The sequence below is a fragment of the Microcebus murinus genome, chromosome X, assembly GCF_040939455.1.
Source record: "Microcebus murinus isolate Inina chromosome X, M.murinus_Inina_mat1.0, whole genome shotgun sequence".
Lineage (NCBI taxonomy): Eukaryota > Metazoa > Chordata > Mammalia > Primates > Cheirogaleidae > Microcebus > Microcebus murinus.
Genome location: NC_134136.1, coordinates 79,977,455 through 80,032,212, shown reverse-complemented (window position 1 = coordinate 80,032,212; position 54,758 = coordinate 79,977,455). Strand labels below are relative to the sequence as shown.

The window sequence follows — 54,758 nt, the reverse complement described above, 5'->3', positions numbered from 1 at the left end:
CAAATGCTTTCCGTAAATTGGGCAGTTGCAAGTATGTAGCGACCTGCAGGCTGGTTGTTACTGAGAGGTATACATTGTGACTACAAAAAATACCCGGCTTCAAAGAAGTCCCCCTGTGGGTGTGAATATCTCCTGCTTAAAAGCTACCAGAGTATCAGATACACACACAACTTATCAAATATACCTATACATGGGAATTATCTCCACGTGTTATATTTTAGGTAAGTCTATGTGAATTATGCGTTCTACATATGTCCACAGGTGTGTGTGTACAGGTGCACGTGTACACACACCCATCCCATCTGCACACAGCTATACACACACACACCCATGCACCACGACGGGGACACGTTCTGAGAAGGACACGTTCTGCAAGGTCACCGTTGTGTGACCATCACAAATGGTCCTCACACCAACCGGCAGCACCCCACACACACACACACACACCTGGGCTGTGCCTGGTGCCCTGGGGGTGGGGGCCCTGAGACCTTCCATACGATTTGTTCTGTAACACTTGCATTCAGTCCAAAAGCTGCACTCAAGTCTCCAGGAATCCCCACGTGGCCGGGCCCGCCTTTGTCTGTCATTGACCGAAACAGCGTTACTCGGTGCATGGCTGTATAAATTGTGGATGGACTCCAGTTTAAAACAAAACACACACACACACACACAAGAACAACTGTGTGGGCTGGGCGTGGTAGATCACGCCTGTAATCCTAGCACACAGGGAGGCTGAGGCGGGAGGATCACTCAAGGTCAGGAGTTTGAGACCAGCCTGAGCAAGAGCAACATCCCGTCTCTACTAAAAAATAGAAAGAAATTAGCTGGACAACTAAAAATACATAGAAAAAATTAGCCGGGCATGGTGGTGCATGCCTGTAGTCCCAGCTACTCGGGAGGCTGAGGCAGGAGGATCGAGGGTGGAGTGTGCTTGTAGCTCGCACCTGTTGGAACAGCAATGACAAGGTTCCACGGCTTCTCCCTCACCCTGGTCCCCTCCGCTTGGGCTCCAGCGGGACCCTGCAGTTGCCAGGAGACACCAGGGCGTGGCCCTGGGGTGCAGCGATTGCTCCCCCCACCCCTGCGTCTGCCCCACCCTGCAGGGCCGCCCCTGCCAACCTCAGCGCCGGGGTGACACTGCTCTGGTCACCTTGGGCTGCTGCAGCCGGGCTCCCCCACCTGCCTGGGACTGCAGGCCCGTCCCTGCCTGCAGGGTGTCCCCGGGAGGCATTATGACCCCTTCTGCGTTCACAGCAGGAAGCCCAGGGCACCCTCAAGGGACACAGGTGGCTCCGAGAGAGGGCACACCCCACACCTGCTCTTAGAGGGGGTGCAGGGGCAGATTCGAGACGCCCATTGTGGGAAGGTCCCACCCAGCCGGAAGAGGCCAACAGGTGGGGGGCCCTCAGCATACCCAGCCCCCACTTTGTCCCGGCTGCTACACAGACCCTGGGTGTGGCCGCCCCTGAACCGAGGTCCCCACACCCCAGCCTCAGCCCTGAAACCAAAGACCCGCCCGCCCGAGGGTGACCCCTTGCAGGTGCATGTGGGGGTGGCAGGTAACCCCTCCCATGGGTTCACTGCTCCCCTCGATCTCCCTTTCCTGCCAGTTGGAACTTTGTGGGGCAAAAGAATGAAAGCGGTGAGGAGAGAAAACATGATTTGTATGCAACGTGTCTTTTTATTTATTGGGGCAACTGTGCGAAAATCTATCTCTAGAGGAGTCCGGGAAGGAGAACACGTGTGTGCTTGGTATGTGTCTCGGAAGGGCTTTGATTGCTTAGAACCCAATGGGGGCTGGGCACGGTGGCTCACGCCTGTCATCCCAGCACTCTGGGAGGCCGAGGTGGGCAGATTGCTCGAGGTCAGGAGTTTGAACCAGCCTGAGCAAGAGTGAGACCCTGTCTCTACTATAAATAGAAAGAAATTAATCGGCCAACTAAAAATATATATAGGGAAAAATTAGCCGGGCGTGGAGGTGCATGCCTGTAGTCCCAGCTACTCGGGAGGAAGTTGAGGCAGGAGGATCGCTGGAGCCCAGGAGTTTGAGGTTGCTGTGAGCGAGGCTGACGCCACGGCACTCACTCTAGCCTGGGCAACAGAGCAAGACTCTATCTCAAAAAAAGAAAAAAAAAATAGAACCCAGTGGGGATTAGGAGGATGGAATCTGCAAAAGAGCAGTGTGACCTGACCCATTCACTCATTCCTTCCTCCCTTCACTCATTCATTCCTTCATTCCTAGGTAGGTATGTGAGCGCCGGCTGCATACCTACCGCATACCCACACAGGCCTGGAGGAAACAGCTTCCCGGCGCCGGCCCCGCCCAAGGACAGGCTTCTGCAGGGAGGGGTCTCTCTCCAGCACCTTCACCCTGCGGCCTTGTTACCCACCTTCCACACGTCACTGAGAGACAGTGTCTCTTGCAATTTCAAATTGCACGCTGGCACAGCCCTCCACACGGGGCCCTGGCTCGGGTCTGCTGTCCCCTCCCCAGGCCCCGTCAAAATCGCCCTCCTCACTCTTCTGATTCGGTCTAAGCCGCCATCTGCTGAAATCTGTTTAAAATCTCTGATTTTAAACACCCCTGCTTCTTTCTTGACGGATCCACTCACTTTTCAGGCCACCAAGGCACTTTCTGGATGTGGATTCAATGGCAGTACCTGCTGGTGTGTGTGTGTGTGTGTCTCTCTCCCATCTCTCTTCCTGTCCCTGTCCCTCCCGTTCCCAACTCCCAGGTGTGAGGTCTCCCTGGACCCCTCTTTCCAGGCTAGGTGGCCTTCCCATGTCTCCCCCTTATGGGGCACAGCGACTGTGGGCCCTCCCCCAAGACAAGGGGTGCATGAGTGAGCGCCCCAAGTCTCACTGCCCAGTGGGACACCTTGCACGGGTCAGCAGGTACAGGGAGACACCGCCTTCACTTCTTCATTCCAGCAACACTGGCCAAGCACCTTCTGGGGGCCTGGGCTGGGCAGCACCCCGAGAGACCAGCAGACAGACAGCACAGCACTGCCCGGGGGTGTCACCGAAGAAGGGCAGGCCAGGCTCGGCCAGGAACCTGTCTGAGGCCGGAGGAAGAGACCGATCGCTGAATGGTGACCTCCCCAACCTGCACGAAGGAAACCTGCTCCTGCTCCCCGATGCAGGCTTTGGGAATAATAACACGGCATTCCTGGGCCTGCAGCCCCGGCCCGACCAGAAGCCAACCAGCTGGATCTGGGCTGAGCAGCTCCCGGGGGTGGGAGATGGGGGGGGGGGGGTGCTGGCTCTCTGGGCCAGGAGAATGTTAGCGCCACCAGGGTCCCCTCCAGCCCAGAGTGGCCCCGTCGGTGAAATAAAACACACCTGAGACGACGTGTGTCTCCAGGGAGGCACAGCCCGCAGAGCAAACTCCCCGGCCAGGCCCAGAACCCTCAGCCCCCAGCCCTCCAGGGCTGCCTCCTGAGGCCTCAAGAATGCACCGGAATGCCCCAACAAGAATGCGCCAGAATGTCCAAGGCCCACTCAAGCCAGACCTCCTCTTCCCAGCCAGACGGCAGAGCAGCCACACCTGGAACCGGCCCCGCCTCCAGGCCTGCCGCTCACCTGCCTGTCCTTGCAGGGCAGGGAAGGGCGAGGAAGGACGCAGGGAAACCCCAGGCTCAGGGTGACCCCTGCTGCCCACGCCCCGCCCCCATCCCAGGGTCCCAGGGGCTCTCACTTTATGGGTGCACAGGCTGCGACCACAAGAGAGAAACGTTTTAAGGAAAGGAGACGGGGAAACAGACAAGGAAAAATAAAGAGAAAAGAGAAAGGGAGAGGAAATAAAGGGGAAAAAAAAGGACAAAGAGAAGAAATAAAGGAAAGAAAATGGGAAAAAAGGAGGGGGAGAAGTAAAAAAAAGGGAAAGAGAGGAAAACAAAGGTGAAGGAGGGAGGGACAGTTGAGCCCAGGGGTCCGAGCTGCTGGGGTCTGTCCCCGACCCCAGCTCCCCGCTCCCAAGGCCCCGGGGGCCCCCTAGGGCCTGAGTGTTAAATGTCAACGAAGCCAGCGTTAAACGTCAATAAAAAGCTCCCGGGCTCCAGGCTGGGGTCCCCGGGATCAGGCAGGGTCTGGAGGCCTCCCCATAGGGGTGCCGCCCGCAGGCCTCGGGGCTCCCAGGGGAACGCGGGAAAGGCGCGGAGTCCCCCGAAAGCCGGCCATGCCTTAGGGTTAGGGGATGCCCGGGGTCAAGGGTCGGAGGTTAGGGCACCACGTGTGGCGCATCCGGGCAGGGTGTGCGCGCGGCCTCCGGGAGAAACGGGAGGCGCGCCCCTGCGGACACCGGGCCTCTGGAGTAGGGGGTCCCCGCCCACAGACCCCGGCTCATCCGCCCGCTCCGGCCAGCGCAGGGGCGTGACCTTCACAAGGTCAAGGCGGCCCGCCGAACCCCCAGCCCGTACGGCGCATGGGCGGGGCACGGCTCCCGGCATGCCCCGGGGTGTGGGCGGGGACGGGGCGTCGTCGAGGACGCAGCCAATGGGCGCGGCGCGCGGGGGCGTGGGGCGGGGCTCGCGCGGCTCCCGGCAGCCCTCGGGGGCGCGGCGCGCAGGCGTGGGCGGGGCGGCGCGGGCGGCTCGGCCAATGGGCGCGGCGCGCGGGGGCGCGGGGCGGGACGTGGGCGGGGCGTCGGCGCCTTAGCGGCTGCGCGGTGGCCGCCCCGTCCTTTCGGTCCCGGCGGCGGCATCGCTAAGCCAGTGGCGCCCTCCCTCCGCTGTCCGCGCCCGCGCTCCGGCTGTCCGCGCGCCCCGCCACCATGACGGAACAGGCCATCTCCTTCGCCAAGGACTTCCTGGCCGGCGGCATCGCCGCCGCCATCTCCAAGACGGCCGTGGCCCCGATCGAGCGGGTCAAGCTGCTGCTGCAGGTGAGGGCGCGGGCGCGGCCGCCGGGGGCGACGGGCCGGGCCGGGCGAGCGGGGCGCGGGGAGCCGGCTGCACCGCGACCGGCCGGCTGACAGGCGGGCACCGGAAGTGGAAGGCCGCGGCCGCTTTGTCCGCGCCGGCTTCCGGGGACGCGTCGCGCGAGCGCCGCCGCATGCGCAGGGGCGGGCTGGCGCCTGCGCACTGGGTCTCCGCGCCGCGGCCGGGCGCCCGCGCGTGCGCGGTGGGCCCGGAGCCTGGGGAAAGGCTGCCTCGGCGGCCTCAGGGCGCATGCGCAGGGGCTGAGCGCGTGGACAGGTCTCCCGGGGACTGAGGTCACCCCGTGCCGGCCTCTGCCCGGCCGCTTCCCGCCTTTGCGCGCGCTCCGCCCTGCTTAACCACTTCGGTCCCGTTGCTTAGGGCCCAGCCACCCTGCCCGTGGGTGTCCTGCTGCTGCATAATGCCGGGACCCCGAGTTTCCCCGGGTGCGTTTTGCCCTCTCCTCCGGCCCGTCTGCAGTCCTGGGCCGCAGTGAGCTTTGCTTGCCCCCCTGTGCGGATAGTACTGGCGGTAGCACGCCCGCGGGCGACATTGTTGCCTTCCTGCCATTGGCGTCGCTACAATGTAGCAGGTGGCACTTGGGTTGCAGTAACAAGTAATCTTGGCTCTAACGAGATGCTTAGGGCAGCTCGCCGGTGACCCGTGAGCTGGTTCTCTAGCCAGCGGCACGCTCTGTGCTCGGAGTGTCCCTGCGCGGGGAGACCCGGGCCCCCGTGTGAGCAGCCCCCTCCGCGCCCCGCAGGTGCAGCACGCCAGCAAGCAGATCGCGGCCGACAAGCAGTACAAGGGCATCGTGGACTGCATCGTGCGCATCCCCAAGGAGCAGGGGATGCTGTCCTTCTGGAGGGGCAACCTGGCCAACGTCATCCGCTACTTCCCCACGCAAGCCCTCAACTTCGCCTTCAAGGATAAGTACAAGCAGATCTTCCTGGGGGGCGTGGACAAGCACACGCAGTTCTGGAGGTATTTCGCGGGCAACCTGGCCTCCGGAGGGGCGGCCGGGGCCACGTCCCTCTGCTTCGTGTACCCGCTGGATTTCGCCAGGACGCGCCTGGCCGCCGACGTGGGGAAGTCGGGCACCGAGCGCGAGTTCAAGGGCCTGGGGGACTGTCTGGTGAAGATCACCAAGTCCGACGGCATCCGGGGCCTGTATCAGGGCTTCAACGTCTCGGTGCAGGGCATCATCATCTACCGCGCCGCCTACTTTGGCGTGTACGACACGGCCAAAGGTGAGTGCGGCTGCCCCGGCCCAATCCCAGGGCACGGCAGGGCTTGACTGACAGGCGGGCGTCCTGTCACGTCCTGGAGGCTGGAGGTCCCAGATCAAGGGGTCTCAGGGCTGGTTCCTCTCCTGGGTGTGTAGACGCCCTGTGTCTTCACGGGGTTGTTCCTGTGTGCCTATCTGTGCCCTCATCTCTGCTTACAAGGACACCAGTCCTGCTAGATCAGGACTCAGAGACCTCAGTTTACCTCAGTTATCTCTTTAACTTCAAATGCTGCTGTGTCCCGAGGTGTAAGGGTTGGGGGGCTTTGGCAAGCGAGTTTTGGAGGCCACACAACACACACACACCTGTTACCACGGTAACCCTTCCAAAGCCCGGGGCCATCACGGGCTGTCACCTTGCGGCTGAAACATTCAGACACCACCTCCAGGGCGCTCTTAACGCCCTGGTCTCCAGACGGGGCCGCTGCCCAGCCCCAGCCTCGGGGGCTGCGCTAGACTGTAGGTGGCTTCGCCTCCCTAACCTGCATCTGACCAGGTCCTGACCTCCAGTGTCGCGAAGGTCGCCCGTACTGAGACCCCCCCACGTGCAGCCATGTGGAGGGGCAGTTCAGACCCTGGAGGGACGGGGTGCCAGCCCTCTCGGGGGGCCCACGTGTGAGCGCTCTGGGCACTGACGCTGGCTGGTGACTCCGCAGGCATGCTCCCCGACCCCAAGAACACGCACATCGTGGTGAGCTGGATGATAGCGCAGACGGTGACGGCCGTGGCCGGCGTGGTCTCCTACCCCTTCGACACCGTGCGGCGGCGCATGATGATGCAGTCTGGGCGCAAAGGAGGTACCGGCCCCGTCCCTGTCCCTGGCAGCCCTTCCAGTGGCCCCCGGCCCCGCCCCTGGGGGGTGTGCTGCTGGCTCTGGTGACACGCCCAAAGGGTTTCAGGCAGCACTTTGGCAGAGAGACCTGACCCCAGCCCTACCCTGCCTGCCTGAAGGAATTCCCTTGGGAATGAACGGGCTTCTGTTCTTTTTGACACTTGGCATTGCACAGGCAGCAGTCTTTAGATCCCTATGCCCTGGACCTGTGGCCCCATCTGGGCACCTGACCAGGCCCACACCCTCAGTCCTGCCTGGGCCCCAGGGGTGGAAACGGGGTCCCACCAAGGCTGGGGTCTCCTGTCCTGTGTCTCGAATACCCGCTTCCGACAAGAGCTTGTAGGAGGCCCCAAGCTGGGGTAGTTGCTCACCAGAGCTTCATTTTTTCCGTTTTGAACCATTAGTTGCTCAAATCGCTAACTGGGTTTGGGTTTCTGTGGAAGGTCTGGGGGGCAGGTGTCCCTGTGCTGAGGGACTTCACCGCCGTGTCCCCCTCTGCCCCTCCTGGCAGCTGACATCATGTACAAGGGGACCGTGGACTGCTGGAGGAAGATCTTCAGAGACGAGGGCGGCAAAGCCTTCTTCAAGGGCGCCTGGTCCAACGTCCTCAGGGGCATGGGCGGGGCCTTCGTGCTGGTCCTGTACGACGAGCTGAAGAAAGTCATCTAAGGGCGTCTGCCCCCGACCGGCCCGGGGACCAGGAGAGCCCCGTAGAATCCTTTCCTGTGACAGACCACCGACCTTCGAGAAATTCCAGTTGCCTGTCCCGGCCAGATCATGTCTGTAGAGGGCCGGGGGAAGGCTCTAGAACAGGGCTTGCGATCATGCTGACCATTGGCGGCCGACTCCATGTGTTGATTACTGGGGGGAGGGGAACCCTGACACCGGGTGGGCCACTCAGACCTCGAGTCCAGATGCTTGTAGGACCCGTGTCGTGTTTAAGTATTTATTTAAAGAAGAATCATGTCTCCATTTGTACTTAAGCACTAGCTAGCTCCTGTTTTTGCACAGCGAGTGTCTGCAATCATGTTCCCGTGGGGCATTCTGCAAAACAATAAACACAGGACACAGAGTCTCCCTGCGTGGTCTGGCCAGCCTTGGGGTGTGGGGGCTGCAGGGAGGGGTCAGTGGGGGGCTGCTCTGTCCCTGCGGGGCCACCCTTTCTGACCATCCTGGGGTGCAGAGAGGCCCAAGTGGTCCCTGGCTGGGAAGACATGGGATGTAGGGTTGAAGCCAGGCCCAGGACGGGGCTCTATGCATTGGAAGGCAGCCATTGCAGGACACTAGTGTGCTGTTCTATAGGCAGCTGTAACAGAGCCCTGTGGTGGGTGCTCGTAAACACCTGTTGGTCACATTCTTGGAGGCACTGTAGGTGGAGTGTGGTTGGGTGTGTCCTCGTGTGAGGGGAACTCTGCATTCGTGAGGGTGGACAGCACTTGAGCTCACACCACCCATCACCTTGCATGAATGTTCAACATGAGCATCCAGAGCCAGAAGTTCTTCCTGCCCCAGGCTCCTGGAGTCCTGTCTGCCTGCTGTCCTAGCAATGCCCTTCCAGCCACATCCCTGCAGTTCAGGTCCCAGAAGAGACAGGACCACCCCTCCCTTCTGTGGAGGCCTCACCTGTCCAACCTGCCACCGTGTGGGCACAGCCAGGCCAGCTGGCTTCTGAGCCGTTCCGCACAGGCTGCTCCACGCAGGAGAGGAGCTCATTCTGAGTCATTCCCCTGCTGAACGTTGAACCTATGGCTTGCTGTGTCGTGGGTGTGAGGAGGGCAGCCCTGTGTCCCCGAGCCTCCCCCGGCCTTTCCAGAACTTCTGCCTGTCAAGGCAGAATCTTATCAGCAATCTTCAGAGGCACTGCTGGGTACAAGCCCTCATTTCTTTCCAGATGAAGCTAGATTAGAGAGCAGGAAGTTCAAGTCCTGACTTGGCCACAGGGCTCACGATGTGGGTAAGTGACCAGTGGCTTTCCCGCCCTGAGCCCACACGCGGGTTCCGCAGGGGCACCCCACGCCCGGGCTCTGACACTCAGACCCTGGGACTTGGATTTTGTGCAACTGTGAAAACCGCGGGGTTCGGTCTTGAGTCGTTTCCACTCCTGTTACATTTTAACCTAGTAACTGGGCCTTGTGTAATTCACACCAACCAGCCCCGTCGTCGTCGTCGGGCACTCCGCAAGTCACGGTCACTGTGGTTCCGCGGGGTGGGGGGTTGGTTCTCAGAAGCTGGCATTCAGAGCCCAGCAGCTGCAACGTGGGGGTGATGTTTCTTCAAACGCTAAGAAGGCCAGCGAGCTAAAAATTGGGTAACTTCGTGAGGAATTCGCAGCTCTAGGGCGGGGAGGTGATTTGAGGGAAGCCCCGCCCCCTGGGGACCCAGCGTTGCCAAAATCTCTGTTCCCGTCTGGGGAACCCGGCTCCAGCCAGCTCAGCTCAGTTCTAGGCGTTAAGGCTGGCACGCGCGGGGCCTGCAGAGGGACTCAGGGGCACAGGCACGCTTGGGGCCACCGGGCGCAGCACACACGGCTGCTGAAATGCCCCGTCCCTGCCGGCACCTCCCTGGGCTGGGTAGCAGGTGCAGGCCACGTCCACACGCGACCAGAGGGCGAAGGGCGCCGCAGAGGGGACCAGTGTCTGTCTATGGGGGAGGGGCAGGAGCCTTCTCTCGCGGACCGCGAGGAGGCCAGGCCAGGCAGGGGCGGAGACCCCGCCAGACACGGCCGCTCCGGCCTGCGGGTGCTCGGTGTCCACGTGCGTCTGTGCGGGTACAGGCTCACCTGCGAGAACAGCGCCCGTTTGGGGACATTAGGCCCGCCCTAGTCACACAGGTGGCGCCGGGGGCTCACAGAGAAACGCGGGGAGCGCGTCTTGGTGCAGCGGACTGCCCGAGGTGGAAACTGAGTCCGAGTGGCTCTGCGGTGACGCGGCTAGACCCCCGAGATGGGTGGGGGGGAGTGTGTGAAAAACGCTTTATTTGGGGAACCCCAGCACCAAAGTTTTCTCTGTCCCCGGTGGCGCCTCCTGACTGCATGGCGTTGGCGCGGCCCGCTGTCGCCCCCTCCGCGGCAGTCCCCTCGCGGCCCCCGCCTGGCCCCCGCCTGCGGGCCCTGCGGAGGAGGCGGCCCCGCGGCCGCGTCACGTCTCCTTCGCGAGCTGCACCTCCGCCACCGCGCAGTCCTCCTCCGCGTCCTCTCTGCTGGCCTCCCAGGGCATCTGCGCGGCGAGGGGGCCTCTGTGAGTCGCTGCGCCCCACACAGGGGGGCGACTCCGTTTCCCAAAGTCGCAGCGGCCCGAGACACCCTGTCCGCGCTGGCCTGGGGCTCCCGGCCCCACCCGCGGGGGGACCAGGCCCGGGGACGGCGGTGCTCGCGGTAGGGGGGACCAGGGACGGCTGCGCTCGTGACGGGGGGCCGGGGCGCTCGCGGGGGGGGGGGGAGGGTGTGTGGGGGTGGGGACCAGGGCTCGGGGACGGCCGTGCTCCGGGCGGGGAGCCTGGCCTCTCGGGACCCGCGTCCTGCAGCCGTCCCCCGCGCCCCGCCTCCGGGCCAGGCCGAGGCCACCCGAGTCCCCGGGACCCCGTGACGGCAGTGCGCACAGCGTACCAGCTTGTCGTGCGGGAAGTCGTCGCCGATGGGGTCCTTCATGCGGGGGATGGGGGGCAAGAGTCTCTGCATCAGCGAGAACCTGGGGGAGGGAGGAGACGTTCGGTGCCCGGGAGCCAGCACCGCCGCCGGGCTGCTGGGCGGGGACGCAGTGTGTGCTGACAGCCGCAGCCAGGTCGCACGGGATAAAGACTCCGACCGCTGCGGGAGGGGTCGCTGTCGTCCCGCCCCGAGGCCCAGCTCGGCCTCAGTGCTCCTGGGAGGCCCAGCGGGAGCGGGAGGGGGGGACCCAAGGCGCAGAGCACTTCGTGGTGTGTGGCACCGGCGGGGCAGAGCGCCCGTACCCGGTGGTGATTAGGGCTAGGAGAGCTGGCACCTGCTGGTCATTAGGGTTAGGGTGAGCTGGCACCCGGTGATGATTAGGGTTAGGGTGAGCTGGCACCTGCTGGTCGTTAGGGTTAGGGTGAGCTGGCTCCCGGTGGTGATTAGGGTTAGGGTGTGGTGGCACCCGGTGGTGATTAGGGTTACGGTAAGCTGGCACCTCGTGGTTGTTAGGGTTAGGGTTAGGGTGAGCTGACACCTGGTGGTCATTAGGGTTAGGGGAGCTGGCTCCTGGTGACCGTTGCATAAACTCTGGGTCAGGATCTTGGGTGAAGGGTTCACTATCCTTCTGCCACGGAGCCCATTTGAGAGATGACCAGGCAGGAAGCCCCGCAGGGAGGAGTCACCTCCTGTGATCACCCGGGTCCTTCCCGACAACGGGTGTGCCCCCTCACAGCTCCTGCCCTTCTGTCCAGGCTGTGACCTTAGCCCAGGTGCCCCAGACCAGAAGTGAAGGTCCTCTGCCCTCCCACCTCTCTGCCCCTGCCTCCACCAGGGGACACCCATGTCCCCGCCGGGAGCTTCTGGGTGTACAGGAATTGGGCAGTGGGGCCCTACGGGGAATCGCGGGCTGCCCAGACCACGCAGCTTCCCGGAAGTGCCGGAACACCCAAGCGAGGGCGGTGCGCGCTCACCGTCTGCAGACGAGCAGCGCCAGCAGCAGGGCCAGCAGCGCGCCCAGCACGGCCAGCAGTGATGTCCGCAAGGAACGGGTGTGCGCGTCCTCCTCTGGGTCACACACTGGGGGTGGGGGCGAAAGGTCACGTCTGGGACCGCCCTAGGGTGTCCAGGGGTGCTTGGGCCCAGCCGGGCAGCGAGGGGCGCGGCCAGCCCGGCAGTGAGAGGGCCGGTCTGGTTTCCCACGTGGACCCCGCGTGGGTAAGAGCGCAGCGCGGCCTCGCCCGCACGCTCAGGGTCCTCTGTGGGGTCCAGACGCACAGGGGCGCAGGGAAGGGGGGCCCCTCCTCTGGAGCGCGGAGGACCCGCAGTGAGAAGCCGGCTACTCTCCCACCCTGGCTGCGTGCAGGGGGCTCCGGGTCCCCCACCCGGGGGCGCGCGGCTCCCACCCTGGCACCAGGCGCGCGCGGAGGGCGTGCACTCACCAAAGCGCCGGGGCGCACTCCACTCGCTCAGGAGTCGGTTAAACTCCTCCCGCACTCTGATTCTCACCGTGTAGGAGCCAGGATTGGGGAGCATGAAGGAGGTGTGTTCTTTCACGTTTACCTTAAAAAAGAAAAAAAATAGGCCGGGCGCGGTGGCTCATGCCTGTCATCCCAGCACTCTGGGAGGCCGTGGCGGGCTGATCGCTTGAGGTCAGGAGTTCGAAACCAGCCTGAGCGAGAGAGAGACCCCCGTCTCTACTAAAAATAGAAAGAAATGAATTGGACAGCTAAGAATATATAGAAAAAATTAGCCTGAGCGGTGGCGCATGCCTGTAGTCCCAGCTACTAGGGAGGCCGAGGTGGGAGGATCGCTTGAGGTCAGGAGTTCGAGACCAGGCTGAGCAAGAGCGACCCCGTCTCTACTATAAATAGAAAGAAATTGGCCAACTAATATATACAGAAAAAAAATTAGCAGGGCATGGTGGCGCATGCCTGTAGTCCCAGCTACTGGGGAGGCTGAGGCAGGAGGATCGCTTGAGCCCAGGAGTTGGAGGTTGCTGTGAGCGAGGCTGACGCCACAGCACTCACTCTAGCCTGGGCAGCAAAGTGAGACTCTGTCTCAAAAATAAATAAATAAATAAATAAAAAATCAGGTAGAAAAGGCCGTTCCTGGCGGGCAGGCGCAGGAGTATGCGCTGAAACGTGCCCCTCTCCAAACTCGAGTGGGGAGTCCAGGCCCCCCACGACCTCAGAACGGGGCCGCCTTTGGACGTAGGGTGATTGCGGATGGAATTACTTAGGATGAGGACGTCTTGAATCTAATACAACTGGTGTCTTTATTAAGGGAAATTAGACAAAGGCGAGCACGCCTGAGGACGTGGCGTGAAGACTGCAGGGAGGCCCGGGAAGGAGCCTCCCCTGGAGCCCGTGGAGGGAGCGCGGCCCCGAGACCCCTGCGTCCCACACCCCCGGGCTCCGGGACCGGACAGCATAGATTTCTGCCGTTTAAGCCACGTGGTTTACAGTGGTTTGTTAAAGCAGCCACAGGAAGGATGGTAAGTGTCGCAAGCATATTTGGAAATAGGGTCTCTGCAGATGTGATTAGTCAAGGATCTAAAGATGAGACCACCCTGGATCAGGGAGGGCCCTAAATGCAACGACAGGCGTCCCCGTGAGAGACGGCAGAGGGGACGCGGACGTGGAGGAGAAGCCACGTGGAGGCAGACGGAGGAGGCAGAGGCGGGAGTGAGGCTGCGGCCACAAGCCCAGGGACGCCTGGAGCCCCCGGGAGCCGGGAGAGGCGGGAAGGAGCCTCCCCTGGAGCCTGCAGAGAGAACTGGATGCAACTATAGAGGGTGGTACTGTGGTTCCCTAAAAGACAAGTCCGCATCCCGATCTTCACAGCCTGTGCCAGGGACCTCGTGTGGAAACAGGGTTAGGGCCACGTGACAGCTCCAGGCACCTAGAGGTGCTCAAACATGGAGGCTGCCGGCCAGGCACGGCGATGTCTACGGTCGTCCCTGGGTGGGGGTGGCACAGGTGGGGCCCCGGTAGACCCCGTCGTGGCCTGTCATGAAGGTGGCTCTGGGCATGTAGTTCTGGAGGGGGTGTGGATTACAGAGGCGAGCGGGCAGTGACTGCAGAAAGCACTTGCCTGCCAAGGGGCCACCTCCTCACTGGGCGCGTGAGGGCCGAGGGCGGCAGAGACAGGCAGAGAGAGAGAGGGAGGGAGAGACAGAGAAACAGAGACACACAGAGAGAGACAGAGAAACAGACACACAGAGAGAGAGACAGACAGGGAGAGAAAGAGACAGAGACATGCAGAGAAAGGAAGACAGAGAAACAGAGAGAGAGAGAGAGAGAGAGATACAGGGAGAGAAAGAGAAAGACAGACACATGCAGAGAGGAAGAGAGAGAGACAGGGAGAGCAAGACAGACAGACGTGCAGAGAGAGGAAGAGAGAGAGAGACAGACAAGGAGAGAAAGAACAGAGACATGCAGAGAGAGGAAGAGAGAGAGACAAAGAGACAGATAGGGAGAGAAAGAGACAGACATGAAGAGAGAGGAAGAGAGAGACAGACAGAGACAGAAGAGAGAGACAGACAGGGAGAGAAAGAGACAGAGAGATGGAGAGAAAGAGATAGAGGCATGCAGAGAGAGGAAGACAGAGAGATATATATAGAGAAAGAGACAGACAGAGACATGCAGAGAGGAAAAGAGAGAGACAGCGAGAGAGAGACAGAGACATGAAGAGAGAGACAGAGACATGAAGAGAGAGACAGAGACATAGAGAGAAGAAGAGAGAGATAGACAGGGAGAGAAAGAGAGACATGCAGAGAGAGAGACAGGGAGAGAAAGAGACAGAGACAGCAGAGAGAGGAAGACAGAGAGAAAGAGACAGACAGAGACATGCAGAGAGAGGAAAAGAGAGAGACAGGGAGAGAAAGACAGAGACATGAAGAGAGAGGGAGAGACAGACAGAAAGATAGACAGACAGAGACATGCAGAGAAGAAGAGAGAGACAGGGAGAGAGAGAGACAGAGACATGCAGAGAGAGAGAGACAGGGAGAAAAAGAGACAGAGACATGCAGAGAGAGGAAGACAGAGAGACAGAGACATGCAGAGAGAGGAAAAGTGAGAGACAGGGAGAGAAAGAGACAGAGACATGCAGAGAAGAAGAGCGAGAGGGAAGCCCTTTATCTAGACTTGTCTTCTCCGAGTGCAGGGGCCATCGGGGGGCTCACCGCGGGCAGGCCTGGGGCGCTCCCCCAGTGCATGGGCCGCCTGGGTGCAACCCTTTGCCTGTGCAGGGCAGAGCCCCCATGGGGCGGCTTGCTTCTGCCGGCCACCTGGCCCCGGCCACCACCGGACTAGGGTGCACCGAGCTTGGGTGGCACCCAGCAGGCTGTCGTGCTTGGCGCGGCATATCTGAGGCTCCGTGTCCCCGCCCCTCCCCGTGGGGATGCAGAGGACAAAGTGCGGGGCCGGGACACTCACCGTTTCCATGGCTGCAGCCCCCGCGCTCTGCAAGACACAAATCAGACAAGCCTTTCAGCGCCGGGACTCCTTCCTGGCCCCCTTCCTCACACCAGGATGTCTCTGCCAGGAAACCAGGGAAGCCGTGGGGGCTTTCAGAAGGTCCCGGGTGGCAGGGGGTGCCTGAGAAAACGTTTCTCATGGGCCACTGGCAGTCTACACTGGGCCAGCAGGGAGGGCGGCTGCTGCACCAGACTTAAAGCCTGGCTACGACTCCACCTCGTGCTGCAGCTTTGCCCCGCAGCCTCTAATCCACCAGAGAGAGAAAGAAGTTTGTTCTGTCAGACAACTGACTTGTTTGAAAAAAAAAAAAAAAAGAAGTTTGTTCTGTATCCATCCAGAAAACAAAACCATATAAAAATACTAATTAGCTAAAAAATACTTGGTAATATATATATATAAAAAAACACTTCTAGCAGATTTAGGTTTACAGAAAAATTGAGTATAAAATAATGACTATTTGAGTATAAGAAATAAATAAATACAACATAAATAACTAAAAGTAAGAAATAAAGTAAAACATTTAATTATAAAATAATTAGGGACTGAGTATAAATAATAATAATAGTAATACATGAATAATGTAATACATATAAGTAAATAATGGAGTATAAAATATCAATTAGCTTGAAAATAACTGATCATTTAAAAAAATTAATAGGCTCTTTTTTAAAGCAATTTTAGATTTACAGAAACATTGAGTCCAAAGTAATTATTGCACACAAAAAATAAATGCAATAAATAAATAAACATAATACATAAATATAAATGAGTATAAAATATCAATTAGCTCAAAAATTCTTGGGCTTTTTTTCACATTAATAGACTTTTTGGGGGGCAGTTTTACATTTATGGAAAAATTGAGTATAAAAGAATCAGTAATTAAAAATAATAAATCAATAAGTATAATAAACAAAAAAATAAACCATTCAGTATAAAATACTGATTAGCTCAAAAATAGTTGATAATGTTTTAAATTTAAAAAATTTTTTACTTGGGTATAATTTACATAGAGTACTGCATGTTTAAAGTGCTCGCTTTGGGCTGGTTGAGGAGGCTCATGGCTGAAATCCCAGCACTCTGGGAGGCCAAGGCAGGAGGATGGCTTGAGGTCAGAAATTTGAGACCGGCCTGAGCAAGAGTGAGACCCCGTCTCTACTAAAAATAGAAAAATTAGCCGGGCGTGGTGGTGCACGCCTGTAGTCCCAGCTACTGGGGAGGCTGAGGCAGGAGGATCCCTTGAGCCCAGGAGTTGGAGGCTGCAGTGAGCTAGGCTGCTGTATGATTTGCTGAGCTTTGCCAAATGGGGCACACGGTGAAACCACTCATTGCTCCCAGGCTCACCCCACCAAGGAAATCGCCGACTTTGTCCTTGCCAGTGCTTGCTTTCCATTTCACCCGACCTAATGGGCGTGCAGTGGGGTGTCGATTTGCGTGTGTCTGATGACTAAGGGCATTGAACGTGTTCATGTGTTTATTGCCCGTTAAAAATGTTTGGTGGGGAGGGAATATGTTTAAACCATTTGCCCATTTTTTCCCCCTGTAGACCTCATTTAACTGGATTGCCCATTTTTTTTCCTATCCTAAATATAAGTTCTTTACCGGACGTATATAGTAATATTTTGCATATTTCTTTCCATTCTACAGCTTGCCTTTTTGGTTTCTTTCTTTCTTTTCAATTTCCTTTCTTCCTTGACACTTTCTAAAAATTTTTCCTAGAGATAGGGTCTCACTATGTTGCTAGGCTTGTCTCAAATTCCTGGCCTCAACTCATCCTCCCGCCTCAGCCTCTCAGAGTGCAAGATTTACAGTTGTGACACACCATACCTGGCCTTTCCGTTTCTTTTCTTATTTTTTTTTTTTTTTGAGACAGTCTCACTCTGTTGCCCAGGCTAGAGTGCCGTGGCATCAGCCTCACTCACAGCAACCTCAAACTCCTGGGTTCAAGAGATCCTCCTGCCTCAGCCTCCCAAGTAGCTGGGACTACAGACATGTGCCACCATGCCTGGCTAATGTTTTCCATATATTTTTAGTTGGCCAATTAATTTCTTTCTATTTTTAGTAGAGACAGTGTCTCGCTCTTGCTCAGGCTGGTTTCGAACTCCTGACCTCGAGCAATCCTCCCACCTCGGCCTCCCAGAGTGCTAGGGTTACAGGCCCTTCCGTTTCTCAATGGTACCTTTAACCAGTCAACATCTCTAGTTTTGCTAAAGCCCCCTTTACGAAACTTTTCGTGTTTCATACTTTTTATGTCCTATCCGAGGAGACTTTGCCTACCTACCCCAAGCCCCTCCCTGGAGCGCAGGTTGTTGAGCCAGACTTTACCTTCTGTATCTGAAGTTCGTAGTTAAAATCGCGATTGAAATGGCTTAACATTTTCCACTCCATGAAAGCATGCGTTTGATTACACTCGGCGGTAATGTTGGGAGGAGTTAATTTCTCTAGGATGGGGGGCAGGGGGAGGGGAAGAAAAAACTTCTATGAGTAAACCCAAAAAAATAATTTTTTTTTTTTGTGGAGACACTTTAAAATCTGCCTTGTACGAATCTGGGGGTGGGAGATGGGGGCAGAGGGGAGAAGGCCCTTCCGGGGTGGAAGAACAATGGGCAGAAACACTAACAGAGAGAGAGAGAGAGAGAGAGAGAGAGAGAGAGAGACGCAGGACACACCCATGTTGGGACCATTAGCGTCTGAGCCTCAGACGTGAAACCAGGTCTGGAGACCCCGGCTGCCCCAGGAGACCCTCCCCAAAAAAGCTCCCTTCAGGGCCGGGCGCGGTGGCTCACGCCTGTCATCCCAGCACTCTGGGAGGCCGAGGTGGGAGGATCGCTCAAGCTCAGGAGTTGGAGACCAGCCTGAGCAAGAGCGAGACCCCCGTCTCTACTATAAAAACAGAAAGAAATTAATTGGCCAAGTAAAAACATATAGAAAAAGAAAAAGTTATCTGGGCATGGTGGTGCATGCCTGTAGTCCCAGCTACTCTGGAGGCTGAGGCAGGAGGATCGCTTGAGGCCAGGAGTTGGAGGTTGCTGTGAGCGAGGCTGACGCCACGGCACTCACTCTAGCCCGGGTGACACAGTGAGAATCTGTCTAAAAAAATTAAAAAGCTTCCTTCAGCAAACTGTGCGTCCGCCTTCTTACTTGATGGGGCGGCTCCCAGAATATCTATCCACTTTGCTTCCCCCTTTTGCTAATTCATGCACCATGGATTCCACGCCTGCCTCAGTTTACCCAGAGGCATGTCCAGTCCTGCACGTGCAGGTCTGGCTGAGAGCAGGAGCCCCTAGCAGTGGTGAGGGGTGAAGGCAGCTGCCAGGACCACACTCCCTGCCTGCCTGCCTGCAGGTAGCTGAGGGGGCCTTGGCCACCACATGACGCCCCCGATCCCGCGTGACAGGCCTGGAGGCCCAGTGGGCCCACGGCTCTGGGTGAGGGGGGTGTCCGGGACCAAGGGGAGACTGGCCAGCACCTCTGCAGACAGTTCTGTGGCAGGGTGAATTGGTGTCCCCCCGAAAACACTTACCCACCTGGAACCTGCAAATCGGAGCTTATTTGGGAATAGGGTTGTTGTAGATGGAATTAAGTTAAGGACCTTAAGAGAAGATCCTTCTGAGCCCTGAATCCAACGGGCAGTGTGGTTAGGGAAGACACAGACGCGGGGGAGAAGCCACGTGGAGGCAGACGGAGGAGGCAGAGGCGGGAGTGAGGCTGCGGCCACAAGCCCAGGGACGCCTGGAGCCCCCGGGAGCCGGGAGAGGCGGGAAGGAGCCTCCCCTGGAGCCTGTATAAAGAGCTGGATATGCCTGTCGTAGATCAAACTGTGCCTTCCCCGACTCCACCAAGATGTGCCCTCATGCTAATGCCCAGAACCTAAAAAGAGAAATTATTTGGAAATAGGGATCTTAGCAGAGACACTTGGTGAAGGACCCCAAGGTGGGAACCCCCTGGATTAGGGTGGTCCCTGAATCCAGTGCCCAGTGTCCTTACAAGGGACAGAAGAGGAGACACAGATGGAAGTTAGGGGGGTAGGGGAGACAGAGACAGAGAACAGAACTAAGAAACAACTTTCCTTCACGCCTGTAATCCTAGCACTCTGGGAGGCCGAGGCGGGCGGATTGCTCGAGGTCAGGAGTTCGAAACAAGCTTGAGCAGAGACCCGGTCTCTACTAGAAATAGAAAGAAATCAATTGGACAACTAAAAATATATATACAAAAAAATTAGCCGGGCATGGTGGCGCATGCCTGTAGTCCCAGGTACTTGAGAGGCTGAGGCAGGAGGATTGCCTGAGCCCAGGAGTCTGAGGTTGCTGTGAGCGAGGCTGACGCCATGGCACTCACTCTAGCCTGGGCAACAGAGTGAAACTCTGTCTCAAAGAAAAAAAAAAAACTTTCCTAAGATAGTTCTATAAACCAAGTGTGTCCGTTCCAAAATTCCCATGTTCAAGCCTTCACCCCCAAGGAGATGGTGTTGGCAGGTGGGGCCTCTGGGAGGTGACGGGGTCCTGAGGGTGGAGCCTCCCGGATGGGACCAGGGTCCTTATAATAAAAGGGACCCCAGAGAGCTCCCTCCTCGCCCCTTCCACCACGTGAGGACACAGCGAGAAGGCGCCGTCTGTGAACCAGGAGGTGAGTCCCCGCCGGACACGGCCCCTGCCACGCCGGGATCTCGCTCTTCTAGCCTGCAGAGCTGCAAGCAGTGGGCGCCTGCTGTTTACCAGCCGCCCCGTGCGCGGCATCCAGGACGGCAGCCCGAGCTCGGGCGGCGGCAGCAGCAGCAGCACCCCGGAGCTGAAGGAGGTGCAGGCGGTGAGGAAGATGCGGCCTGCCCTCACTCACCGATTTCACACAGCGGCTTGAAAATCTCCGTGCAGGGGACGCGGGCGGCTCCGCTGCTGCCGGTAACCACGAACAGGAAGGCTTGGAGGTAGCCGGACACTCTGGAGATGTCGTCGAAGCGACAGCCCACGTGTGTTCCCCGGGCGTCCGTGTTGTAGCGCGCACACCTGTGCCGCGCCAAGGTCCTGCGGCAGGTAGACAGGTGCGGGGATGAGCCGGGGGGGACTCCCCCCTGCGCGCGCCCGGACCGCCGCCCGCGCGCCCAGGCCCACACCTACTTCCCGTCCTCCAGGTAGAGCTCGTACTGCACGTCCCGGGGGGCCGCCCGGCCCGCCGCCCACGCGCACGTCAGGACATCCACGTCGTGCACCCGGCAGGACAGGTTCTCCGCGGCTGCGCCGGGTGTGTCGCCTGGGCTTCCCGGGGCAAAAGGCGAAACCGAGTCAGCAGCCCTGCAGAGTAACTGACGCGCGCGTGAGGGTCGCGCTCTGTGTCCTCAGGCCCCCGCGGATCCTCGCGCAGGTGTGAGACGTCCCGCAAAGACGTCCCGCAAGGCCCTCTACCCGGTTTCCCCCCGCGGATCCTCGCGCAGGTGTGAGACGTCCCGCAAAGACGTCCCGCAAGGCCCTCTACCCGGTTTCCCCCGAGGATTCCCACGCAGGTGTGAGACGTCCCGCAAAGACGTCCCGCAAGGCCCTCTACCCGGGTTCCCCCGCGGATCCTCGCGCAGGTGTGAGACGTCCCGCAAAGACGTCCCGCAAGGCCCTCTACCCGGTTTCCCCCGCGGATCCTCACGCAGGTGTGAGACACACCGCAAAGACGTCCCGCAAGGCCCTCTACCCGGTTTCCCCCCACCGGGAACGTCCTGCATTGCTGTAGTTCCGTGTTTCCCCCAAAATAAGACCTTCCCATACAATAAGCCCTGGCAGGATGTCTGAGCATGTGCGCCATAGACGCCCCACCTCGAAAATCAGCCCTGTGCATAGCTATGAAAATAAGCCCTAGTGATGGGCGTGGCTATGAAAATAAGCCCTAGTGGTGGGCGTGGCTATGAAAATAAGCCCTAGTGGTGGGCGTGGCTATGAAAATAAGCCCTGGTGATGGGCGTGGCTATGAAAATCAGCCCTAGTGATGGGCATGGCTATAAGAATAAGCCCTAGTGATGGGCGTGGCTATGAAAATAATAAGCCCCAGTGATGGGCAGGGCTATGAGAATAAGCCCTAGTGGTGAGCGTGGCTATGAAAATCAGCCCTAGTGGTGGGCGTGGCTATGAAAATCACCCCTAGTGGTGGGCGTGGCCATGAAAATCAGTCCTAGTGGTGGGCGTGGCTATGAAAATTAGCCCTAGTGATGGGCGTGGCTATGAAAATCAGCCCTGGTGATGGGTGTGGCTATGAAAATCAGCCCTGGTGATGGGCGTGGCTATGAAAATCAGCCCTGGTGATGGGCATGGCTATGAAAATCAGCCCTAGTGATGGGCGTGGCTATGAAAATCAGCCCTGGTGATGGGTGTGGCTATGAAAACCAGCCCTAGTGGTGGGCGTGGCTATGAAAATCAGCCCTGGTGATGGGCGTGGCTATGAAAATCAGCCCTAGTGACGGGCATGGCTGCACAGTGCATCTGCACAACCCGTGCGTGTCGTCGCGGAGCGGGAAAGAACACGAGCAGCCCTTCTCATCCGCCCCGTGAGAGCTCTAGTGCTCCACAGGAGAGATCGGGGCCGGTGGCTGTAAAGGAAACAGAGTCTCGAGACATTCGGGATGGGATTCGGGGTCTGGAGAGTGAGGATGATGTTCCAGAAGAAGACGACTTCACTGTGTTTGAATCAACGTAGATGGTTGTACCGTACTTAAAAAAAATAAATAAATAACACATCCCCTGAAAATAAGCCCTACTAGAGTGTCTTCTTGAGGAGAAATAAATAGAAGACCTTGTCTTGTTTTCGGGGAAACACGGTATTAAAACATAACGGCTCAGCCGGGAAGCTGATCTGGACACGCTCAAGGTATCCACGGTTTCATCCCTGCAAGATCTCCCCAAAGTGCGTGGTTTGGGCCACCCCTCCCTCCCTCCTTCCCTGCAGCCCCTGCTGAACCCCGCCAGTCACGAGCCTGTTTCTCCTTTCCACAATGTTGCCGTTTCAAGATGGTTATCTCTACGAGCTGCCATCGTGTGCCTCCCCCCCGCCCCCCGGGGCTGTCTTTTTCCTCCCCTCGGCAAGAACCCTTGGAGGTCCCTCCGAGGCATGGGTGACCACTTTGACCTTAAGCATGCGGGCCGCCGACTGAAATGCACACGTAATAAGCCCGTCCCGTCACCTGGCTCGGGGAACAGGATCCACGTGGAGAATGGCGGGTGGGTCACCGTGACCGTGTAGTTCGTGGCTTTGCACGGGGAGCTCCACGCAAAGAAGCAATAGCTGTTGTTGACCGCCTGAGAAAGACAGGAGAGCGTGCTTGTTGTTTAGGTAACATACGTCGCCTGATATTAAAGCTTCGATTTTTTTTTTTTAAAATAAAGGTACGATGACTTGTATATGAATAATTCCACTTAAGACTAAGTACAGGGAGATGTTGCTTTTGCAAGGATAGAATCATAAGGTAAATAACAAAGGAAAAAAATTGAAAGACAGTGAAACAAAAATTGAAGCTTATGCAAAAAAAGCAAAAATGAAAGGGAAACAGCCTCATAGAAAATGTTGATCAAAATCATGACATGTAATCTCGGTATCCACATTGTATAATAGCTTAATAAAAAACAGAACATCAACTCTTTTTTTTTTAATTTTTTTTTAATTTTGAGACAGAGTCTCGCTCTGTTGCCCAGGCTAGAGTGAGTGCCGTGGCGTCAGCCTCACTCACAGCAACCTCAAACTCCTGGGCTCAAGCGATCCTCCTGCCTCAGCCTTCTGGGTAGCTGGGACTACAGGCATGCGCCACCATGCCCAGCTAATTTTTTCTATGTACTTTTAGTTGGCCGATTAATTTCTTTCTATTTTTCGTAGAGACAGGGTCTCACTTTTGCTCAGGCTGGTCTGGAACTCCTGACCTCGAGCGATCCGCCTGCCTCGGCCTCCCAGAGTGCTGGGATTACAGGCGTGAGCCACTTTGCCCGGCATAGATTTTTTTTTTTAAATAAAGGTACGCCGATTTGTATACAAATAATTCCACTTAAGACTAGATACAGGGAGATGTTACTTTTCCAAGGATAGAATGATAAAAAAAATAACAAAGGAAAAAATAGAAAGACAGTGAAACAAGAATTGAAGCTTATGCAAAAAAGCAAAAATGAAAGGAAAACAACCTCATAGAAAAAATTTATCAGAATCGTGACATGTAATCTCAGTACCCACATTGTGTAATAGCTTAATAAAAAACAGAACATCAACTCTTGCATGGGGTAATAGGCAAGAGCATTAATGTATACACAAACAGAAACAATATATATTTAACCAAGTCTACGAAAAACTCAACCAGGCAAGTTATTAACCACTTCGGGACCAGCGCCGACAGCCACAGATGAACGCGCACAGCGACTTTAGCCAACAGCCGTGATACGACTCTTCTAATTTTTCATTTATCAAAATAACATTGTGTTGGAGTTCAAAACCAGCCTGAGCAAGAGCGAGACCCCGTCTCTACTATAAATAGAAAGAAATTAATTGGCCAACTGATATATATATATAGAAAAATTAGCCGGGCATGGTGGTGCGTGCCTGTAGTCCCAGCTACTCGGGTGGAGGCTGAGGCAGGAGGATTGCTCGAGCCCAGGAGTCTGAGGTTGCTGTGAGCGAGGCTGACGCCACGGCACTCACTCTAGCCTGGGCAACAAAGCGAGACTCTGTCTCAAAATAAAATAAAATAAAATAAAAATAACATTGTGAACATTTAAAAATAACGTAATGGAAAGATATATGCCTATGTTACATATTCGGATTGACATGACAAGCAAAGCTGCCTGTAAAGTGAAACAAGCTTCCGGTGCTTTCAAGCTTTCCTCGTCACCCAAGAGCAAGACTGCCCCGTTGTCAATGCACAGCACAGACCGCCGTGCTTACCGAGGTGGTTAAAAACCTACTGAAAAAAACGCACGTGAGCCTATGAGAAAACGTGTACGTAGCAAATCCTCATTTAGTGTTGTCGATGGGTTCTCAGAAACTTCAGCTTTAAGCAAAATATATTTTATTTTATATAATAAATCCATCTATTGAATAAATACGATAAAATCCATTCCGTCGTAGGCTATTTGATATAAACAAGAGGTCAAGTTCCTACGGCTTATTTTCTGGTCACAAAAAAAAAAAATCATCAAACTTATAAATAAGGACGAAAACATTTCCAACATTAAACATCGAAATAGACTCGAGCTATACCTACATTTAGTAAAGATTAATAAAAACACGTTAAGATATTTGCCCTGTTATTCCACTTAAGGGCACGATCCCATCACAGGGGGCTCACGCACACACCCACGCTCGCTCAGACTAGAGTGATATAGACCCAGCCATTCGCCTAATGGGCTCAGCTTTGGGATGTGTGGGGGGGAACCGGGGCACCCCAAGAAAACCCACATAATCTTGTGCGGAACGTGCAAACCCAGATAGCAGCCCCCGCCGGGAACCACATTTTTGTTTTTTTCTTGTCAATGTTATGCCAAAACGGCGTGGAATGGAACAGTGCTACTCGAGGACCTGCCGTACTTGTGCGTTTTTGGTGCTGACATAAAACTTCCTCAGATGACTCATGTGGTGTCAGGGGATCTTCCACGATTGCTCAGCTACGTCGTCAGCAGAGAGCGAGGTCCTCAGACCTCACACCCCGCCCGCTTGCTCAGAACTTGTGTGGTTAGAGTTTTAGTTCTCACTCTTAACGTGAACAGACAGTCAGAGGTGGTCAGACTTCTGGGAAAGGTCTCACACTGTGAGAGAGAGAGAGAGGCCAAAACAAAATGAACGAAAAAAAAAAAAAAAAAAACCGGAAGGGAGGAACGGGAGATTAGGCGTGGAGAAGAAAACCTGTTGAAACTCACCCCTGATTCTCTGAGAGCACTAAGAAGAGACAGTTCAACCATGAAACAAGAACAGGATGCTGTCAAAAAGGAACATCCAAAGAAGCACACACTAAAAAGCCCTAGCCCTCAAAGTGGATATGTTTGGAGACGGGTCTTTAAAGAGGCAATTAAGGTAAACTGAGGTCACTAGGGTGGGTCCCAATATACAACAGGACTGGTGTCCTTATAAGCAGAGGAGATGAGCACACAGACAGGCACAGAGGGACGACCCGGGAGGACACAGGGAGGAGACGGCGTCTACACGCCCAGGAGAGAGGACCCAGGAGGAAGCAGCCCTGAGACCCCTGCATCCGGGACGTCCAGCCTGCAGGACGGGAGAGAGCACACGTCTGTTGGTTAAGCCGCCCGGTCCGTGGGGCTCTGTTGTGTCTCCCCAAGCTGACTAAGGAAAGGTTGGAGATTTGGGTCGTATGGAACCCAGGCGGCAGTCTGAGGAGACCGGCTGTCTTCTCGGGGAAGCTCGCTCTGGTCCGGCGAGACACTCTGAGGTGTGAGCAGCCGGGTCCTCACCGTGGGACGGGGCACCGTCCCCTAGCCCCCTGCACCCCGGAGAAGATGGCAAGATAGAGGACCCGGAAGGATCGGGGCTGAGGAGCAGGCTTCCCGAGTACCGTTGTTGGGTTCTGCACCTGTGACACCTCAGCCACGTCCTCGAGAGCGTGCACCATCTCAGATTCCTGAGCCCGTGTGCTGCGAGCGACCCGCCCCACCTCCCTCAGCCCGTGTGGATGTAGAACCCAGACGGTCCTGAGGCCGTCCCCCAAGGACAACACGGAAACATCTAGCGTGCCCACCCGAGGGAATGTGCTTACCCGCACGGGTGGTCTTGATTCTCTCGTACAACTAATCCTGGTGACATTGCCACTAAGGTCCCAGGTCAGCCGTTTAGTTTCCGGGTCCATCCGCAAGTTCTTGATCGGCGCGTTTGGATCTAAAACGTTAACAGAGTTAGCATGAGCCTTAGGAGTTAGGAGAGAGACACGCAAATCTTAAAACACCGTATTTATGTGCTTTTTTTTTTTTTTTTTTTTTTTGAGACAGAGTCTCACTCTGTCGCCCGGGCTAGAGTGAGTGCCGTGGCGTCAGCCTCGCTCACAGCAACCTCAAACTCCTGGGCTCAAGCGATCCTCCTGCCTCAGCCTCCCGAGTAGCTGAGACTACAGGCATGCACCACCATGCCCGGCTAGTTTTTTCTACATATATTTTCAGTTGGCCAATTAATTTCTTTCTATTTTTTTTTTTTTTAGTAGAGACAGGGTCTCGCTCTTTCTTGCTCAGGCTGGTCTCGAACTCCTAACCTTGAGCGATCCTCCCGCCTCGGCCTCCCAGCATGCTAGAATGACAGGTGTGAGCCACCGCGCCTGGCCAAAACAGCGTCTTGATGGGCACTTCCCTGCCCCCAGCCCCTCTGAGTCAGCCAATTCCCTTGGTAGGCGGCAGAGCTCGGCACAGACAGGTGACTGCCCTGAGCTGGCAGGTGCCGTGAACCAATCGCACCTGGTCACTCTGGTTAGTCTCCCTGGCGAAGGTGTGTTATCACCTTCCCAACGGTCGGGGGAAGAAAAGTCAGCAGAATACATCCAGTGTGCTGTTCTTGTTCATGCAATACTCACCTGTCACACCTAGGTCACCTCACAGGCTGCTGTTTTCACGGGGAACCGAGAACAAACTCTGCCTCAGACATTGGGTTCGGTCTCCTACACACACAGACTGTGATTTTCGAATGGCAGTTTAAAAATTGCCATTTAGCCGGGCGGGGCGGCTCACGCCTGTCATCCTAGCTCTCTGGGAGGCCGAGGCGGGCGGATCGCTCGAGGTCAGGAGTTCGAGGCCAGCCTGAGCAAGAGCGAGACCCCGTCTCTGCTATAAATAGAAAGAAATTAATTGGCCAACTAATATATATAGAAAAAATTAGCCAGGCATGGTGGCGCATGCCTGTAGTCCCAGCTACTCGGGAGGAGGCTGAGGCAGGAGGATCGCTTGAGCCCAGGAGATTGAGGTTGCTGTGAGCGAGGCTGACGCCACGGCACTCGCTCTAGCCTGGGCGACAAAGCGAGACTCTGGCTCAAAAAAAAAATAAAAAAAAAATTGCCATTTATATATACAGTAGTGCTATATACATATTGCTTCAGCACACATAATATATATATATAGCACTATATACATTGCTTTAGCACACATATATATAACACTATAATACATATTGCTTCAGCACACACACATATATATATATAGCGCTATGTATATATACTGCTTTACTTCATAAAAGATGAGAGGTGGTCATTACACAACCATATGCATTTTCTTACACAGTTCTCGTGCTGTTTAAGCAATGCTCATAGTGTTGGAAAACCCCCAAGACCATGCACATTTGGATAAATATTGAAGTGTGATCAAAACGTTCATACTGGCACCAGGGTGTCTATCCAAAGGAGGTCTCCCTCAGCAATCACGGGGCTGAATGTATTCCATTAACGACTCGGGATAAAGATGCAGAAGACGGAATTTAATCTCCTTTTGCCAGTAACCCAAAGCTACGAATATGCGCCAGTTATCTCTTAATCCTTTATCTTTGATCCGTCACTCAGACAGAACTCAGAGGCAAAGCCTGTTTGTAAACTTATACGTATCACGATTATTTATCAAGATCGACAACCTCGATTTTATAAGCAAGAACCAAACTGTACGAATATCTCAGTCTCTGCCATTATTTCCTCCTAACTTTATAAGGATAATTTATTCCTCAAAAAAAAAATATCCTAGAGAAAATTCTCATAAGAATTTCAAATGTACCATTTAGCGGGTTCTTCTTATGCCTCAGAATTGACTGTTACTTCTGCTAAAACAGTGTCAAACCTCACTAAAATAGAATAAGTGTTGGAGCAGGAAGTATTTTTTAGCACATTTTATGATATCTTGTGTACAGACAAACATAGAAACTGTAACCGTGAGACAACAATACATTTCTGATTTTTGAGCTGCCCGGCTTATAGCGCTTAGTTGCAGCCGCTGTTTTTTTTTTTTTTTTTTTTTTTTTCTTTCTTTATGAGACAGAGTCTCGCTCTGTCGCCCGGGCTAGAGTGTCATGGCATCAGCCTCGCTCACAGCCACCTCAAACTCCTGGCCTCAAGCGATCCTCCTGCCTCAGCCTCCTGGGACTACAGGCATGCACCACCATGCCCGGCTAATTTTTTCTATATATTTTTAGTTGGCCAATTAATTTCTTTCTGTTTTTAGTAGAGACGGGGTGTCTCGCTCTTGCTCAGGCTGGTCTCGAACTCCTGAGCTCAAGCGATCCTCCCGCCTCGGCCTCCCAGGGTGCTCGGATTATAGACGTGAGCTGCCGCGCCCGGCCCAGCAGCTGTTTTTTATTTTATTTTTTATTTTTTTAATTTTTTTTCTTAAATTTACAACATATGTGCAATAGCAGCTGTTTTTTAAAAAGGAATGTTTGTGTCTGTCCCACGTTATTAACCATGATGATTGAATAGTCTGTGTGTTACCGGGAGGCTAAAGAGATGCTGTTGCACCCATCATTGTAAATGTATGTCACAGTGGAGAGAGAGAGAGAGAGAGAGAGAGAGCGCGTGGGATGAAATTGCTGCCCCCAAACATATGTTGTCCTTCAGGTTTTAAAATTTTCCTCCCTCACCTGAGGATATTAGAACGACATAGATGTTTCCCTCTTCAGTGAGACGTGTAAAAATGTACCAGGCAGGCCGGGCTCGGTGGCTCACACCTGTGATCCTAGCACTCTGGGAGGCCGAGGCGGGAGGATCGCTTTGAGCTCAGGAGTTTGAGACCAGCCTGAGCAAGAGGGAGACCCCGTCTCTACTAAAAAAAAAAAAAAAAAAAAAAAAAATAGAAAGAAATTAATTGGCCAGGTAAAAATATATAGAAAAAAAAAAAAATTAGCCGGGCGTGGTGGCGCATGCCTGTAGTCCCAGCTACTTGGGAGGCTGAGGCAGGAGGATCGCTTGAGCCCAGGAGTTGGAGGCTGCTGTGAGTGAGGCTGATGCCACGGAACTCACTCTAGCCCGGGCAACAGAGGGAGACTCTGTCTCAAAATAAATAAATAAAAAATATATATATATATAGTGGGGAGGTTGGATGTGCCCAGACACGGAGGTTCAGCGTGTGTGACGTGTGGATTCTCTCACCGGGCACGCGTGGGGCCTCCCTCTGGACCATAGAGAGAACCTCTCCTGTCCTTTGCCCTCGGCTGCTCTAACCAGCCCAGGGCGGTCCCCTCAACACACGCGTGTTTTAGCGATGGCGTGATGCCTATGTCCAAATTTCTCCCTCCTAATAGGGGTGGTGGCTGCGTGTCACCCTAATGATTCTGCGCTAACCCGGTCGTCTGCACGGACCCGGGGGCTGGCCGTGCTGGTGTGGGGCCCCCTCTAACCGTTTTATCGTAACCTGATTATCTGCAGAGACGCGGTCTCCAAATAAGGAGACGTTCACGTTCGTAAGCACCGGGCACTGGGATTTCGACATGGTTTCTGAGAACCCTATCTAGCCCGTCACCGGGCCCGCTTGGCAAAACAAAGACATTTATTTGTGTGCTGGTCGGTTTCCGTAATACTGCAGCACAAACAGGGAGGAGTGAAAGAACAAAAATTTCCTCTCCCAGGGCTTGGCTCTGGCGGCCAGAAGTCTGACATGATGGAAAAGGCGTGGCTGCTTCCGTCTGGGGGCTCCAAGGGGTGACCTGGTCCCCGCGTCCGTCCCCCTGGGTTGTGTTGGCTGCCGGCAATGCTGGCTTCCCCTGGCTGTAGCCTCAGCCCTCCGCTCTCTGCCTCCACCTCCACGGGGCCTCCTCCCTTTGTGTCTAGATTTCCCCTTTTTATAAAGATACCAGTCATGTTGGATTCAGGTGTCACTCTAGGCCAGTAAGAACTCATCTTAACTTAAGTACTGGCCGGGCGCGGTGGCTCACGCCTGTGATCCCAGCACTCTGGGAGGCTGAGGAGGGAGGATCACTTGAGGTCAGGAGTTCCAGACTAGCCTGAGCAAGAGCGAGACCCCGTTTCTACTAAAAATAGAAAGAATGAACCGGGCATGGTGGCGCACGCCTGTAGTCCCAGCATTCTGGGAGGCTGAGGCAGGAGGATCGCTTGAGCCCAGGATTTGGAGGCTGCAGCGAGCTGTGATGACGCCACTGCACTCCAGCCCGGGCAGCAGAGCGAGGCTCTCTCTCAGTTAAAAAACACAAAAATCTAAAACTTGACTGGCTACATCTGCAAAGACCCTATTTCCAAATAAAGCCACCTTCGAAGGTGCTGGGGTTCGAACGCCCACACGGGGCTTGGGGAGACGCTGCAGCCCACGACAAGGGTCTGCGCGCCACCCTGCCCAGAAATAAGCCGGGACACGCCGAACACAGTTTCCTGCCCACGGATAATGGCAAAGGGAGGGTAGCCAAAGGGAGGTCCCCCGGCCTGCAGGGAACGTGGCCAGGGGCACAGGGGTGTCTCTGTGTCCTTCCCGACAACTGCACACGAATCTCAGTGGTCTCGACATGCACAGGTTTCACCGCACACGGCGACAGGCCCGCCGACCCCCGCAGTCCCCTCCCGCACCTACCCGGGCCGGTGGGCAGCAGGCAGCACGCCGGCGTCAGCAGCATCGCGAGCCAGAGGGCGGCCATGGCGGCCGCGGCTACCGCGGGAGCAGGCGTGTGCTGCGGGAGGCAGAGGGGGCCGGTGAGGGGCAGCGCGGGGCTGCCGGGGCCGTGGGGGTGCACAGCTTGGGGAGCAAGACGCTCGGGGTGCACAGCGCTCCCTGCAGAGGGAGGCTGCCTCGCAGGAGCATGTGTGTGCCATGTGCACTGCGCACATGTGGACTTACATGTGTGTTCCGGTGTGCAAGTGTGTATGTGCATACATGTGTGTTTGTATGTGCACATGCATGCATGCATATGTGTGAGTATGCACGTGCATACAAGTGTGCCAATGCATGTATGTATGTGTGCTCGTGTGTATACATATGTCTATTTTGCAAACATGTATATAAACAGCATGTCTACTTGCATTGCACACATGTGTATACATGAATATGCACTGTATGGATGTATATGTGTACACGCCTGTGTATATGTGTGTATGTATGTGTGTCCATGTGCCTACACATGTGTACATGACCATGCATGTTTGCTAGTGTGGATGCATGTGGATGCATGTGTGCACATGTGTGCACGCGTGTATGTGAGTTCATGTGTGTGCATATATGTGTTTGTATTTTGCAAACAAGTATATAAATATCTGCATGTGTGCTTGTATCTGTGCATCTGTGTATCTGCATGTGCACACATGTGCACACACGAATATGCATGTGTGTGGATACACATGTGTGTACATACCTGTTTATGCGTGTGCATGTGTGCACACGTGTGTGCATCTATGTGCATGTTTGTGTATGCGTGTGTGAACAAATGTGTGCATATGCATGTGCATTTGTGTGTGCAAGTGTGCGCACGCACGTGTTTGCCTGTGTGTGTGTCTGTGCGTGTCTGTGTGTCAGCCCGCTTCGGAACAGCTCCCACCCTGGTGCTCAGCACGCTCTTGGCTCCAGCCCTGTCCGGAAGGCAGGAAAGCACGCGCCACGCTGCAGGCCAGGAAACGCTGTCAAGGCAAAACAGTGGAAGGAAAGCCTCGTTAGAATCCCGAAAGCCCGGCGGGCGGAGCTTCCTAAGTGGGCCGAGTTACCGGGCACTGCGGCCCTGCCTGGAATCCCCCTGCGTCCCTGCGAAGCGCTCGCCCGCAGGCTGGCTCCTGGGGCCCCCACGTGGGCGTCCGGCCGCCCTCTGGGGCAGGGGTCCCCAGGGTCTCCCCGGGCCCCACCCCAGTTATCTTTTGCAGACATTGCTATGCCCCTCGGGCGCCCCTTTGACCTCAGGGTGGAGGCAGAGCAATACCTGGGTCCCCTCTGCTGGGTCGAGGCACGAGGGGGTTGGCAGCCAGCTCGGAGCTGCCACACAGGCCACCCCAGGAGCCCCAGGGCTTCGCCCACCTTGGGGGACGGGCTCAGGGCCGAGGAGCCGGGCTGCAACTCTCCCTCCCCAGCCCCTGCCAGGCCGAGGCCCCCATGGGGGTTCCCCACTCCGGGGCTCCAGGAGGTTTAGCACCGCCACAGTAGGAGAGGCAGGCCTCCTGCGGGGACCAACGTTCACACACGTGTGACACTGTGCCCCGGCACTAAAACCGCCCCTTACGGAACAGGGGGCCCGTCTCCCAGTGGGTGAGACCCAGAACTCTTTATCAGGCCCCGAAATCATCTTGTCACACAGGGACTCCGGGAGGAAGGAGGGTGGGACGTGCAGGTGCAAAATTTAAGGAGCCACCTCCAAACCCCTTGTTGCCATAAATAAAATTTTGATGCTTTTTTTTTTTTTTTTTTTTTTTTTGAGACAGAGTCTCACTCTGTCACCCGGGCTAGAGTGCTGTGGCGTCAGCCTTGCTCACAGCAACCTCAAACTCCTGGGCTCAAGCGATCCTCCTGCCTCAGCCTCCCGAGTAGCTGGGACTACAGGCATGCGCCACCATGCCCAGCTAATTTTTTCCTATATAATTTTAGTTGGCCAATTAATTTCTTTCTATTTTTAGTAGAGACTCTTCTATTTTTAGAAGAGTCTTGCTCTTCCTCAGGCTGGTCTCGAACTCCTGACCTTGAGCAATCCTCCCGCCTCAGCCTCCGAGAGTGCTAGGATTACAGGTGCCTGGCCGGGACCTGCCGTCTGGGGCATTTCGAGTCTCCCTAACCTTTGAGAGCCACAAACGACAAACACTCTGTCCTGGGTGGTGGGGTCCCAGCCCCAAACCAGCGCCCCAGCCGGCAGCAGGACCAGCTCCACCCGACAAAAATAGAACCACCGCCGCCTTGCGTGCCTACATTTTCTGGGAGCCCCATTCAAGAATGCAAAGGAAACAAAGCCATAAAACCAGTGAAATTCATTCTAATCCCATACGCTATTTAACCCGAGCCCCCTAAACAGGACCACCCCAGCTTATAACCAACGTAAAAACCGCTGATGGGATCTCGAGCACTCTCGTTCGGTGCCGAGTCTTTGCCTCTGGCGTGTGTTGCCCACGGACGGCACGTGGCAGCCAAGCCTGGCCACGCAGAAATGCCCGTGGCCGGTGGCTGGGCTGTGGCCGACCTGAGTCTCCAGGGAAACCCGGAGACTCACCCCGCCTGGGACCCGGGATCTCACCTGGAACTCGGATGACAGTCCCGCCACGTGGCTCTCGTGGCTCGAGTCCAGTTGCTCCCGGGGGCCCAGCCCCGAGACGGCCGTCCAGCTGTCTTCCCGCCGGGGCCAAAGGAAGTCGCCCCACAGAGAAACGAAAGCTCAGTCGGTGTCCGTGCCCAGCTGTTTCACAGCCTCCCCACCCCACAAAAGCCACACCCACGGGGGCCCCGGCATGACAGGCGCCCGCCACGGACCCCTTACCCCTCCCCGCGGGGCGGAGACTCGGGGTCACCCCCGGTGACTTTCCCGGAGCAAACCCTCTTCGGAAAGGCTCAGTTTCCTGTTCCAGTTTTCCTGGCACTGTATCCCCTATAGCCATAGCTATAATCGCCGCCCGCCGCTCGAACGCGGTTGCTCAACTTCCTGCTGTGGGACGTGCAGCCCGACGGGCAGGAATAGATGGGGGTGCCAGGGGTGCTCCGGGCCCCGTCCCCCTCTGGGACAGGGAGGTGACCCCCGTGCCCTGCGTGACATGCCTGCGTGCAGTTTACTGGGGTCATGTCCAGCCCTGGCAGCCCGCGGTACTTCAAATCGCTGCAACTGGTCGTGTCTCTTTGCACAGCCAAGTGGCTCTTACACACGCACACCCGCCCCCCCAGTCCCTCCTCTTTCCCGCCTCTGCCCCCACGCCCCGGCTCAAGCCCACACGCCTCCCTGCAGCCCGCACCCCGAGCCCGGCTCATGCCGGGGCCCCGGCCGTCATGGGCTGAATGTTGTGTCTCCCCCCCACCCCCCCTGACCCCGAAATGTGTGTCGGCCTGGAATGTCACGGCCACACGGCCTCATTTGGAAAAAGGGGCGGTGCCAGTAGAATTCCTTAAGATGACACCATCCCGGATTAGGGTGGCCCAAGTCCAATGTGACAGCTACCGTGTTTCCCCGAAAATAAGGCCTACCCATAAAATAAGGCCTTAGCAGGATGTCTAAGCATTTGCGCCATAGAAGCCCCACCCTGAAAATCAGCCCTGGTGATGGGCGTCGCTATGAAAATCAGCCCTAGTGATGGGCGTGGCTATGAAAATCAGCCCTAGTGAGGAGCATGGCTATGAAAATCAGCCCTAGTGATGGGCGTGGCTATGAAAATCAGCCCTAGTGATGGGCGTGGCTATGAAAATCAGCCCTAGTGGTGGGCGTGGCTATGAAAATCAGCCCTGGTGATGGGCATGGCTATGAAAATCAGCCCTGGTGATGGGCGTGGCTATGAAAATCAGCCCTAGTGATGGGCGTGGCTATGAAAATCAGCCCTAGTGATGGGCGTGGCTATGAAAATCAGCCCTAGTGACGGGCGTGGCTGCGCAGCGCATCTGCACAACCCGTGGGTGTTGTCGCAGAGCGGGAAAGAACACGAGCAGCCCTTCTCATCCGCCCCATCGTGAGAGCTCTAGGGCTCGACAGGAGAGATCGGGGCAGGTGGCTCTAAAGGAAACAGAGTCGCGAGACATTCAGGATGGGATTCGGGGTCTGGAGAGTGAGGATGATGTTCCAGAAGAAGACGACTTCACTCTGTTTGAATCAATGCACATGGTTGTACCATACTTAAAAAAAAAAAAATAACACATCCCCTGAAAATAAGCCATGGGGTGTCTTCTTGAGGAGAAATAAATAGAAGACCCTGCCTTATTTTCAGGGAAACACGGTTGAATATAAGAGACGGCAGGGGAGACGCAGACGCGGAGGAGAAGCCTTGTGGAGGCAGACGGAGGAGGCAGAGGCGGGAGTGAGGCTGCGGCCACAAGCCCAGGGACACCTGGAGCCCCCGGGAGCCGGGAGAGGCGGGAAGGAGCCTCCCCTGGAGCCCGTGGAGGGAGCGCGGCCCCGAGACCCCCGCGTCCCACACTCCCGGGCTCCAGGACCAAGAGGGGACACGGTCCTGCTGTTTTAAGCCACCCCAGTTTGTGGCACCTTGTTTCAGGAGCCGGATGCAGCCACCCACCCGCCCTGGACCCTGTGTCTACACTGCCGACCAGGCTGTTGGAGGTGGGAGCCCTTTTACCTGCAGGGGAGACCGGGGTCCCCTGCCCTGCCCTGCGGTGAGCCCTACAGGGCGGGCGGTGCACATCTTATTAGGTGCTGGGGCAATACCGGGACCTGCCTCGGTGCTCCCTCTGCGCACCCTTGCTCTGGGGCCCCTCGGGGTCCGGGACCCACGGGGGCCAGGCGGGAGCTCCGGGCTCACAGGGGGACCTGGGGAGCTTGGGCAGGACTTGAGCCTCGGGGCGCCGGGTCTGGCCGGTGCTGGGGGTCCGGCCGGTGCTGGGCCGGGGGGGGGCGGCCCCCATCTTGCCCATGGGGAGCACTGAGGCCCGAGTCTGCTGTACTCGTCCGAGCCCGTTTCCACCGGCTCCGGGGCCTGCAGCTGGCACCAAAGGGCAGGGGTCACACAGAGGCCGGCAGAGGGCGGAGAGGAAGTGGGAGCAAGCCAGCTGTGGGGCGTGCCAGCTGTGCGGGGGCAGAGCCGCCAGGGCCACCCGGCGGGAGGGGCGGCTCAGACACGCAGGCCCCGCGGGGAGGGCGGTCGGCTGAGGACTGGGCCGGGCGGTGATTCCGGGAGAGACGCGGGCAGTCCGGTCCCGGAACACCAGCCATGGCGGAAAGAGCGGTGGGCCCTCCTCCTCCTCCTCCTCCCCTCTTCCCTCTTCCTTCCTTCCCCCTTTCCTCCTTCCCTCCTGCCAGCCTGGGCAACAGAGTGAGACCCTGTCTCAAAAAAAAAAAAAAAAATCCTTTGTGACAAAAGCCCTGTGCAGTTTAAAACAAGAGCGACGTACAAACCAAACACAGAGAACAACATTTGAAATGACTCAGTGTTGTAAAGTTGATGCCAACCTGTGCTTGACACTTTGATTATTTTGTATGCATTTAACATGTGCAACAGTATGCTTTGCTGTATGTGTACATCCTGAAATGCTTGCGACACATTCATCATCTCGTGTAGTTATCCTTTTTTTAATTGGTAGCAGGGGTGCACCTGAAATGTATTCTTTTCGCAAAAATCCGATACAATGTTGCTAACAATAGTGTCCAGGGCCGGGCGCGGTGGCTCACGCCTTCAATCCCAGCACTCTGGGAGGCCGAGGCAGGAGGATGGCTCGAGGTCAGGAGTTCGAGACCAGCCTGAGCAAGAGCGAGACCCCGTCTCTACTAAAAATAGAAAAGAAATTAATGGGCCAACTAAAAATACATATATAAAAAAATGAGCCGGGCATGGTGGCGCATGCCTGTCGTCCCAGCTACTCGGGAGGCCGAGGCAGGAGGATCGCTAGAGCCCAGGAGTTTGAGGTTTCACTGAGTTATGATCATGCTACAGCACTCCAGCCTGGGCAACACAGTGAGACTCTGTCTCAAAAAAATAAATAAATAAAACTCCTCCAGTTTCATACACATTGGTGCAAACGGCAGGGTCTCATTCTCTTTAAATAAGGCCGACTTGTCTTCCGTGGTTCTTACACACCCGCCTCCCCTGCCTGTTCACCCCACCGATTCGCCCCCGTGTGGACGTCCAATCCCCAGTGAAAAGGGAGGGAAACGAAATCTCGTCCTTGTTGTCACTGTGGCCCGGAAACCCCCCGAGGAGCTTCCATTTCTAGTAACGCCCCCAGCTCTGGGAGGTGTAGGGAGGAGCCTCCCGGGGAGGCCTGGGGTGAGGGACAGCCCCGTGCACGCTGGGTCTGTCCGTTTGGCGGCTGTCTGCTCGGAAGTGTCACCCGTCCTCAGCTGAGCCCAAGCTCTGTCAGTTCTGTGGTTTTTTTGTTTGTTTGTTTGTTTTTTGAGACAGAGTCTCGCTCTGTTGCCCGGGCTAGAGTGAGTGCCGTGGCGTCAGCCTCGCTCACAGCAACCTCAGACTCCTGGGCTCAAGCGATCCTCCTGCCCCAGCCTCCTCACGAGTAGCTGGGACTGCAGGCATGCACCACCATGCCTGGCTCATATTTTCTATATATATTTTTAGTTGGCCAATTAATTTCTTTCTATTTTTAGTAGAGACATGGGGTCTCGCTCTTGCTCAGGCTGGTTTTGAACTCCTGACCTCGAGCAATCCTCCCACCTTGGCCTCCCAGAGTGCTGGGATGACAGGCGTGAGCCGCCGCGCCCAGCCAAGCTCTGTCAGCTCTGTTCTCACCTCCTGATGGGCCTGGTGAACTATATGCCTTGGAGGGGACTACATCGTCCGTCCTGCCCCCTGAGTGGCTGGTCCTCGCCCCTCAGCCCCTTTCTGGGTCCTTCAAGGCCGGCCTTCATAGATGTCACCTCTCCCGGCCAAACTGCTAAAGAGATTGGGAAACTGAGACTTGGCATTCCTCAGCTTGTGCAAACCAAGAGGCTGCAAACGGCGTTGCTTGAAGACCCGCTGTTCCCTGTTAGGCTCGTGTTACGGGACAAAACCGCTGGGTTTTCGGCGACACAAAGAGGATTTCTCCTCTCCCCTCCAACACGGTGACCTGGAAGCCCCATGTGTGTGTGTGTGTGTGTGTGTATGGGGGAAGGCCAAGCCCCACAGCACGGCGGCTTGACACCCAGGAAACTGACCACCAGGGCCTGAGGGTCCCCTGGGCGTAAACCTCGGCCGGGCAGAGGAGAAACGAGATCTATCCGGCAGGCAGGACAGGTGTGCGCCCTGGTGTCAGGTAAGCCGGGTCCCCAGGTAAGCCGGGACAGGCTGAGTGCGGGAGACACAGTCATTTAAAAAAGAACCTAAAGGTTAATTTGAGGTGACTGCAGATTTCCACACGGCTGTGAAAAGTATTAATAGCACAAAGACTGCAGGCAGCCACACACCGGCTGGGGTTCCTTTCTTGCCAACATGTTGCAAAATGAGGATACAATGTTGCAATCACGAGATCGCCACGATACAGTGTTGCAATCATGAGATCGACACGATACAGTGCTGCAATGCGAGATCGGCACGATACAATGTTGCAATGATCACAGCGATACAATGTTGCAACGCGGAGATAACAACGATACAATGTTGCAACGATCTCGGTGATACAATGTTGCAATGCAGAGATCGCTGCAGTGATACAATGTTACTCAGTGCCCAGCCCTGAGCAATTTCGTCTCGCATAAAAACGTTTTCCTGAACGGCCCTTTGAGGACCTACCCCTGCCCTGTCCCTTGAGTCCTGGGGGAGACGGGTCCTTGCTAAACCCCCGCTTTGTTTGGGCCCTGGCTGAGGACAGAGGGGGCGGGGAACGGCCCCGCAGGCGGAGGGAGGGAAGTGGGCTGGGCAGGTCCGGGCACCCACCGGTTGGCGGGAGGAACAGAAAGGGGGAAATGGGAAGGGGCGGTGGGAACTGGGGGCACACGGGCTGAGGGAGGCGCCCAAAATAGGTCCCCGTTGGCTCAGTGAGGCCTGCACCTGTGCTCGCTCCCGGGGTGGGGGCCAGACACCCACCAGGACGCCGAGAGCCTTGGAGAACAGCATGGAGGGGCCAGACGGCTCCCCCAAAAGCACGTGGGCTCCCCAAACCTGGCGTGGAAGTGACAACTCAATGCCGCTGACTCCCCCGGCCCCACAAAGTGACAAGGGACCCCATCACTATCTAGAAGCCCTGGCAGATGTGACCCCAAAACCCACCTTCCCATGCATGCACCCCCCAGGCTCACGCACGGCCTGGCCGCCCTCTCCCAGCCTGGACATCCCGAGCAATTCCTCCGGGAACGCCAGGTGTGCGTGGAGGGCGACAGCGTACATAGTTTCAAAGAGCGAGAAGGAGGATAGTGAATGTTCCCCACACAAAGAAATGACAGGCCGGGCGCGGTGGCTCTCACGCCTGTCTTCCCAGCACTCTGGGAGGCCGGGGCGGGTGGATCGCTCAAGGTCAGGAGTTCGAGACCAGCCTGAGCCAGAGTGAGACCCTGTCTCTACTGAAAAAAAAAATAGAAAGAAATTAATTGGCCAGCTAAAAATATATATAGAAAAAATTAGCCGGGCGTGGTGGTGGCGCATGCCTGTAGTCACAGCTACTTGGGAGGCTGAGGCAAGAGGATTGCTTGAGCCCAGGAGTTTGAGGTTGCTGTGAGCAAGGCTGACGCCACGGCACTCCAGCCTGGACGATAGAGTTGAGACTCTGTCTCAAAAAAAAAAAAATTTAAAAAAAGCAATAAAAATAACAATACAAGAATAAAAAATGATGCAAACAGAAAACAGACGATTTCCATGGCACTGACGTTATAGGGGGCCTTATCATTAATCTGGACGTGAGCAAGTGTACGGGAGGGGGTGTGTAGGGTACATGCAAATGTCTAACACCACCCCGTTTTCACACCAGGGCCTAGAGCCTCGTGGGTTTGGTGCCCTCAGGGTGTCCGGAACAAACCACCCACAACGCACAACTACTACATGTTGTATGTTATATATTTACACACAATGATGTGTTATGTTTCTATGTATAATATGTTATATACAACTGTGTAATATGTTATATGCAACTGTGGCCCCCCAACCTTTTTGGCACCAGGGACTGTTTTCCTAGAAGACAATTTTTCCACAACCAGGAATGCCCCGGGGATGGTTTTGGGATGATTCAAGCATGTCACATGTATTGTGCACTTTGTTGTATTATTATTACATTGTAATGTATGATGAAATAATTACACAACTCGCCATAGTTTGGGGACCCCTGATATATAACACACACATATTTAAGAAATATATATATATATGAAATATATTTACTATATTTGATCATTATTATATTTATTATATACCATTATTATTTATTATCTTATGTTTTGTTAGTATCATAGTCGCATATATTTACATATATTAGCACATACTTACATATTTATATATAGACAACACATTTACATATAACAATAATAACGTATAATAATGAGGGAGTGTGAGTCACTGGTGTCAAATCAGACAAGGAGTCGAGCTTCTCAATCTGAGCCCTGTCACTTCTCAGTGCTGAGACCGAGGGGCTGTCAATTAAGTAATGAGCTGTTTCAGCGATTACACTGTTTGGGAAATCATGGCTCGTTTGCAGGGAAGTTGAGGGGCACAGGAGGGCCAGGTGACGAGGGTGCAGTTGGCTCTGCGTCAGTACCCTCATTTGGGGGGCCCAGCCACTGGCTCCTGCTTGGGCTGGTGACAGATGGATACATTGGGTCTCCCTTGGGTGCCCCAGGCCTGCTGTCTGGGAGTAACGTCCTGGCCTCCCCAGCCTCTGCCGGGGAGGCTGCACCTTGGCCACAACATCCGGGAGCTCGGTGCATTTTTCCTTCCACAAGTTGGGGGGTCCCTCTACCAAGAGCCCAGCCCCACTCAGACCAGGGTCTCCCTCAGTGGTCCCCAGCCGCCTGTGGGATTCTCACAGGCAGGAGAGTCCCAAGGAACCCGCCCCGGCCTGGCCTGGTTCTCCCGCTGTGTCAGTCCGTGCAGGAAGGGAATGTCGTGACAAACGACCCCAAGCTAGAGACTTCAAGCTACACAGACGTTGATCCCTTCCCGGTCCCGGAGCCCGGGAGTGTGGGACTTGGGGGTCTCGGGGCCGCGCTCCCTCCACGGGCTCCAGGGGAGGCTCCTTCCCGCCTCTCCCGGCTCCCGGGGGCTCCAGGCGTCCCTGGGCTTGTGGCCGCGGCATCACTACGGTTGTCTCTGCCTCCTCCGTCTGCCTCCACGTGGCTTCTCCTCCGCGTCTGCGTCTCCTCTGCTGTTTCTCACGAGGACACCTGTCGTTGCGTTTAGGGCCCTCCCTGACCCAGGGCGGTCTCATCTCCAGATCTGTTTCTTCGTTACATTAGCAGAGAGCACCTGTTTCCAAACGAGGCCCCACACAGGGAGACTTGGGACGTGGGCAGATCTTTTGCAGGACGCTGCAGAGCCGGGCACAAACGCCTGCTGCCCGTACTGCGGGACCGGATGGGGCCTTCTCTGCAGAAAGGACGACAGCCAACGTCCCGTTCAAAACGCAACGAGGTTTCTTCTAGACGGAGACCATGCTCGTCGATCTCTGCAGCCAGTCCCATGTGCAAGCCCCCTTTGCACGGGGAGCTTCCTAGTCACGGCTACATGCACGGGGGCGTGGGCATCCTCTGGGCGCTCGAATCTGCCCCCGGGAGGGTGGCGTCTCTGCCGTCCAGAGAGAGAGAATCCAGTCCGTCCTGCAGGTCTGGGCCGCCCGGCCCCTTCCCCGCGGGACCGGCACCATCGCGGGACCCGGGACCCAGAATTCAGCCTCGTTTTTCCCCCGGACAGACCTCCACTCCTCCCTCCTTGAGCCCGGGGCTCCGTGCCCCGACCCCCGTCACGGCCTGTGGGATCCTCCCTCGGGCCGGGGAGGGCCTCGCCCGACTCAGTTTCCCAGAGAGAACCCAGCCGGCCCCCGGGGTCCTGGGGGCCTCGGGTCTCGGGGCTTCCCGGCCGGCGGTCTGGGGCACGGCAGTGGCCACGATGGAGCGTGTCGTGTCCCCCTGCGTCACCGGGTACTCAGCACGGCCGGCTCAGTCCCCGGAGCCCCCCACGCGTGCCCGCCCGCTCTGCTCAGCCGCGTTTCGGGAAGCCGGCACTCGCTCCGTCTGCCTCGGGACTCACGAGCGTGTCTTGTCTGCGACTTCCTCCTCCTCTCTGGGGGGAAAAGACTCGTAGCCTTTCCGTGACCGCGCTGGGCTGAAGGGCCCGCCCCGAATCCTCGCCGACCTGGAACCTGTGAGCAAGAGCTTCTCTGCACACAAGGGCTTTCTCTGCAGGTGTCATCGGGTAAAAGGGGGTCGTCGTGGATTAGGGAGGGCCCTAAATGCAACGACGGGCGTCCCCAAGAGAGACGGCAGAGGAGACGCAGACGCGGAGGAGAAGCCACGTGGAGGCAGACGGAGGAGGCAGAGGCGGGAGTGAGGCTGCGGCCACAAGCCCGGGGACGCCTGGAGCCCCCGGGAGCCGGGAGAGGCCGGAAGGAGCCTCCCCTGGAGCCCGTGGAGGGAGCGCGGCCCCGAGACCCCCGCGTCCCACACTCCCGGGCTCCGGGACTCGGGGAGGGGACACGTCCTGTTGGTTTAAGCTCTGGGTTTGCGGCAGTAACGTCACTCTTCCCTTCCTTTCCTCTGACACCCACCTCCCACTTCTCCTTCTACCTCGCAGGGACCTGCCCTGGGTCCCTCACCCCAGGCCCCGGGAGCAGGGACGGCCTGGCCACCCCGCGCGGTCCCCGGTCCCGTACAAGGCTGGCCTCCGGGTGACTTCCGGAATCCTCTGCCCGGCGACACGGCTTCCGGGGCCTGGCCTCCGGGGCTCTGGGTTTTAGATTCAGATTTTTTAAAATCCATCCCCCCCCAAGTGGGCGGTGCAGCCCCCGGGCGTGAGGCCGTCCTTGGAGCTGGTGTTGCCCGGCGGGGCCTCATGTCCTGAGCTCAGAGGCCGTCACTGCCGAAGCCGCTGCCCCTACCCGTGGCCGACGCCGCGGCGACCGGGACCAGGGGCGTCCCGGATGCAGGGAACGGCGTTGCTCTTCCTTTTCCCGACACGAGCGGACTCTTCCGAAAGACGCCGGCCCTCAGCTCCTTTGCACCTCGGCCTCGGCCTCCACCAGAGATGCGGAGGTTTGGAAATAGAAATGTCTCTCACCAAAACGGGTTATTTCTACGTCGTTTTACTTATTTATTTTGAAGCAGAGTCTCGCTTTGCTGCCCAGGCTAGAGTGAGTGCCGTGGCGTCAGCCTCGCTCACAGCAACCTCAAACTCCTGGGCTCCAGCGATCCTCCTGCCTCAGCCTCCTTCCCGAGTAGCTGGGACTACAGGCATGCGCCACCACGCCCGGCTCATTTTTTCTATATATTTTTAGTTGGCCAATTAATTTCCTTCTATTTTTAGTAGAGACGGGGGTCTCACTCTTGCTCAGGCTGGTTTCGAACTCCTGACCTCGAGCGATCCTACCGCCTTGGCCTCCCGGAGTGCAGGGATGACAGGCGTGAGCCACCGCGCCCAGCCTTTTCTGCATGGTTTTCACCTGTGACTTGGCCCCTCTGTTCCAGCCGAGATCGCATCTGTCTCGGAGCCTCTGACGGGTATTGTTACTTTTTGTCCGTAGCGGCTCCAATCCACGTGCTGTTTCTCCTTTCAGCGGCCAGAGCGCAGCCCACATGTTTACTGTGCGGTTTCAGCGAGCCGGGACGGGAAAGGGTTGTGCCAGATTCAGCTCGACCTCGCTCCTTTCCTCCCGAAGCCCTTTAACCCCTGACCCTACAGTGACTGAGCGAGGGGAGGTGACGTCTGTGTCCCTTGGCTTCGTTCCGGCCACTTGCCTTGGTGTCAGCCACCCTCAGGCTGTGTCTATCCAATCTCTTCCCTCCTCTTCAAAGCTCTATTTTAAAAGCAGAGAAACAAAAGGTGGGAGCAGCCCAAGCCTGCACCGATGGGTGAGGGGATAGACAGCACATGGTCAGTCCACACGGTGGAATATTATGCTGCCAGGAAAAGGAACGGGGCCCTGATACCTGCTGCAATGGAACATGGCACATCCACACAGTGGAATATTGAGCAGCCAGGAAAAGGAATGGGGTCTCTGACACCTACTCCGATGGAACATGGTCCATCCCACGGTGGAATATTATGCATCCAGGAAAGGGCACAAGGCCCTGACATCTGCTGCAATGGAACACAGTCCATCCACACAGTGGAATATTATGCATCCAGGAAAAGGAACGGGGCTCTGGCACCTGCTGCAGCCTGGATGGACCTTGAAGACATCATGCTTAGTGACAAAAGCCGACACAAAAGACCAGTGTTACCGGATTCCATTTGTATGAAATGTCCGGAACGGGCAAACCCACAGAGTCAGAGCGTGGATTAGTGGTTACTATGGGCTGGGGAGGGAAGGGGATGGGGAGTGACTGCTCATGGGGGTGGGGGTCTGCTTTGGGGCTGATGAGAATGTTCTGGAAACACAGAGACACGGTGGTGGCACAGCACTGCGTGAACGAGCAAAATGCCAGTCACGGCACATGCTAGGTTGTAGGTATTTTATCGCAATGAAGACAGACACAGAGAGACACAGAGTATATCCTGTCACATGGTAGGGATTCGTGACTCCCCTTCCCTAGGAAGATTTCCGGGGACGAGATTGGGAATGCCCGGTTTTGCCTCTGCACATGCAGGTGGGCATGTTTGCCATCACAGAACTCAGCTGCTTCTAAAAGGTACTTCCAGGCCGGGCGTGGAGGCTCACGCCTGTCATCCCAGCGCTCTGGGAGGCCGAGGTGGGAGGATCACTCGAGGTCAGGAGTTTGAGACCAGCCTGAGCAAGAGCCAGAACCCATCTCTACTAAAAATAGAAAAAAATTAGCCGGAGAACTAAAAATCTATATAGAAAATATGAGCCGGGCGTGGTGGCGCATGCCTGCAGTCCCAGCTACTCGGGAGGCTGAGGTAGGAGGATCGCTTGAGCCCAAGAGTTGGGGGTTGCTATGAGTGAGGCTGACGCCACGGCACTCTAGCCCGGGGAACAGAGCAAGACTCTGTCTGAAAAAAATTTAAAAAAATAAAAGTGACTTCCTGCTCCCTGCCATGACTTTCTAGGTAAGTGTCTTTAAGGAACAAGGTTCTTTGAAGCGTGATAAAATGTATTTGATAGCAATGGGATGAATAGAAAATTAGCCCTAATAAAAAGCAGTGCAAGTTCTTTACACACATTTTGGAAAACTGGAACACCGGGTACCGTAAAACACCCCTGACAATTCCAACACCTAGAGACACGGATGCAGGCTGGGAATGACGTTTTGCAAACACTCAAACAGCACATAAACTCAGCCTCTCTTTGCTTGTTTTCACTTAACATCTAAGTCCTGGTTTTTTTGAAGTGTAATGTTTTATTTTCATTGTAAAAACGAGGGTTTTTTTTTTTTGAGTCAAAAATGCAGACAATCATAAAAAAGGAAATAAGGCCCAGTGCGGTGGCTCACGCCTACAATCCCAGCAGTTTGGGAGGCTGAGGCAGGAGGATGGCTTGAGGCCGGGAGTTGGAGACCAGCCTGAGCAACATAGCGAGTCCCTGTTCCTGTAGAACATTTTTTATAAAATAGAACGAACATCTGAAGCTTTAAGATAACCATTCCTGACATTGTGGTGTTGAGTTTCCACAGACACACACACACACACACACACACACACACACGCACATATGTACACACTGCAGATAGGTGTACACACATATGTATACACATGCATTCATGCACACACATGCACACACATGCACAAGATACAGTTGCACACACAGACTCACACATGCACACACATACACATACACACAACACACACACAGGTACACAACCACACATATACACACACGCACACCACATAGTTGCGCATAGACTCACACATGCACACAACACACACAGGTACACAACCACACATATACGCACATGCACACACATGCACACATGTGTACAATATGCAGACGCATGCACATGCACACACATGCATCACACACACACACGCACAATTTTCTCTTGCAAGGAATCTTAGCCCACGTGTGCTGCTGTGCCTGTTCCACTTTACTATAAAATACCGCGACTATCTTCCCTCGTGAACAAACAGGACATTTCAAAATCTGTCTCAGATGCCCCAATTTCAAAACTTGTCTCCTGTGAACAAACACGTAGGTGCTTTTCCATTTTATTTTTTTAAAGCATTGCACACAACGCCCCAGCGAACAAGCGCGTCCCCGCACCTTTGCCGCCCATGGCATCATCTGGTGCACTGGGTCGACCCCCAGGCGCGAGTGCCAACGGCTTATTCTCGACAGCATCAAGAATCCAGTAAGGCGTTGAGATATTTCACCGGCTGGTAATGCACCACGGAGTCACCTGCTTTTACATGTTCCCCTCTGCTTTCTACCTGCTTTGTTTCTTTTTCATGACTGGTCCAGTATCCGATGGGTCGAATAGCTACCCGGGCGGTGTGACTCCCCTGGAGCTGGGCAGCCACCTTCCCAGCAACGTATCTGCCCACAGGCCATGTCCGCATTGCTTAGACGGACCCTCCTTGCGGACAAAGTCATGCAACCACGTAAAAATGACACAATGCACACGCCCAGCCACCAGGAAACACCTGGCCCTCCAGGCCACGAGCCGCTGCTCCCGAGAGCACCCTGCTGGAATTCCTAGCACACACGCGGGCACAAAGGACAACTGCGAGTAGGCCAGCCCGGTGCCCGACGGCCTCAAGACTTAGCTGCGTGGGTTTTGCGTGGCTGCAAGACACCGCGTTGGGATGCTCTAGCAGTTTCCTTCCTGCCAGTTCTTCGCAGATCGCTGCTCTTGGGGATGGGTCGGCGGGAAGACGCTGCCCCTCATTTCTGATCCTTTCCATGTTAAAAAAAAAAACACAAAAAACAAGGCAAGGTTCTGGGACAGGTTTGCAAACTGCTAACGTGCAGATACAATCTCGCCCGGTGTTTCAGACCGTCTGACCACGGGGACGCCCCCCGGCCGGCGACTTGGGCCAATGGCGACCAGAGACCCAGAATGGAAGCGGGAGACACGCTGGTGTTTCAATGCGAGTCTCTGGCTATTCCCCGGGGGCTTTTGCCTGACGAGACTCTGCACCTGGAGGCCGGCATCTGGCTCGATCTCCTGACATCTCTTCCACCGCTGTGTGTGTGCTCACCCTCGGTGGCAGCTTCTCTTGCTGCACGTGGAGTTTGGATCTTGCACGTGGAGTTTTGATGTTGCTCTTGGATTTTTGATGCTGCACGTGGAGTTTGGATCTTGCATGTGGAGTTTTGATGTTGCTCTTGGAGTTTTGATGTTGCACGTGGAGTTTGGATCTTGCACGTGGAGTTTTGATGTTGCTCTTGGAGTTTTGATGTTGCACGTGGAGTTTGGATCTTGCACGTGGAGTTTTGATGTTGTTTTGATGCTGCTCTTGGAGTTTTCATGTTGCTCGTGGAGTTCTGATGTTGCTCGTGGAGTTCTGATGTTGCTCGTGGAGTTTTGATGTTGCTCGTGGAGTTTTGATGTTGCTCGTGGAGTTTTGATGTTGCACCTGGAGTTTTGATGTTGCGCGTGGAGTCTGGTTGTTGCTCGTGGAGTTTTGATGTTGCTCGTGGAGTTTTGATGTTGCTCGTGGAGTTTTGATGTTGCACGTGGAGTTTTGATGTTGTGCGTGGAGTCTGGTTGTTGCTCGTGGAGTTTTGATGTTGCTCGTGGAGTTTTGATGTTGCTCGTGGAGTTTTGATGTTGCTCGTGGAGTTTTGATGTTGCACGTGGAGTTTTGATGTTGTGCGTGGAGTCTGGTTGTTGCTCGTGGAGTTTTGATGTTGCTCGTGGAGTTTTGATGTTGCTCGTGGAGTTTTGATGTTGCTCGTGGAGTTTTGATGTTGCACGTGGAGTTTTGATGTTGTGCGTGGAGTCTGGTTGTTGCTCGTGGAGTTTTGATGTTGCACGTGGAGTTTTGATGTTGCTGTTGGAGTTCTGATGTCGCTGTTGGAGTTCTGATGTTGCTCGTGGAGTTCTGATGTTGCACCTGGAGTTTTGATGTTGCTCGTGGAGTTTTGATGTTGCTCGTGGAGTTTTGATGTTGCACCTGGAGTTTTGATGTTGCACGTGGAGTTTTGATGTTGCACCTGGAGTTTTGATGTTGCACGTGGAGTTTTGATGTTGCTCGTGGAGTTTTGATGTTGCACGTGGAGTTTTGATGTTGCACGTGGAGTTTTGCTGTTGCTCAGGGAGTTTTGATGTTGCTCAGGGAGTTTTGATGTTGCTCAGGGAGTTTTGATGTTGCACGTGGAGTTTTGATGTTGCTCATGTAGTTAGGGATTATTCACTGACAGCACAATTTGTGACACTCGCTCAAGGTAACGACACACAGAAAGGACAGTCTGCAGACGTGGAGCGTGGTGCCGAAGCCTGAATCTCTGCTCGTCCACTCGAAAATTACGGCATCGTCTCCTCCACCGTGAGGATGTCCTCGGGTTCCTGCGAGTCTGGCGGCAGGTGGGTCCCTTCCCAGGTGACCTGAGAGAGAAGAAACGGCACCACTGAGACAGTTCGCTGCCGACTGCCTGGTTCTCCTAGTAAGGGAACATCCACGAAGACCAACGCGATTCACAACAAGCCAAACCGTGGGAACAACCCGAGCGCCCACCGGCAGATGAGCGGATGAACCAAACGTGGTCTGTCCACATGGTGGAATATTACACAGCCGTGAAAAGGACACCTGCTACAAAGAGGAGGGAAGCTGAGAACCTCATGCTCCGTGACAGACGCCAGACACAAAATACCATGCATGGTATGATTCTGGTGCATGAACTATCTACAGCAGGCACATCTAGAGAGGCAGAAAGGCGATTACTGGGGACAGAGAACAGGGAGCGACAGCTTGGTGGGTACGGGGTCTTCTTCAGGGGAAATAAATAAAAATGTCCTGAAACTAGACAAAGGTCATCGCTGTAAAACACTGTGAATATGCTAAATGCCCCGGAATTGCATGATTTAAATGGGCGAAGAAGTGTGTCTCCATAAAGCTATTTAAGGTATCAGTAGATCGGGGACGCATTTGTCTCTGAGGGGCCCGCCGGCCGGGAGGGACACACAGCAGGAGCCCTCTCTCGGGGACAGACGGACAGACGTCCCCCAATTGAGCACACCCAGACTTTAATGCTCCCACTGGGGCCCCCAGGAACCTGCCCCCCACGGGGACCCCCAAGAACAGTCCCGGGACCCAGGGCACCAGGGTCTCTCCGAGCAATTGGGTCAGAGGGGATCGGAGAGGAGACGCCGGAAGGTTCCTGGAACCCTCAGGGCTGGCCGTGGGGAGCGGGGCAGCACTCGGGGAGGCCACCCCGAGATTAAGCGGGGGTGATCTGGCCGGGCTGAGGAGGAGAACGGGGGCCGCAGGGGGGTGGGGTTGTCCAGTTACAGGGGTGGGGGTCTCGCCGGAGCTTCACTCATGCCCACCGCTCCTGGCCCCCCCGAGAAGCGGCATTTCCTGGCCCCCACATTTGAGAAGGGGAACCCCGGAAGGGACCTGGAGGTCCCCAGTGCAGGGCAGAGCCAGGGCTTTGGGTGGGAGGCCTCTTCTGGAAGGGGTCCACTCGGACCCTCTGTATCTTCCTCTCTTCAACCCAATGCTGACTTTCCAGGTTAAAGCAACTGCCAGCGGACTCGGGTGATGTTTTCTCTGATGACCGATGGACCCTAAACTCTTCCGTGACGGCACGGGGCTTCCCCTGGAGCCCGTGGAGGGAGCACGGCCCCGAGACCCCCGAGTCCCACACTCCGGGGCTCCTGTGGTTTAAAGCCCCCAGTTTAGGGCACCCCAGGACAGCTTGTGTGTGTGTGTCTCTCTCTCCCCCCAGCCCTCGTGGGGACAGAGCCTCCCCTTGCCCGGCCCTCCTGCAAGCGTCGGCCCCGCTGGGGGAGGAAGGAGCCCCCGGTCAGCACATGGAGCCCTGAGACAGCCCCCTCACCGCTCACACCCCAAGATTCGGAGAGACGGGAGGCTGGGAGGGCGGCGGGATTTCTCACCTCGGGGCTTGGCAGGAAGGCGCCGGCCAGTTCCGCTTTCACCTTTGGGATGGGCGGGAGCAGCCTCCGCCACAGGGAGAACCTGGCGAGGACGGGGGACAGGTGAGGGGGCGGTCTTCTTTGCACCCGGCGCCCACCTGTGGGCATCTGCACGGCTTGGGTTGGCGTCCGGCCCTGCGGACATCGGCCCGTCCAGGGACACTGTGCGTGGTGGCGGACAGCCAGGTGACCAGCCAGTTCCTGGGGACGCTCGGGGTGGGGGGGACGCAGGTGCCCACATGGCTGGCACACCCCAGTGACATAGATTCTGGGGCGCAGCGCCCCCCAAATGGGGAGGATGAGCCGGCCCCAGCCCTGGCCGTGAGTGAGCCGCAGGGCCAAGCACCCCAGTACTCTTGCAGCACCCTGGAATCTCCAAGCACCTCCAGGGTTCTCCAGGGAACCCTGGGGCTCTCCAAGCACCCCCAGAACTCTCCATGCACCCCAAGGCTGTCCAAGCACCTGTAGAATTCTTCAAGGAACCTGAGGCTCTCCGATTATCCCCAGAGATCTCCATGTACCCCAAGACTGTCCAAGCACTTGCAGAATCCTCCAAGGAACCCAAGGCTCTCCGATTATCCCCAGAAATCTCCATGTATGCTGAGAACTCTCCATGCACCCCAAGACTGTCCACGTACCCTCCAAGATTCTCCAAGGAACCTGAGGTTCTCCAATTATCCCCAGAAATCTTCATGTACCCTGAGAACTCTCCATGCACCCCAAGACTGTCCAAGCACCTCTAGAATTCTCCAAGGAACTCCACGGCTCTCCAAGCACCCCCATAATGTCCGAGCACTTCTAGGAATCTCCAATAAACCCTGGGGCTCTCCATACCCCCCCAGTACCCTCCCAGCACCCCCAGAATAGCCAAGCACTTCTAGCATTCTCCAAGGAACCTGGGGCTCTCCAATCATTCCCAGAAATCTCCATGCACCCCAAGAACTCTCAATGCACCCCAAGTCTGTCCAAGCACTTGTAGAATCCTCCAAGGAACCCAAGGCTCTCCGATTATCCCCAGAAATCTCCATGTACGCCAAGAACTCTCCATGCACCCCAAGACTGTCCAAGTACCCTCCAGGATTCTCCAAGGAACCTGAGGCTCTCCAATTATCCCCAGAAATCTTCATGTACCCTGAGAACTCTCCATGCACCCCAAGACTGTCCAAGCACCTCTAGAATTCTCCAAGCAACTGCACGGCTCTCCAAGCACCCCCATAATGTCCGAGCACTTCTAGGAATCTCCAATAAACCCTGGGGCTCTCCATACCTCCCCAGTACCCTCCCAGCACCCCCAGAATAGCCAAGCACTTCTAGCATTCTCCAAGGAACCTGGGGCTCTCCAATCATTCCCAGAAATCTCCATGCACCCCAAGAACTCTCAATGCACCCCAAGTCTGTCCAAGCACTTGTAGAATTCTCCAAGGAATCTGAGGCTTTCTAATTATCCCCAGAAATCTCCATGTACCCTGAGAATTCTCCATGCACCCCAAGACTGTCCAAGCACCCTCTAGGAATCTCCAAGGAACCTGAGGCTTTCCAATTATCCCCAGAAATCTCCATGTACCCCGATAATTCCCCATGCACCCCAAGACTGTCCAAGCACCCTCTAGGATTCTCCAAGGAACCGCAGGACTCTCCAAGCACCCCTGCACTCTCCCAATACCCCTAAAATGTGCAAGAACCTCAAGGAATATCCAAGGAACCCTGGGGCTCTCCAAGCACCCCAAGAACTCTCCATGCACCCCAAGACTGTCCAAGCACCTCCAGGTTTCTCCAAGGAACCTGGGGCTCTCCAAACACTCCAGCACTCTGTGTGCACCCCAAGACTATCTAAGTACCTCTAGGATTCTCGAAGAAACCCCAGGGCTCTCTGAGCACCCCTAAAATGTCCAAGCACCTCTAGGAATCTCCAACAAACTCCAGAATCTCCAAACCCCCCAGCTCTCTCCTAGCACCCCAACGCTGTCCGAGTACCTCCAGGATTGTCCAAGGAACCTGAGGCTCTCCAATTATCCCCAGAAATCTCCATGTACCCCAAGAACTCCACATGCACCCCAAGACTGTCCAAGCACTTTGAGAACTCTCCATGCACCCCAAGATTGTCCAAGCACCTCCAGGATTCTCCAAGGAACCTGAGGCGCTCCAATTATCCCCAGAAATCTCCATGTACCCCAAGAACTCCACATGCACCCCAAGATTGTCCAAGCACCTCCAGGATTCTCCAAGGAACCTGGGGCTCTTCAATTATCCCCAGGAATCTCCATGTACCCTGAGAACTCTCCATGCACCCCAAGAATTGGGAGAGGCCCCGACTGCCGTAACCATGACCCGTTGTGAGCAGAGAGCTCGCCGACGGACTGGAAGGCCAGTGGGTGCCCGAGAGAATCCGCCACACCTATGCTTAGTAGAGACGAGGGGTCTCGCTGTGTTGCCCAGGCCGGTCTCAAACTCCTGGCCTCCTTTTGTGCGATCCTCCCGCCTCTGCCTCCCAGAGTGCCGGGATTGCAGGCGTGAGCCACCGCGCCTTCCAACGCATTTTCACACTGAACATTCTTCCAGCACGGGTTTACGGGTGTGATGTGCAGAAGGCGTGCAACCCACAAGTGCACAGGAAAGCAGGTGACACGTGTCCGTGGCCTTGGCACACGGGGCGGACTCCACTCTTTATAGGACGATTGTCCCTATAAAGCTTCACGGGTCGGCCCCGCGTGCAGACGGAGGCATGGCGGGGGGACGGCAAAAGTCGCCTTTTTTGTTTAAATTTTTTTTTAATTTTCAAGGAAAGGTGGGGAGCTCACCTTCTGCAGAGGAAGACAGCCACGGCGGGCAGGGCGGCCGCCCCCACCACCAGCGAGGCCAGGGCCACGGGGGTGCCGGCGCCCTCTTCCCGGATGCCTGGTGCAGAAGAGGGTCACAGGTCAGGAGGGACCAGGAGCCCCTGTTGGCAGTCGGCAGGCGAGGGGCGTGCCGGCATGATGGCACAGCGGGGCTCCCACAGGTGATAGCACAGGTGCCACACACAGGTGACCTCCCACAGGCAACTGCACACAGGTGACCTCATGCTGGTTCCTCCCAGGTGACCCAGACACAGGTGACATCACAGGTGATCTCTCGCCGATGGCCTCACCCAGGTGACAGCACAGGGGACATCAGACAGGTGACCCTCACAGAGTTGATCACATAGGCCATGTCAGACAGGAGACCTCAGACAGCTGACCCACACAGGTGATCGCCATACAGGTGACCCACACAGGTGATCGCCGTACAGGTGACCCACACAGGTGACCGCCATACAGGTGACCCACACAGGTGACCGTCATACAGGTGACCCACACAGGTGATCGCCGTACAGGTGACCCACACAGGTGATCGCCGTACAGGTGACCCACACAGGTGATCGCCGTACAGGTGACCCACACAGGTGATCGCCGTACAGGTGACCCACACAGGTGATCGCCGTACAGGTGACCCATACGGTAACTCACAGGTGCCCCCACTCAAGTAACCTCCAACAGGTGACCCATGCAAGTGACTCATACAGGTGACCCCATATAGGCGACCCTACAAGGGTCACCCACACAGGTAACTTCCCACAGGTGACCCTATACAAGTGCCCCATACAGGTGACCCCATAGAATGACCCTACAAAGGTGACCCACACAGGTAACCTCCCACAGGTGACCCACCCCATACAGCTGACCCATATAGGTAACTCACACAGGTGACCTCATACAGGTCACCCATACAGGTAATTCACACAGGTGTCTCCACACAAGAAACCGCCTACAGGTGAGCCACACAGGTGACCCAGAGAGGTGATCTCCCACAGGTGACCCTCACAGGTGACCCACAGAGGTGACCTTTCACAGGTGACCCTCACAGGTGCCCTTACAGGTAAACAGGGAGGCCGCGGACGAGGCCAGGGAGCTGAGCGCCTTCCTCATCCCTCCCCGGGGCGGGGCTGACTGTGGGGTGGGCGGGGGCTTCTCCCAGCACCGACCCGGCAGCAGCCGGGCCACCTGCGCAGCCCCTAAAGCCCCCACCCGCACCGGGACCGCGCCCCGCCCACCCCTCGGCTCTCCACCCCACTTCCAGGACTGTGCGCGGGGAAGGCGCGATGTGGCCTCGAGGAACCCACAACTGGGAACCGACGAGCCGCCCGTGCGTGTCGCGCACAAACCCCTCCGCAACCTTTCCCAACATGGCCAGAGTCCGTGGGAAGATTAAAACACGGAGTTCCCCTCGCGTCCCCCGACCCCGGGCGCGTTCCGGGGCGCCGGCTCTCACCGAAGCGCAGCGCGCCGCTCCACTCGCTCCAGATCCGGTTGCGCAGGTGGCGGACCCGCACGCGCACGGTGCTCTCCGTCCTCGCCTCGGACCCGGGCACCACGTACACGTTTCGGTCTTGTCCTCTCTGGAAAACCTTTACAGGGACAGAGAGAAGAGGACCGGGTGTCGGGGACCCGCGTGCCGCGTGGGGAGGCGGCAGGGAAGCGCAACCGCGCCGCGCTCTCCAGGCCCTCCAGCACTGGGACTTGGGCGCCGCCTCCGCCTCCTCTCTGGGGGCCCCGCGGGTGAGGACCTCACGGTTGTAAGACAAGAGCTGTTCCTGCGTGCGCCACATCTGGGCGGTGCGCCCACCGCCCCTGGCGAGCCTGTGGTTGTCCCTGTTCTGCACTAAGGACGCTGGGCCGCTGGGCACGAGCCCCGGTTTGCGGCTGCAGAAGAGCCTCCGCGTGCCCCGTGCGTAAAATCCCGCCTCGTGCGTAAACACCGCGCACTTCTCCCCGTGGACTCTGGACTCTGAAGCCATCTCCCCGAGGGCCACCTGAGGGGCACAGGTGGGCTGGGGGCTGAAGACACAGCGCAGAGATGCCACTGGCCCCAAAGGAGAGACCCCAGTCCTAGGGCACCACATCCGCGCTCGGCAGTCGCTCAGACA

At 56.2% G+C, this 54,758-nt stretch overlaps 2 protein-coding genes across 2 annotated transcripts; one reads left to right on the top strand and one right to left on the bottom strand.

Annotated features, from left to right (window-relative positions):
- Positions 1-4,644: 4,644 nt before the first annotated feature.
- Positions 4,645-8,108, top strand: SLC25A6 (solute carrier family 25 member 6). The gene is made up of 4 exons (XM_012763664.3): positions 4,645-4,882; positions 5,680-6,166; positions 6,858-6,998; positions 7,545-8,108. Exons 1-4 carry the CDS (start codon positions 4,772-4,774, stop codon positions 7,700-7,702), a joined length of 897 nt encoding a protein of 298 aa, XP_012619118.1. The 5' UTR covers positions 4,645-4,771; the 3' UTR covers positions 7,703-8,108.
- Positions 8,109-9,987: 1,879 nt separating this feature from the next.
- On the bottom strand, positions 9,988-33,470 carry IL3RA (interleukin 3 receptor subunit alpha). The gene is made up of 13 exons (XM_012763662.3): positions 33,281-33,470; positions 31,613-31,691; positions 30,655-30,751; positions 25,878-25,996; positions 22,314-22,428; positions 20,272-20,404; positions 19,994-20,178; positions 17,483-17,598; positions 15,119-15,145; positions 12,122-12,242; positions 11,654-11,759; positions 10,638-10,719; positions 9,988-10,248 (listed from the first exon to the last, which is right to left on the bottom strand). Exons 3-13 carry the CDS (start codon positions 30,716-30,718, stop codon positions 10,171-10,173), a joined length of 1,146 nt encoding a protein of 381 aa, XP_012619116.1. The 5' UTR covers positions 30,719-30,751; positions 31,613-31,691; positions 33,281-33,470; the 3' UTR covers positions 9,988-10,170.
- Positions 33,471-54,758: the final 21,288 nt, after the last annotated feature.

Coding starts and splice junctions, on each gene's coding strand:
- IL3RA (XM_012763662.3), bottom strand. CDS start 30,718: ATGGCCGCCCTCTGGCTCGCGATGCTGCTGACGCCGGCGTGCTGCCTG. Junction 20,179..20,271: donor CTCTACCTGGAGGACGGGAA/GTAGGTGTGGGC, acceptor TACCTGCCGCAG/GACCTTGGCGCGGCACAGGT. Junction 12,243..15,118: donor GGGCTGCAGCCATGGAAACG/GTGAGTGTCCCG, acceptor TTCTTTTTTAAG/GTAAACGTGAAAGAACACAC.
- SLC25A6 (XM_012763664.3), top strand. CDS start 4,772: ATGACGGAACAGGCCATCTCCTTCGCCAAGGACTTCCTGGCCGGCGGC. Junction 4,883..5,679: donor GGGTCAAGCTGCTGCTGCAG/GTGAGGGCGCGG, acceptor CGCGCCCCGCAG/GTGCAGCACGCCAGCAAGCA. Junction 6,167..6,857: donor CGTGTACGACACGGCCAAAG/GTGAGTGCGGCT, acceptor GTGACTCCGCAG/GCATGCTCCCCGACCCCAAG.